The sequence below is a fragment of the Tribolium castaneum genome, chromosome 10 (assembly GCF_031307605.1).
Source record: "Tribolium castaneum strain GA2 chromosome 10, icTriCast1.1, whole genome shotgun sequence".
NCBI lineage: Eukaryota > Metazoa > Arthropoda > Insecta > Coleoptera > Tenebrionidae > Tribolium > Tribolium castaneum.
Window position 1 is genome coordinate 8,645,559 of NC_087403.1, and position 71,620 is coordinate 8,717,178.

The 71,620-nt window shown below is 31.5% G+C and overlaps 7 protein-coding genes across 14 annotated transcripts; 2 read left to right on the top strand and 5 right to left on the bottom strand.

Annotated features, from left to right (window-relative positions):
* Positions 1-9,544: 9,544 nt before the first annotated feature.
* On the bottom strand, positions 9,545-10,463 carry LOC103314516 (uncharacterized protein). Its single transcript, XM_008200805.3, has 2 exons — positions 9,914-10,463; positions 9,545-9,866 (listed from the first exon to the last, which is right to left on the bottom strand). Exons 1-2 carry the CDS (start codon positions 10,461-10,463, stop codon positions 9,613-9,615), a joined length of 804 nt encoding a protein of 267 aa, XP_008199027.1. The 3' UTR covers positions 9,545-9,612.
* Positions 10,403-13,633, bottom strand: LOC656791 (biogenesis of lysosome-related organelles complex 1 subunit 5-like). Its single transcript, XM_008200806.3, has 4 exons — positions 13,503-13,633; positions 13,365-13,447; positions 13,120-13,308; positions 10,403-10,629 (listed from the first exon to the last, which is right to left on the bottom strand). Exons 1-4 carry the CDS (start codon positions 13,534-13,536, stop codon positions 10,468-10,470), a joined length of 468 nt encoding a protein of 155 aa, XP_008199028.1. The 5' UTR covers positions 13,537-13,633; the 3' UTR covers positions 10,403-10,467.
* Positions 13,634-13,811: 178 nt separating this feature from the next.
* Asap (ArfGAP with SH3 domain, ankyrin repeat and PH domain) lies at positions 13,812-32,114 on the top strand. 6 transcript variants are annotated; one of them, XM_015977952.2, is made up of 15 exons: positions 13,813-14,164; positions 16,506-16,578; positions 17,753-18,144; positions 19,935-20,020; positions 20,069-20,228; positions 23,522-23,795; positions 23,846-24,073; positions 24,125-24,347; positions 24,395-24,875; positions 24,925-25,044; positions 25,091-25,271; positions 28,273-28,479; positions 28,532-28,725; positions 28,839-28,895; positions 30,905-32,114. In XM_015977952.2, the coding sequence occupies exons 1-15, from the start codon at positions 14,036-14,038 to the stop codon at positions 31,211-31,213; spliced, it is 3,114 nt and encodes a 1,037-aa protein (XP_015833438.2). In that variant the 5' UTR covers positions 13,813-14,035; the 3' UTR covers positions 31,214-32,114. The 6 variants fall into 6 exon arrangements, with proteins under 6 accessions (XP_015833458.2, XP_015833438.2, XP_015833444.2 ...); XM_015977958.2 differs by having other exon boundaries at positions 28,544-28,725; XM_015977959.2 differs by having other exon boundaries at positions 28,556-28,725.
* T3dh (Type III alcohol dehydrogenase) lies at positions 31,856-40,498 on the bottom strand. Of its 2 annotated transcripts, XM_963143.4 has the most exons (7): positions 40,372-40,498; positions 38,650-38,801; positions 38,509-38,596; positions 37,745-38,150; positions 35,288-35,783; positions 34,965-35,238; positions 31,856-31,970 (listed from the first exon to the last, which is right to left on the bottom strand). In XM_963143.4, the coding sequence occupies exons 2-7, from the start codon at positions 38,700-38,702 to the stop codon at positions 31,887-31,889; spliced, it is 1,401 nt and encodes a 466-aa protein (XP_968236.1). In that variant the 5' UTR covers positions 38,703-38,801; positions 40,372-40,498; the 3' UTR covers positions 31,856-31,886. The 2 variants fall into 2 exon arrangements, with proteins under 2 accessions (XP_968236.1, XP_064215547.1); XM_064359477.1 differs by lacking the exons at positions 38,509-38,596; positions 40,372-40,498 and having other exon boundaries at positions 38,650-38,833.
* Positions 40,499-42,843: 2,345 nt separating this feature from the next.
* Gp150 lies at positions 42,844-45,485 on the bottom strand. Its single transcript, XM_064359476.1, has 2 exons — positions 45,332-45,485; positions 42,844-45,051 (listed from the first exon to the last, which is right to left on the bottom strand). Exons 1-2 carry the CDS (start codon positions 45,332-45,334, stop codon positions 43,012-43,014), a joined length of 2,043 nt encoding a protein of 680 aa, XP_064215546.1. The 5' UTR covers positions 45,335-45,485; the 3' UTR covers positions 42,844-43,011.
* Positions 45,486-45,543: 58 nt separating this feature from the next.
* wdp (windpipe) lies at positions 45,544-50,162 on the top strand. Its single transcript, XM_962988.5, has 2 exons — positions 45,544-45,849; positions 48,189-50,162. The coding sequence occupies exon 2, from the start codon at positions 48,196-48,198 to the stop codon at positions 49,672-49,674; it is 1,479 nt and encodes a 492-aa protein (XP_968081.1). The 5' UTR covers positions 45,544-45,849; positions 48,189-48,195; the 3' UTR covers positions 49,675-50,162.
* A 16,293-nt stretch (positions 50,163-66,455) lies between these two features.
* On the bottom strand, positions 66,456-71,301 carry LOC656377 (uncharacterized protein). 2 transcript variants are annotated; one of them, XM_064359343.1, is made up of 3 exons: positions 71,220-71,301; positions 70,681-70,834; positions 66,456-68,504 (listed from the first exon to the last, which is right to left on the bottom strand). In XM_064359343.1, exons 2-3 carry the CDS (start codon positions 70,831-70,833, stop codon positions 66,648-66,650), a joined length of 2,010 nt encoding a protein of 669 aa, XP_064215413.1. In that variant the 5' UTR covers position 70,834; positions 71,220-71,301; the 3' UTR covers positions 66,456-66,647. The 2 variants fall into 2 exon arrangements, with proteins under 2 accessions (XP_064215413.1, XP_968007.3); XM_962914.4 differs by lacking the exon at positions 71,220-71,301 and adding an exon at positions 70,892-71,170.
* Positions 71,302-71,620: the final 319 nt, after the last annotated feature.

The following is a 71,620-nucleotide window of genomic DNA, read 5'->3' on the forward strand; positions in this document are numbered from 1 at the left end:
AATACAGGGTTTACAACTATAAGGTCCAGCGTTTTTGGCGTAAACATCCACTTGGTGTCAACTTTTTCCAGTGATAGTGTGGCCATGAAGCCTAGCAGTTTATTTTTAATGTTTAATCTATGGTTAAAATATGTGCACTACCTTGCGAGACAGCCTGTACATCTATGTACAGTCGAACAAAATGAAAATGACGCGACAATAAACCAGCCCCTGCGAGAAGGCCGACCAGGCAGGGTCGTAAATTATCGGATCGCACACTAAACGTAGTTTCAAGATAAATTTCTTTAGGAGCCAGTTTAAAGAAGCAAAATTAAAATTTAATTTAGAATTTAAGTAATTCGATTTAAGTTACCATTTATTTTGCATTAACAAACGTCAAGTTAAGTGAAAATATGTTTTTTTAAGGAAAAATTTAATCAACCATTTCTTAAAGAACATTTTGTATTAATGATGAAATTGACGAAAAAACACATCATTAATATTTTTTTAACTGTTTATTAAAACAAAATTAATTAACATAATTAATAAACATAAACTAAACTATTGTTTATTTGCGAGAATAAGGTTTAATTCCATGTGTGCCTTTACCGAGAGTGGTTTAATTCCTATTTTTGTAATTTGCAGCCATTTTGATGCTTTAATAGGCATCTTAAAGCACGCAACGTCATCAAGTGCTATGTCATAATCATAATAGTCATTATATGACGAAACATTTTACAAAATTTTTTAGATTGGCAAGAAGGAAATTCGGGACCGTATTTTTGCGAATTTCACAAATTTCAGGAGGCGTTCATGCAAGAAGAAATTTATGCTCTTGTTTCTTGACAAAATTTTGATAAAAGAAAAATTTTAAATTAATTTTTTACCTTAATCAACTGTCACAAAAATCCCTAAATCCACTAAAAGAACAATTTTTGTTTAAAAACGGTAAAAAGGGGGCAAATTACAAAAAATACATAGTATAAAATACTCGTTTTATAAGACCTCAAAGCTCTCATTCTTTCAAAAAGTCGTTTTTGAAGCTTTTTTGAATTCGTGTTTTAAGACTGGTCTTATGAAACTTGTTTTTTAATATACTTACTGTTCTGATGCATTGACAAACGTCAACTTAATCGCGAATTAATATTTAATTGCGATTAACACGTTCTGTAAATCGGCCCTAAGTTTAATACTTGTTTTGTACATGTCATTGAAAAATCAAAATTATCTATTTAATTTAACCAAAAAAATACCGCAAAATTATTTGAAATGTTTTAGTTCTGTTAAATTTTTTTTTGGTAAACACTTTTAAAATCAAATGAAAATGTTTAGTTTTTTATTGAGCAATTTAACAAAAACCGTTTCTTAAAGAAAATTATGTATTAATGAGACGAAATTGACAAAAAACAAATTATTATTAATGTAATGTAATTTTTTTGGATAAACTGTTTTGCAAAATTAAATTAAGTAAGATAATTTACCTATTTTTGTTTTTTAATTCCGTATAATTCAATGTATTTAATAATTAATTGCATTAGTAATAATTTGTTTTTTGACAATTTCGTCTCATAATGCATAATTTTCTTTCAAAAATGGTTTTGTTGAATTGCTCATTACAAAAATAAAATTTTCATATAATTTAAAAGTATTTCAATTATCAAAAAAAGTGTAACCGATCTATAAAAAATTTCAAATAATTTTGCGTTTTTTTCTGGTTAAATTAAATAAATAATTTTGAATCATTTTTAGCGACAATTACGAAAGTAATATTAAATGTAGAACTGGTTTACAGACTGTGTTAATTGCAATTAAGTTTTAATTCGCAATTAAGTTGACGTTTTGTCAATGCAGCATAAATGAGACTTAATTCGAATAAATTTCGTTTTCTGTTCAAAGAAATAAACCACTCGCGGTAAACGGACACGTGGAATTAAACCTTATTCTCGCAAATAAACACTAGATTAATTCAATTGTTGTTTTACATAAAATCAAGTTCAAAATAGGGAACACGTATTTTGTCAAAAATTATGTTAACTCATTTTATTGTAAAAAATAGTTAAAAAAAATACTAAATTAATAATTATTTGTTGTTTCGTAAATTTCATGTAATGATGAAATAAAAATGTTCTTCAAGAATTGGTTTATTAAATTTTTCATTAAAAAAATTCAACATTTTTATTTAACTTGATGTTTGTTAATGCAAAATAAATGGCAACTTAATTCGAATTACTTAAATTGTAAATTAAATTTTAATTTTGCTTTCTGTAAACCGGTTCCAAAAGAAAATCTTGAAACTATGTTTAGTATGCGATTCGATAATTTACGACCCTGCCTGGTTACGGTTAGAAGGGCTGGCCTCCTCAACAGGGGCTGCTTTTTGATTTTGTTTGACTGTACATAGATATACAGTGTGTCTCGTGAAGTAGTGCACATATTTTGACCATAGATTAACCACTAAAAATTAACTGATCCGTGTTTTCTATTTTTCTCTAAAAACTTTTTTTATGTAATTATTGGCCTCTAAAAGTTACCCCAAAAATAAAGATTATATGTTTTATGTTTAAAACTACTTACCCAATTTTTATAAAATTTGGTATAGGTACATTAGTTATAGATAATCATTTAAGGCTAAAGGACGACAGAGTTAAACCAAGTGTGCGACAAAGACAAGTATAATGAAAATTATTTTTCAATTTTGAGCGATATTTGCAATATAATTTTAAATCTAAAAATGAAATTGGGTCTTTTAAACAATTAGAATTTGCGCCAACGTAACACTTTTTTGAAAAAAAAATTATTTGACATATTTTTGTTAAAATTTTAAAGAAATATTTTTAATATTTAAAAAAAACGTGTAGGGGGAAGATGCACTGTGATGATACGAATAGAGTGCGACCAAAAAAATAAGAAAAAATATTTGTTTTTAACGAAACGCGAATATTCATTTTACTTTGACAATATTTGTCAATATTCGACAATATTATTTATTATATTAATTAATTATACTAATAATTAATTTGTGCTACAAAGTTATGAAACAATTTATGTCAAGAGAGCCCTCGTAGCCCCCTTTTACAATGTTCCCTAACCTTACAATTTGGAGGCTAATAATTCCATACTAAAAAGTTAAAAAAATGCTTTAGTTTATTTTAAGGTTAAAATATTACGTGCACTACCTCGCAAAACATCCTGTATCTAACTTTAAAGTAGATGACGGTAATAATTACCTGACCTGACCTGACCTGACCTGACTTAAAACCCATTAGCATATTACCTGTCCTTTCAAAAATTAAAAAAAAAGTAAGTGATAATCAAATGTGTAGCTATGTCATTTCTGAAAGTATAGTTACTAATAACCAATCAGGATATCGATTTGTTTTTCAATAAAATTATTTACTTTCGATTTATTAATTAATAATAATAATAATAATAATAATAATAATAATAATAATAATAATAATAATAATAATTTATTCGTGCATCTTATCTGAATACACAGAAATTATTAATTAATTAATTAATAATTAATAATAATAATTAATTATATTATGTTAAATTATTATGTATTTTTTTGGCAAAACTAGTTACATAGATGTGGCTAAATGTTATTACAATTGGAACTATTTTATTCTATAATTCACAAAAAATAAGCATTTAGGTACCTAGGTGAAATAATTTAGTACTACAATGTAAAATTTTATTATAACTCAAAGGTAGTTGATTAATATTTTAAAATGACAGATTTTTGTAACATAATATGATATAGCTTTCATTAAAAAAAGATTTTTGTAAAATGGGTCTCGTATCTTACCTGGTATATTAAGGGTTTTATAAATTATATTACTTTATTTTATTTGCTTTACTTATTATACATTTGAAGCTTTCTTAACTTTGTAAATAACTAATAGAGGAACATTGTTCTGTTCAACATGTTGCTTTTAGACAAAAACTTCCGGCCTCACAAAATATTAATCTTTGAATAAATACCCAGAAAACTGATGAGAATGCGCATGCATAATGCCTAATTTATCGTAATTTGAAATTCATATTTTGTTTCCAAAGTAATTTTCGAGCTTAAATGATTTCCAGTTGAAAAATTCAAGATGACAGTATAATTATTCAAACCTATGGGCGAAATCATGAGGAAATAGGTATGATAAAGTCAGGTTACAATATAGAACGCACTTATCTAAAATTAACGCAAGAGCAATGAACTTGGAAAAAATTCACCATGCAAAGTAAATGATATCATCGCACGATAACACTTCATTTTTTATCATTCTAGCTGGTCATAACTTATTTTCCACAATAGGTCGTTTGTGACAGGAAATCGACTAAAATTTAAATAGCACTCCGAAATTTAAAAAACCCCTAGAGACCTTGAACTGGACAGGTGTTGCTAGAATTTGTTTAAAACTAGGTTTACCGAGCGGAAAATGAACAATTTAACCGTCAACAAGTTTTCTTCCATATTTCTACTTTTATGGTAAAATACATGTTTTGACGAAAAACAAAAAATCTAGTTTCTAATCGGCTCATATCAATTATAACATTTATAACTTGACATACTTAAATCAGTTAATCAACTAATTAATGCTCGTAATATTTACTTAACTAGGTGTTGAGCTTTTTATACTACAATCGATGTTAACATAATAAATACAGGCTATCGATAAATTATTCAAGTCAGGATCTTCTTTTTAGAATACTGAATAATTAACGAAGTAATATAATTGAAGCTAAAGTTTGTTTTTAACTCTTTCTTTGACTCTTTGTATTTGAAAGCTGCGACGATAAATATTCTAATTAAATGTTTTAATTAAAAAGATGTGTAAATATTTTTCACGATTTTTGAAACACTTTTTAAACACAAATACTGGAATAAATACATTTTCCTATCCAAGTACTCTTTACGATATTCCACAGGCAGTGTATAAAAAGCTTCTTTGTAAAGGTTGCTTTTAGTAAGAACATATTCTACTCCATTAAATATTGCTTTCAAGAGAATTGTATATTTGTTGAAATTTCATTTCCCAATGCAATAGAAAATTTTAAATGAAAAATAAATAGTAAAAGTCTGCATAATAAAGTTCATTGAACACGAAAGCATAAAATCAATAGGTGGTACAGTAAGAAGATGAAACCAAGTACGGATTTAGTTCTTATTACAAATCCAATACAGTGTTACGTCTGAACTGTCAAATGTTTAGACAAAATTAATCAAAACCAAAAACTACCTGCTATTCAGCTTTTATAATCAAGCGGAACCTGATTGTCACTAAGTTTCCTTTAATAATCTCTGCAGCTTGTAAACACATGGACTCCCGCAACCCTTCTTCTGATCAACCCTTAATTAACCGTATCACACTGGGGTCGATATAGAAGCAAAATCAAACACTTCACATCCTGGCGCAATTTTGATCCTCTTTCCAATTTTGTTTAAAGGAAGGAGTTTTAAACATTGCTTCCAAAATGGAATTAAAATAAACTTATTAGCACGTCATTTAATTGCAACTTAATTTTTAACTCCTTACCTATTATTAAAATTAAAAATTAAAAACTACTGTTAAACTATTTCTTAATGAAATTTGTTTTGAATGACAATGCGATTTACGTGGCAACTTAAAAAATCCATTATCTTCAGAAATATTAAAGCGGAATCATAAATTTCAAAATTTCAATTATGTAAATTATGGGTGGTGGTGGACGAAACAAACGATACAAATTGCGTCACCTAACGATTAGTAGATTAGTTATTTCAATGTCATTGGTGTCAGTAACCTGTATGGAGGAAGTCCCAACATTCATACGTTTAAATTTTGCAACACTTCTTTCATTAAAATTTTTGACTGTTATTATTATACATACTATTGATCTGTCTATCTCTTTTCGTAACGAATAAGTATATAATATTAATAATGCGTTCAAAAGTCTTTTTGGCAAAACTTCAACATAAACGTAATTTTTTTGACGAAATTTCTAGACAAAAAACAATAAATAAGCAAGTTGTGGCAATTGAGATGAAAAGGCCTTTAAAAAGGAAGGTTTATATAATGAACCCAAAAATTTAAAGTGATTGGTTTCTCTTATTTAATTTAATGGCCGACCTTTAATGGACCAATCGTATCCAAAAATATAATTTCTCAATGAATCAAAAAATCTAAAGTGATTTAAAATACTTACAAATTTTACACAATCATTACGTGTCTTACATTAATTCATAAATGGATGAGTCTGTCTATGTTGCATCTCACAAGCGTTTGGATGAGAGGAAATAAATAAGGATTATTGAGATGAAACTCTTTTAAAATAGTCAAAAAGATACAAACTCAGCAATTTCAGTTGAAAATAAAAGCGCATACGCGCGCACTTTTCAATTTGACTATTAACATTCTTGAAGATGCAAAAAAAAGACATAAAGTCGTTGAAAACTGTCCCAAAATATTCAAAAATGTGAAAAGGGGTCATTGGGTAAGTAAATGTTGTAGTTTAAAAACAGGGCTGGTGTTTTTTGTGTGTTCACTTTGTGAGCAAAAAATACAAATTTTAAGAGAATGCCCTGACATCAACAAATCGTATCTAAAATAATAATTGTCAAATGTTTATTTAGTTTTGAGTGTTTTTTGAGCCGATCATCGACATTTATGAAGGTGTTTGTTGAAAAAAAATCAAAACTAGAGTGTACACAAACAAAAATTTAAAACAGCATAGAGTTTTGCAAATTCTAAACGTTATAAGTTATGAGCAAAAAAATAGTTATTTAATAAACTAGTTTGTCAATGAAGGCGAGTAATAAACGAAACTTTTTAAAGCACGGACGAGCGATAGCGAGTGTGTGCCTTTCTTTAATGGTATTGGACTCGCTATTCAACTTTAAAAGTTTCAAACTTTAAGAACATCTCTACTTCACCGTTAACTTCCTACATGTGTCAGTGTCTGTCTCACAATCCGAATGAGATAGTAACTATTCAGTCGAACAACGAAATTTTTGCCACATCTTCGTTCATCTGCGTTCACTAAACAGCTGACCGACATTTTAAATGGTATGTAGAAGGGGGGAAGAAATTACAGAACCGTACCTATTATATTATAATATGATACTATATATAAATTACTATAAAACAAATTTATTGTTTCATTTATAATTTCCCACTAACACATTTTACGAAACGATCTGATTGAGGCGGGAAAAGCACTTTACATCCCTGAGTACATCCCTGTATGAGATATTTCTAGGTAGTTAGCCAATTTATTTTTCACAATGACGCAATTGACGTCATTGGAACTATTCAGAGTGGCCCATTGTTTGGTGCAAATGTTTACAAAAGTGAAAGCACACTACAAAAATTAACGAGATAAAGAGAGACAGAAAACAGCACAACAGAAATGAAAACTGGGATTATAGAAAAACCTAAACAAATTATCGATTTTTTTTGGCTAGTTATGTCTGTAATTATTTGGGCAATGAAAGATGTTACAAAGTAACATCCCATTCCAATATATTCGCTTTTATCGAAGTTAACTTGGATTTTCTTCGATAAAAAATTAAATAATGCATAATTGTTTTTTTTATAATATTATACTTTCACTTTAAATGCATTTTATAAAATTTTATGTTGACCGGTTTTAGTAAAAATCGGAAATTACAAATCAACATTATTTCCCAAATTTTATCTCTTTCTCACTTACGCAAATGTATTGCAGCGACAGAATACACTGACTTCTGACGTTAAGAATTTTTGTGTAGTGGCTTAAATGTAGGATAAAGTCATGTTCAAAACCCTTAATAGTTAAGTTTATTAATGGCTCATTAACAAACGAGTTTACTACAATATTTTTTGTTGACCCTAAACTCTTTTTTTGTGACAAAATTATAAATTAATTACAAATCAAAACCATTTTCATCCTTTTCATAGCATCGATAAAGATGAGACCTTACGAAATACCTTCATCCTTTGTTTGTCCCCGAGGTAAACCATTTTTAAATTTTTCAAGACTTCCCATATCCACTTTTCCATAAAGACTATCAGAAGAGAATAACGTCCATACATTCTCAATTTCACGTAAAAATTACGTTTGCTACAAAAACATAGTGACCCTTGAAAAATATGACATACGAATTATAACCAAAAAGGACGCCATTGTGAAAAAGTAATTGTTATTAATTAATATCATCAAAATTCTAAAAACACAATCAGAAACTTTTTCAAGCCGACAAAACTCTTCTGTGAATCAACCATAACGCCTTCAATGGAAATTAACCTTTAAAAGCACTATTCTATTAAAAGAACCAATCTTTTCTTTCTTTTTTTCTGGATTGAATAGTTATTTACGCAAGCAGTTACGAAAAGATCGATTTTGTCCGTTGCGCTCACTCGTCTTGGCAAACATTATGCTCGTTCAACAATAATCAACAATCTGAAACTTTTTTCAAGTAGACAAAACTTTTCTAGTAAATCAACCAGTCTTTAATGGAAACAAAAACACTATTTCATTAAAAGAGCCATAGTCTTCAAGGGGTTTAAATTTCACAAATTGTACTACATCATATATGTATGCTACTAATAAATATATTCCCTCAAATTGTGATCTCTTCTTTAATTAAAAATTGCTGGACGTTTTTTGTCTGGATTTAAGCAATCAGTTATGAAAAGACCGATTTTCTACGCTGCGCTCACTCGTTTTGGCAAACATTATGCTCGTTTAACAATAATTAACAATATGAAACTTTTTTTCAAGCAGACAACTCTTCTAGTAAATCAACCAACGTCTTCAACGGAAATGGATCTTCAAAAACACTATTTCATTAAAAGAGCCATCGTCTTCAAACGGTTTAAATTTCATAACTTGTATTATATTATATATGTAAGCTACTAATTAATAATTCCCTTAAGTTGTGATTTTTTTAATTAGAAATTGATGATTATTTATTATTTATAAAAAGGCCAATTTTGTTCGCTGCGCTCACTCGATTTGGCAAACATTATGCTCGTTCAATAATCTACAGTCTCAAACTTTTTTACAAGCAGACAAACTCTTCTAGTCTTCAGTGGAAATGGACCTTCAGGATCACTATTTCATTGAAAGAGCCATCGTCTCCAAGCGGTTCAAATTTTACAAATTGTACTATATTATAGATGTTACTAATAAATACTCATATTCCCACAAATTGTGATCTTTTCTTTAATTAAAAATTGCTGGACGTCCTTTGTAATCTGGATTATAATAGTTATTTACGCAAACAGCTATGAAAAAACCAATTTTGTTCGTTGCGCTCACTTGTTTTGGCAAACATTATGCTCGTTGAACAATGACAGACTTTGACAACCGATTTATGTCATGCAAATATCAATCTTTTCATCAGATTTGAGAAACGCTGATTTTTTTTACATATTTTTTCAAACACTTAAGTTTCTTAGAACACTATAAACTATATTTTTATTTGTAAAAAAAAACATTTAACGTATTCAGCATTTAACGTTTTTGTCTAAAACTTAACTCACTCTATGGTCAAACAAAAAAATACATTACTTCAAAACAAATTGTCCTAAATTAGAAACGAAAATAGTTTAAATTGAAATTTATTGAACAAAAGAATAACTCAAACAGTAGGTACGTGTATCACAATATCCCTTAATCCAGTTTCGTCCCTTTTTTCTTAGCTTCAGCGACGGTTTCAAACTTCAAATCTTCGTTAAGTTTCTTAGCTAAGAAGTACAATTCGGCGAGTGCTATAGTTAACGCACAAATAATCCCTAAAAGCAGTCTAAATCCAAAATCCAGACTTCCTAGCAGCAATTCCAACCCAATGAATCCAAACGCAAATCCAGCAAGGACTGAGATAATGAACTGACCAATAGCAATCAAGTGGCGATTCATTTGTTTCACTAAAACGCACAAAATCAGTCAACAGTTATTAAAATTGGAAACTTACTTTGGTACGAAATTGTGTCTTCTGGATGCTTTCGCCTCACATTATCAACGTTTTTTGTCATGTTGTTGTAAGCTTTATTTTGCTGTGAGGCTCTCAATCGTTCACAACGTTTTTCTAGTTCTGCATTGCGTGGTATTTCACTGTTTTTGGGCAAAATAATCTCTGAACCTTCAAGAAGTATGTGAAGGTATTTCTTGTCTGCTTTACCCTCATTTTCTTTTTGGATGTAATCGTACAACCAATGCAGATCTTGCAAATTCAAGAGCTTATCATTCTTGTGAATTATTGCTTCTTCGGATAAAGGCAACTTTGTAATGTCAATTTTAGAATTGAGTTTTAGCGATTTTATAAACTGGCGATCTTCTCCAGTTAACAAATATTTAAAATCTGCTGGTTTACTATTCGAATCTTGCTTCACTTTGTTTTTGTAAAGAATGTTAGCTACACCTAATGGAATATCGGGAGACACTTTCAAAGTGCTTATGAAGTCACAGAGTGACTTTGATGGTTTTATATGAATAGAAGGGTTGGTTATTGGTCCAGTGTTCATCGTTTTAAAGACGTAATTTCTTTTCCAATTCCAAATAGATCTTCTGAAGGTTTTCCTCCTTACTTTCGGTCAGGGAATTGATTTCGGAGTATGTTGTGGTAATATAGTCCATAAAACTTTCCCAATCCTCTTTTCTCTGTTGCTTAGCTGCCTCCAAATGATCACACTGAAAAACAGTCAAATAAAAAAATATACAAGGTGGGTCAAAAGTATTTTTTACTTTCTAGTTTTTTTTTTCATTTTATTTTTAAATGACAGGAAATGTTTTCTTCAAATTTATATATACTGTTGCTAAGGCCCGATATTTTTTTCATGCGATTTGAACTTAAAATTTTATTTAAAGAAAAATAAATCAATTGAGTTTTTAACCCGTTTAAACTGTTACAAATATTTAATACAATATAAAAACTCGTCTTTGAGGTAGTGATTTATCTCAGGAATGACATCCAATTATAAACAATCGATTTTATTATTTTTTCTAAAAACTGAGTTTCAAATTTGTGTATTCGCACGGCGGCTTGCACAGTATGCTCAGTATCGTTCTACCCTAAATACTTGTTTTTGATAGCACACTTCTTATTTTGTTGGTAATAATAAAAAATAAGTTAAATATAAAAAAATATAATGTCACGCATCCTTTTGATAAAGGGCAACCGTTTTTTGATTTTATTTTTTCAGACAATTAGCATGAAAACGTTCCTATAAAATAAAGCTACAACAGGAAAATAAAGCACCTTTTGTAAAATTATCTACAACTTTGTTTTAAAATTTTTTCACTTTATTTTTTATACTTACCAGAATGGTAAAGGAGTGTACTAAAAACCGTAAACAAAAGTGTCGGTTACCCTTTAAAAAATTTAAACATTTCACCACAAATTTTGAAATAATGTCAAATAAAAATTATAAAAATACAATCGACCGATTCGAGGAATTTTTGGAGAATAAACCATAACACAAATATGAATTTTATGCGTTACTTTAAACTCACTTTGTATAGTCATTTTGATTATAAGACATTGTAGAAAAATTTTGAAAACATTCAGATGTATAGAAAAAAGTTTTTAAAGTATTTAATAGCAAACACTGATTTCTGTGTGATTACAAGTTTTTTTAGATGCAGAAAAATAGACTTCTTTGAACTTGCTTAAAAGACTATTTAATTTTACATACAGGCTGATTCTTTTAAGGCCTACATTACAAACTTTTTAACTTCTGGTGTAGCTTTGAAATTTTGGATACGATCCAAATCGACCATTATGAGTTCAACTAAATTATTTTCAAGATGGTTGAACTTCCGAAACTATTAACCACTTATTTTATTGCATTTTTGAATTCGCCTTTTGAAACTAAGTAAAATGTACCCTAATTGTTAGTACTTATTTGTCATAGTTTTTAAAGTATGTCATTTTTTTTTGTTAAAAAAGTATCACAGCCCTTGAACTCTTTACAATAGGTGAACAATTCTTTTTGAAACTTCGTTTATCGAATGCAAAAAAACTATTCACTTATAGCAAACGGTTCAAGGACTGTCATATTTTAAATAAACCCTTGCAAATGAAAATTTTAACAAAAAAATTAACATATGTCAACAACTATGACAGACAAGTACCAACAACTTAAGTAGATTTTACTCAGTTTGAGAAGGTGAATTCAATAAAGCAATAAAAACGTTTGGCTATTATTTAAAATTTCAAAGTTGGCACCAATTCTGAAAGTTCAACCATTTTGAAAATAATTTAGTTGAACTCGGAATGGTCAATTTGGATTGTATACAAAATTTTAAAACTCTAGTTTTATTAAAAATTAAAAAGTTTCTAATGTAGGCTCTAAAATAATCACCCTGTATATGTAAAAAGTACACATTTAATTTTAAATTTAATATTTAATTTATGTGTAAAATACAGAATAATAGAAGAAAAACATGACATAAATAATAAATTTATATCAAAAAGGGAAATTAAACAAAATATAATTAAAAAAATTCCTTATTTTATACTACATACCGGGTGATCGGTTTCAAATCAGAACACTCATAAAAAGATTATCTTTGACATTTAAAAGCGATCACCCCATATATTATTTAAATCGCAATAGATTTTGACATAAACTAAACAAATTATTAATCTAAATTCTATAACACATGTACTTGCCATAAAAGTCTATTAGTAACAGTCATAATAGTTTCAATATTCGGTCTCTTACTGGGTTTATAAGCTTCAATTTGAATAAAATTTCACGAAAACAGACACTAATTGTATGTTCTTTGAATGTATTTTTTGCATTAAGTCTCTGAGTGTTTTTTATTTAGTTTCTTTGTCGTTTTTGGCTACTTTTCCCAGTCCACTTTAAATTCAAACTCAAAAAAATCGAGACTTGCTGTCTTGTCAATGAAAATCAGAAAATTTTATTAAAGCTCTCAGCTTTGCTTCGAGCTTTAATATTAGAACACGCGTATAATGCAAGTAACTATTACTTCTAGTGTTGCGAATTTGAAATGTTTAAAATAGTTGGTAAAATCAATGTCAATTTTTTATCTTTAATTCTATTTCGTATGAACGCGAACGAAGGGCCCAGCTTTTCTAGGCAATGTAGCTTTAGCAAAGAAGCCTTATGAACGTAAAAATTTTAGTTTTTTTACGTTAAATTGTTAACTAACCTCTTTGAATTTGTTTTCCAACTCAGCAAAGCAGCTGCACACACTTAACGCTTGTTGCAATTCGTTGTTAGTTTGAGGTAGCACTTGATCAACAGTCTGCTTGAAGCGACCAATCTCGGTGTCTTTAATATCGGTGATGTTTTCTATAACTTTGAACAAATTATCCACTTCTGTTTCACCCCTTTTGAGCTGCGAAACAAATGACACAAAGTAGGGCACATAACCTCAAACTCCCAAATAATTACCTCGAATTCCTGTAACGTGAAATGAATTTCTCCGCATAGAAAGCTCTTGTGGTCAAACAGTCGATTCCAAATTGTTCCAATATCTGAAAGTTGTGGAAACATTTGATAATTTTGGTTTTTCTGATGTTTATACCGCACCCTTTGAAATGTCAGACATTTTCAGTTTGATCATATGATCGGGGTGTAGTTGACAAACTTACAGCTTGCGTTTTATTGGTTGCCGACCTAAATCCTCTGATATGACGTCAATTATAAAAAAATAGTGTTTCTGTATTAATTAGAGATAAAATGATTGAAAACAGGATGCTACTTTTCGATTTTTGATTTATTTTGTTTTGTTTTGAATGAGGATGAGTCAGAGTTGGTTGTGCGCCTGTAGCAAAAGTCCCCAGATTGGTAAAATGTAAATCCCCAGATGGTGGTGTTGTGATGTACAACAGTTGGCATAAGTGTGTAATAGAAGTGATCAACAATCTCTGAAATAGCAAAGCAATGAATGCAATATATCAATAAATAGTTTGTGATAATGGATGTGCGGGTGCGAAAAGTGCAGTGAAATATTGGAAGTGCGTCTGGTGGTGGTTTTTACGATGTGTTGGTTGCGTAAAGCTCTTACGAGCACGTAAAAAGTGATAAACTGATGCTATTTTGACTTATTTCTATTAGAATACATGATGCCTACGATAGTCGGAGTTGCCGAATTTGTAAAAGAAACTAAGGATGATTACCATTCCCCAATTACTTCAACATTTGTGTCTAGAATGCCACAATTTAAAAATACCATTTCTCAATTGGAAGAGGTTCGTAAAATGATTACATCAATCAATAGGCACTTTCCCTTTTACTTGGAATACTTTTCATTACTTTAATTGAATATTAGAAGCATAAAATTCGTGTGACATAGATTTCGGCATTTCGCTGATTTGTAATTACCACAAAACTCGTCTTGGCCAACACTCAAAATGCTGTTTACTTATTTGTAACTTATATTTTTAGACTCGTTTAGTTCTGATACCCACAAGTGTTGATTTTTCCAAACACAGGATATCCCTGATATCACACTTCCACCAGGAAATTGTAATAAAAGCTAGCCACACAGTTTTTGCATCTTAATGTCGATTTGACCCAATTTAATAAACACCCCTTTGCCCACACAATTTGTTCGCAATTTGTGCAAGCATTTAACAAAAGACTCACAATTATTTAAATCATTTTCCCAGTGTCATTGTTATATTCATTGTACAACATTCCTTTACCTAATTTGCATACATTGTTGTTTGTACCTCCTTAAAAAAGACTAATTGCGAAAATAATTTCACACAAATATTAAAACGTCATTGGCTAAACTGACTGTCAACAACTATGATTTTGCGAGCAAACCCCGAATATTAAAGTTGTTATTTCTCCGTTTGTTGATTTTGAATGTGTAATTGTTTAAATAAACTTATTTTTCAAGTAAACTCAAGCCGAAGATAAAATATAGTATTGAAACCTGTCCGTCAGACAGCTTATCATTCGGTTGGTAAACAGTTAAAACGTCCTAAATTTAGATCTGCGAATTACATTTTGTGCTACTTGGCCAGTTGGGAGAAACATCATTCATTAAACCATCTGTTTTAATCCAGTTACGAAATTATCACACCCAGATGAATTTATTTAATCGAATTAAATGTCACGAACACATTGTTCTTTGTTATGTTTGGCCACTTTGTTTTTCATAAGTTAACAGTTGTTTCGGACAAAACCACCTGAAAATGATCATCAGAGCGCGAGCGTTCAGTTCGAGTTCGGTGCGTTTTTAATTTAAATTTTGCAGATTGTGACTAGCCAACTCCTAATTGTAATAACATGCAAAGAATATTTAAAATTTTGCATGGTATTTGTTTAAAAATTCCGTTCGGTAAGTCACGAACACTAGAATTCGTTATCTAAAGGAAAAGATAAATTTTCCGCAATTTGGCAGAACTGGTATTCGCTGTCTTACCATTCTTGTAAAACCTGTAACGTTGAAGAGAGAAAGTAACATTTTGGATTATCTTTGGCTAATAAGTCGTCTGTTATTAAAAATCGATTTTTATAATTGGCAATTTTGTTGCAAGTTTTTTACGATATTAGCTTCGTGCTGAATGCTTTATAAGGTCGAAATTTACTAGCACCGTAAATTTAAACTTAGTTTATGGCTTGTTTAGAATATTTGAGTCTTGTAGCTTTCCTGGTAAAATTTGCCAATCTAATTAATTGTCCTGGGAGTTATTACGTCGTGTCACAATGGTGGGTGTTTTGCAACTTTCTTGAAATTCTGTTTTTTACGGATGTGCCACATTTGTGCGAAGAAATCATATAGAACCTGTTTCTTTTTTTTTGGAGATTGGGAGTAATCTGTGCTTGGGTGTTAATTGTTTGGGTGTGTAAATATAATCAAGATAACCGACTTAACGAGCATTTCACAAATAGCCTAATTATTTAGTCCTGGGATGAAATACAAAACTATGCAACTCATCCAAAACTTTTCAACGATTCCACCGTGACTTCCGCTCTTTTATAAGATTATCACTGAGCGTAGCAGCTTCCGGTTGTCAATGCATTGATTCATTATGATTTTGGAAGCTTTGAAAAATGTTTGCCACAACAAGACATCACAAAACGTGAATCACTTCGCAAATATTCGTCGAGAGTAGTATTAGGTAAATAGGCGACTCGACTAACCTTTCAGACTTCTTCCTATTATTAATGGCCAATTCAACACATTCGATCCGGGGGCTTTCAGATTTGTTCTATTGTGTTCTGTTGATTCGCCAGGCGCAATTTGTTATCAACCGGAACTCAAGGATAAACAGTTTTCCTGTTGGCAATTGAATAAAACCAAAATAATTAGAGGGATGTTTCGGTGGCAATACAGGATAATTGGGCTTTGATTAAATTGACATTTAGTAATCCGGATGTTTATAAATTGTACAAACTTTGGTGTATGCAAATGCCAAGTCATGAATTAAAAATTTTGTAATAAATACTTGGCGAATGCTGATGGTGGTAATTTTCCTGCATATTTGCTTACTGAATATTCAAGTAAATCCGAAAAGAAATCTTGCCCTGGCTAGTTGGAGGAATTTGGTAATTCCGTTCTAATTAATTACTTTCCAGACGCTGGATTGCGATCGAGATGGGCTGACTAAAATGAGGAAAGCAATTAAGGCAATCCACACATCTGGAAACGGTAAGCGGAATGTTTATTTTCTCTGTACCAATATACCCTGTTATTAACAACAATATATTTTATTATCGTTCATCAACACATTTCTAAGTCCTTGTGCTGTCCTACAAATCGGTAGGTGTATCACACTAATCAGCTGTTTAATCACTACACTCATTCAGAAGAAACAGGTTTGTTAGAAATGCATAAATAACGAGACGGATTTTTTGTCAAGTCAATATCAACGTTTGCTGGCTTATAGTAAACATGCAATAAATTCGGTTTAATCGACCGACTGAACCCCGTCTCATTCGAGGGGTGTGTACGTGATCAACGCGAAATGATTATGTAAAACATAGGGAGACTGGATTCATCCGATTGTTTTGCAATTTTACCCTTCGAAAATAGTTTTCACCAGAACTCTTACAACTCATTTCGAATCCCTACGCGTGTTTGGCAGATCAAATTGCAAAATGGTAATCGTGGGTTCGTTCTAAATACTCGGAAGAACATAAATATAAATGAGCATTATTCAAGGTAGCTTACGTGTCTTCTTGTTATTATTTACAATCAGTGCGCTCACATTTATGTAAGTTTCGGATTGGAGACGAATTTTGTTTGTCGAAAACGTTCCACAAGGTTGATTTTAAATGCTATGTTAATTCCCGTAAACAAACACACCTATATCTAATTATACTTCGCATTCATCGCTGTGTGCTGGTGAATACCCTAATTACAATAATATGTCATTGTATGATCCCTAAACCGCCAATAAATTATTTGGTGCGACTTTTTTATCGATTTACTCTTGATTATGTTTATGATGTCATTAACCCAGCTACAGATGTCAAATATAGACCGGAAATTGTTCGTTGAAATCGTCACCCTTTAACAGGGATGGATTTTACCTTTGCAATCACGTAAATTGGAAATTGCGAACAGGATATTTTATTTAAAGTCAGAAGGTTGACAGCATTTCCGGCGAATAAAAAACAGTTAAATTGACTTGACAAATAATTTAATTTTCTAAGCTACTTAACTGTTTAAAAATGTTTCGATTTGACGAAGCTGATTATAATTTTCTTTTGTTGTTGCACGTGATCTGACTGTGCGAAACTTGCTTCTTTTTGGAAGATGCTAATATCTTATCAATATTAAACGATCGTTTAGTTTATCACGTAGCGAATTTTTGTTGCAGCACATGTCGAAAATGAATTTTCATTGAGTAAAGCTTTGGAAAAACTGGGGAGTAAGGATCGGGAGGATGTGATAGGAGAAGCTTTCGATAAGTTTTCGGTGGTAACAAATCAGTTGTCGCTTTTGAAGAAAACGTTAATGCAAAATTTGAATAACATCGTTATGTTTCCTTTGGATAATTTATTGAAGGGTGATTTGAGGGGCATAAAGGGGGATTTGAAACGGCCGTTCGATAAAGCATCGAAGGATTATGACAGCAAATATGCCAAAATAGAAAAAGAAAAGAAGCAACAAGCCAAAGAAGCGGGTCTAATTAGATCAGAAATTACAGCAGCAGAAATAGCCGACGAAATGGAAAAAGAACGGAGATTATTTCAGCTGCAAATGTGTGAAGTATGTTGTATATACAGGCTGATCTTTTAGGGCCTACATTTTAAACTCTTTAATTCTAATGTAGTTAAAGCTGAAAAACTTAGTGTAGCCGTTTTTTTATCATTTTGAGAAAGTCATACTAGTTTGAAAATTTTTCTTGTCTTTGAATTTTTGGTTGTGGGATACAAAAAATATTCACTTTAAAAAAATTACATATGTCAAAACTGTGACAGATAATAAGTGGCAAAAACTTAAGTAAATTTTAGATTAAGAATTCAGTGAATAAAAATGTGTGGTTACTATTTATGTAAATAAGAAACTCGAAAATGTGTTGAATAGCTTGAAAAAAGTAAAATAACTTTTTTTAGACCAAATTTTTGACGAAATTTTGCTTAAAAACAAATGAAATAGAGTTAAACCTGCAAAGTAGTATCAGTTTTTCTATTTTTGTGATTTTGTGTCTTGTCACTTTCTTACAAACTAGTTTTAGGTTCAAAACTGTACGTCTGACGTATCATTCAATTAATATCAGTTTTGATGGAATTGCTGATTTTTTCGCCAGTTTAACGCAATTTTTCGAGAGAAATATTAGCGTTATTACTCATAAAAGCAAAATTTACAATTTATTTCCCTGTCATAAAAATTTTGTGGATTGTTCTTCCATTTGGTTTGAATAAAATTTTGCGAATATTTCAGTTTGTTGCTGAAAAACATGCTAAACACTCAAAAAGGTAAAACTTATAAAATTTTTTGTTTGTTTTAGCGACATTTCGAAACTCATAAACAGAACATTTTCCACCAATGTTGTGGTTTTTTGAGTTATTTTGGCAAAATTTCACTAAAAAATGAGCCTAATCGAGAGAAGCTAACATCGACTTCTATGTATTTTATGCTTTTATAACGATTTATAACGAATTGTTGTAAAATAAATCAGTCTTGACATTAAACATCAATTTCAATCTAATTCGATGATTTATCCATTTTATCATCCAATTGTAGGTAAAGTTTTGGAAAAAAATAACATAGTCTTTTTCGCAACAAAACTCGAAGAAGGCTAAAATTACACATACTTTAGCGTAATTGTGTGACTTTTTTGTTTTTAACAAAAGCGAATTAATTGAGTCTGAAACACGTGCTCAAAATTACATAATTTTGGATCTCAGGAAGAAAACAAGATTTTAGCTCTAAAACGTGTTTAAATGCATAAGAAAGGCAGAAGTAACATTATTTTTGAACAAAATCAGCTTTTTTAATAAACTTTGTTTTTATCTCAACAACGTGTTTAAAAATCGAATAACACACAATTCTTACAACTTAATGAAATTTCAGTCTGTTTTTTACAAAATCTTTAGAGATAATTCGTTTATTAGCTGTAAACCATATCAAATTATTCGGAAAAGAAAATAAGGTTTTAATTCACAAAATTTTGTGATTTTTCAACATAATTTTGTTCAAAAACGAGTTAAGTCGAGTGAAACTCGAAACTTAGGCATGATCTTAAAAAAAAAACTTTCAAGCACTTTAAAGTGTGCGAAATATGCTTAAATAACGTGAATTTGAATCAAATTTAATGTTTTTCAGTCAGTGTAAGCGACGTAAGTAATCGAAAAAGTTTTGTTTTGACTTAAAAATGTGTGTTAAACTCTTGAAGAAGACAAAAACGTTTTTGTGCTTTAACAGCTGAGCTTATTTTAACGAAATTTTGCGAAATAAGGGAAATGTGTGGTTGCGATGAAAAACTTGACAAAATATAGGCCCTAAAAGAATTACCCTGTAGAAGATTTAACAGTCCTCTGATTGAATTCTTCTAGTATCTAATCAAATATAATGAAATTAAAACCAAGAAGGGTATTGATTTGCTCCAAAACTTAGTAGAATATTACCACGCTCAAATCAAGTAAGTTGCAATTTTCCATTCGACGTTTTCCTAATCACTTGTTGGCAGTTATTTTCAAGACGGATTAAAAACAATCCAACACTTTGGATTCTACGTAGCCGACCTTAGCGTAAAACTACAGAAAATCAAGCAAGTGCAAGATGACGAGAAAAGAAAATTGACGGATTTACGCAACTTAATTAAATCAACGCCAAGTATCGAAAAGGAAGTAAGTATTTTGGAATTGTTGAAGCAAATTTTAATTGTGTAGTAATCAGTTTGATTTTAATCTGCGCAAAATGATAAATTATTAGTATTTAATTAGTTTTTGAACTAGAAGTGATCGGTATAGTATAAAATTTACAGAGTAAAGAATGATATATAAATGATAAGTAAGACACGAACAGTATTTTATTAAAATTTGTTCAGTATGAGGTATATGAAAATATCGTATATTTACAGTATCTAATTTTCATGTGCACAGTAAAAATAATAAACGTTCACTTGACATTACATTTTAAAGTAAGGGTAGCTAGTGATAAGAAAATGAAACCTAAAATGTATTAAATTTTCTTGCAACTCGAATCGACTTGTTTTTTTATTTAATTTGAAAATTACTGAGATTTTTAATTTCAAAAATTAATGCTCTTTAATTTAAAAATAAATACACATTTTTTTCCTTTTGTCGTTAGATATTAATTTTAAACATATTTTTTAACATTTTCATAAGTAGAAGGTGTAATTAAAAAAATTAAGTAAGGGTAACTAGCGGCAAAGGGATGACACCTAAAGTGTAACTAATGTTAGTTTGAACTTTTGCTCGGAATATCGCTATCGACCTGTTTTTACTTAAAAATATTAGGTACATTTACTTCAAACAAAATGGCAAAGAATTAAAACTAAGTTATTTTCATTAAACGCTAAGTACACTTCCTAAGTAAAAATCGTAAATGGTAGGTGAAAGCAATAAATGTTAGGTCAAAATAGTAAGTGCTATGAAAAAATAATAATCGCAAGGTAAAAATTATAACCGCCATGTGAAAACAGTAAGGAGTTCTAAAGGTTATTTATATTAAAGAAAAAAATACAATGCAAATCTCTTTGTTTAATAAGAGGGGCAACTACACTTTTTACTTTCTCTTACTAAATACGACACTAGGTTTGTATATTCTTTAATCTCTTTAAGAAAACCTTTAAGTTTTTTTAACATATAAATTTTAATCCAATCTTCACTGATCAGTGATCACTGACACTGATTTTTTTAAGAAAAATTATAAATAAAATCGTTTTTTTATAATTGGATGTTGTCCTTAGGTTAAATAATTTCCTCATAGACCAGTTCTTATCTCGCCTTAAATATTTGTAATCAAGTTTTAAAGTTTCTATGGAAAAACCTAAGACTTGAAAAAATACAGTATCATAAATGAGTCATATACAAGACCTTTAATAAAATTTATCAAAAAATTACGTACCATTTTTTAATAAAAAAATAAAATGACCAAAATTTAGTTTTTTTTATGTTATTTTTAAATGACGTGGAGATCTTTTTAAATTTATATACAGGGTGATCCAGCCTAGCTTCCGTCTTCTGTAGCTCAGTTACTATTAAAGTTGGAGTTTTGATATTTTGTAGATGTTATTTATGCTCTAGGACACATTTCAGCAAAATATTTTTGACTATACAGAGTGTCTTAAAAAAGTATGACGTCATAATAATATTTTTCTAATGGCATGCTATTATTTTTTTGTGCCCATTATGATACTTTTTTAGCTTCTTAGATGTCCCTAAAGACTTGTTTAAATCGGTTTAGGAATTACTGTTGAAAAAAAAAAATAAAAACCAAAAATTCATCTTTTGTTTTAAAATTTTCTAAAAGTTAGAAGCGGTGGTTTTTTGATGACATTATTACTAGGTACGTGTCTAACAGACTTATTAATTGAGTTTGATTGATTTGAATTACTACAAGGTGTTTACAAGTTATTTTAAAACTTCAGAGCTTTTTATTTTGCTTATTTTAAATGACAACCCCTACTTATTTTTATATCATCCGATGTAGAATTAAAAAACAAATAATTTCTTATATTACAACTCTAACGTAAATCCTAATACATTTGGAGTTATTTGATAAAAACTTGACAATTTTAATGAATAAAAGGTGAGGATGGTTTCAACACCGTTCATTTTTATGTCAATCGATGCTGAATTAAAAAACAATTTTTTGTTATCACATCTCTATTGCAAATGCTAACACATTCGGAGTTATTTGCTAAAAACTCATTCTGTCAATGACAAATGACTTTAATGATTAAAAGTCGAACATGGTAACGTTTTTGGGAAATAGCTCCGAAAATGTTATGATTTGCATTGTGGTTGTAATAACAAAAAATTGCGTTTTTAACTTTGCATGGAATAATATAAAAATAACAGGGTTGAAGCCATTTTCGACTTTTATTCATTAAATTTGTTAATAAAATAGTTAAAAACAAGTTTTTTGTAGATAACTCCGAATGTGTTAGAATTTATTTTAGAGTTGTAATAAGAAAAAATGTTGTTTTAATTCTGCATCGAACGATATAAAAATACATACTTGCCATTGAAATAAACAAAATCAAATGCTCTAAATTTTAAAAAGTTTAGAAATAAATTGTAAACATACTGTAGTAATTCAAATCAAACTCCCTGATAAGTCTATTAAACCTTGTTTAACACTTACGTAATCATAACGCCGTCAAACAAGCACTGTTCCTACTTTTAATAATTTTCAAAACTAAAAGTGTAAAATATTTTTTTTTGGTTTTTATTTTGTTTAACAGTAATCCCTGAACCGCTTTGAATAAATTTTTAGGGAGGTGTAAGAAGCTAAAAAGGTATTATAAAAAGCACAAAAAATAATAGCATGCCATTCAAAAAATTTATTATGACGTCATATCTTTTTTGAGACACTCTGTATAATCAAAAAATATTTTCCTTAAATGTGTCCTAGACATCTACAAAATATCAAAACTCTAACTTTAATAATAACTGAGCTACAGAAGACGGAAACTGGGCTGGACCACTCTGTATGTATATGGTTTCTAAGGCCCTCAGAAAGTTATTTTTTTTCTGGCGATTTGAAGTGATTTTTTTTATTGAAAAATAAATGAATCGAGTTTTTGACTCGTTTAAACTCGCTTACAAATATTTAAAATGAAGCACAAACTAACCTTTGAGGGAATTATTCAACTACGAAAAAAACCCGATTAAACCATTTTGTTTATACTTTTCATAAAAATTCAATTTCAAATTTTGCGTTCACGCGCTTGTTGGAACTAGCATTTATAATATTTTACTTAGAAAATTGACTATTATTTACCTAGCAGTTTATTTATTTTTATAAGCATCTTTTTTAAATGAAAATCTTACTGTGCATTTATTAGTTTTACTGTGCAGTTAATATCTTTACTGCGCATTTATTATTTTTACTGTACATTTATTATTTTTACTGTGCATTGAATTTATACCGATTTTAATTCTGCCTAAAGGTGAGTTTACCGGCTGATAAAGGCGCTGCCGGTTACTCGTTACACCAGCTCCAAGGAGACAAACACCACGGTGTGACAAGAAGCGGCCACCTACTTAAAAAATCCGAAGGAAAAATGAGGCGAGTCTGGCAAAAAAGAAAATGTAGAGTGCAAGCCGAAGGTTATTTAGAAATCTGTCACGCTGATGAAAGTAAACCACCCACTAAAGTAAATTTGCTCACCTGCCAAATAAAAGTTGTGCCTGACGATAAACGCGGCTTTGATTTAATTTCATGTAAGCACGTTTTGCTTTAGGTTTCGTTTTGTGACGTTTGGTGGTTTTAGACAACCGGACGTATCATTTCCAAGCGGAAGACGAAGCGGATCAACACGCTTGGATGTCGGTTTTAATCAATTGTAAAGAAATGGCCCTAATGAAGGCTTTCGATAATAGCGGAAAAACGGGGAGTGATAAAGTCAACCATAGTTTAATTGAGTTGCAACAGGCGATAATACGGTATATACAGAAAATTCCGGGGAATGATCGCTGTTGTGATTGCAATTCGCAAAATGGTAGGAACAGGAGGGGAGTTGTTTAAGTTTGAGTCCATTTTTGGGTTTTAGATGCCACTTGGTTGTCGACCAATTTCGGTATTATTGTCTGTATCGAGTGCTCAGGTATTCACAGGGATTTGGGTGTACATATTTCCAGGATTCAGTCTTTGACTCTTGATAACGTTGGAACTAGTCAATTGGTCCTCGCTAGGTTTATGACAAATCATAGTTTTAATGATGTGATGGAAGCTCAGTTGTCACCTAATGAAAAACTCGAACCGTCCAGTTCTATGTACGTGTATGTTATTCTAATTTTGTTTTCTATATTTTTGATTTTAGGGAAGAAAGACTTAATTTTATTAGGGCGAAATACGTAGACAAACAATTCGCTGACAAAACGTGTGACAATGAAATCAAAAAACTTTACTATTTAGAAGAAGCGGTTAATAACGGAGATTTAGGTTTACTTCTACAGATGTTTGCCGAAAATGTTGATTTTGGTGCTACTTTGCCCTCCTCAAAGAACGGCGAAACGGCGTTACATCGAGCGATTCTGAACGAGAATGGAAGAACGTTACATATAGTTGATTTTCTCATTCAAAACATGTCCAGTTCAGCGATTGACAAAGCAACGAGTCCTCCCTCCGATTTAGAAAATTGTGGATCCAACACTGCTCTGCATTTATGTGCCATTTACGATAAAGTAGAATGTATGAAGCTTCTATTACGAAGTGGTGCTAACGCTAATGTTAAGAATTCACAAAACAAAACCCCGATGGATATTGCTCAGGAGTTGGGCCATCACACGTGTGAAGATCTGGTAAGAAGTTACAAACACGATTTAATCAAATTTAATTGTTCTTTTCCAGCTCATGAACACTGCAAATAGGCAAAAGAACTTCTTCGATAATATTAATATCGACTGGAATTTATCGCACGACGATGGTTCGACCGATTTTTCGGACGATGAAACAATAATAGAGGATAGGGTAGGAAAAATGACGAAAAAATATTCTCGTAATTTGTTTATTTTAGAATGGTTCCTTAACACCAGAAAAGAAAAACCGTTCACGCCCACCTAGTTATACAGGGGGCGATTCGCCAGTAACTTTAAGGTCACGATCGTCCACTTGTGACAGTTTACAGTTAGGAAGTAGTCCTAATAGTAACAGTAGGCAAATGCCACCACCACCACCCCCACAGGCTCGGAAACCTGGTACGTAAAGCGGTTTTATCAACTTGTGATTACAACTTCTTGTTCCTAGTTTCTTTTCTTTTACTATCACGTCACATTTTTTGTTTATTTATTAAAAAAAAATTACAAGGCATATATATTCTTTTTTGAAATGGCAAAATTATCGGATCAAATTATCATTTTTGTCAAAACGGTGGCAACTTTTTTTGTGGTACTCTGCATAATTTTTTCCACCTTTTGATAGATAACTTTCTTTTATTTTTAAACATGTTTTCGATAAAAAAGCTAGATGACAACAACTTTACTAATTTAACATGTCCAGCTTTTGTCCATATTTTAATCAAATTTGAATTGAACAAGCCAGTTTACTAAATGTTAATTTTATTGATTAATTAAATATTTATTATGTTTAGTTAAAAAAGCTTGTCACAAACTTTACACCAACGTTTTTATTTAAACTTTTTAAGAAAACGTCTTGTCTTGTAGCTTGTTGCACAATATTGAACCCGCTTCAATTTTGTTTATACTTGGAAAATCAAAATGTACTGTTCATAGACGTTAATGGAAAAACGAGACCTTCAAAACTTGGAAGGTTTTAAAGTTTCCTTCTGCACGTAAATGTTTAAATAACTGTAATAATTCCAATTATAAATCTAAATTGTAGGTTTTTATTTGATAAAGCCCTTCGATTTTTATTTTTATAATAAATTAAAATACATACTGATTAAAGCATCAAATTCATTTGCGCAAGAATCAACAGTGTTTAAGACGTGAAGATTTAAATAACTTTTTTGAATATGCTATTCCTATTGCTATTTCTACACTTTTACTAAATGTGTATTGGATTAGCATATTTTCATTTCATTTTTTTATAATCAATTTATTCTATTTTTATTTTTTATTTTCATTTTCTTATCAGAAACAGTTTTATATTAGACCAACTGTATTTTTTATTTCCCAAAATAAAGTTTTTTTTCGTGAGTTGGTTTTAGTGACTTTTTATAATATGAGCACCTAACAATTTCAAACATTTAGGATTACTTCTTGATCCCTGATCACTTATCATCACTGATCAGATTATACCGCTTTTAAGCGGCTTTTAAGTTGTAGCCACAATTTAAAATATTTTTTATAATATTAGTGATAATAATAGAAATTCTGTGGAACGAATTCATCGACTACCCAACTTAAAAAGAACTTAAAGAAAATGTAAACAAAATGAAAATGAAAATGTAGCATGCAATGATGAAAATCATAATTAACGGTTAACCACGTGATACTAAGAAATCTTTCTAGAGTGTACGACATTTATTAATCGAAACATTTAACTGGAATTTCTGTATTTTGTTCGAAACACTGGTATTATTTTTTGATTCCTTTACATATCGCAAAATAAGCTATGGTGATTTTCAAATCCCTCAATAAGATCATTACTTTTATTGTATTCTTTGTGTTGGTTTAGTTAATCTAACATTCCGGTCATTTAACTTTTGCGTTAAATTTTTTATTCGTGTTTTGCTATTCAAACTTAACTCCTTTAACAAAAATAGCTAAATAAATAAACAGAAAAGTAAAAAGATGAATATATGAAAATTGCACTCTACTAAAACTAAAAATAAGAAAAACCGCTTAACAAAAAGAACAGAAAATTTTACAAAAAAATTACAAAAAACAAAATAAATAATTTAAAAATTAGAAAAAACTAATGATAGTTTATGCAATAAGTTTGTTTTTTAAATCATATTTTTCAAATTTTTGTGTAAAGAAAAAATTATTCGTCAGTTCATTTAAAAAATCTCTCAATTATTTTTAACTTTAACAATATATCGTAAAATGCCAGATAATTGTGAGCAACAATGGTGGTCTCATCAATGTGCCAAGAAAAAAATTTAATATCTATTTTATCTATTCATCTATCTTTATTCATTTCTATTTTTGAAATTTTTGAAGTGCCGGAAAACACTGATTTGTAAATTATGTAAATATTCATGCCTTCGCAGATGATACGCAGCTATATTATCATCGTGATCCCAATGATGAGAACGAGCTTACAATTTCATTACTTAAGATCTAAATGAAATGTTTGTCGATTTGTATTTCCACAAAAAACACAAATATAAACTCTAAAATTAACCTCAAAATTGGTAATACTATACAAATAGGTGTCCCCAATAACGTAAAAAATCTTGTATAATTATAACGGTCTTATATTGGCTTACAAATATTTTGAATTTTAATCTTCAAAAAAAAAATGCGAATCATTAGTGCTTTTCAAAACTATTGTTTTTTATTTATTATTCATGTTTAGATTATTAAATTATCAAATATCATTTACAAAAAATACAAAATTGCACAATTTTTAGTGAAAATAAATTATTTACATAAAAAAATAGTTTTGTTTTAGTTTGATTAATACTGTTGTTTGTCGCTCCGGAAGTGCAAAAAGCCGAGATTGAAGAAAAATTCCGGTCGTTGGTGACGTCACTTCAATGTTCATGACGCTGCCGGGATTGGTCCGGATATTGGTGCCGGGAATTTAGACACAGCCAATATACTATTACTTTTTGTCAGTGTTTATCTATAAAATGTTCGTTACTACTTGACTCCGTGAACTATTTTGTTCTGGGAAAAGTTGCCATCAAGTTTCTGTGCGTAATGTTATGATCTCTTGTTTCCCAAGTTTAACAGCAATGTTTGAAAGATCTCTCTTACATATAAAGTTATACAATAGCCGTCATTTGCTTAAGGAAAAACTTACGGTGAACAATTTTCGCAATAAAATAAAAGGATTTTTTTCTAATCTCTAGTTTTTGCTTTTTGTTATTTCCTTCTCGTTTTTTGTTATATGTTCATTTTTCTATTTATTTACTTGTTAGTTTGTTAAGGGGTTAAGATCGAATAGAAATTGCTAATTCGAATAAATTCTGTGCCGTCTGCCGGCGTTAAGCTTAATAATTACGAGTGTGCTAAAACAATGTACTAATGTGTCGGTTTCTGACGATGTATGCTAACCTCCTTGAAGAGTTTTTAGTCCATTCGAGTTTAAAGAAGAGAGTGGCGCCTCTTCCACCGCCCCCAAATTCAATGCAGTTACAATACGGAACATTACCTAGTAGCCATAGTCGAACACCATCCGATCCTATAGCAGCAGGCTACCATACCTTAAGTCATACCCATAAGCGTTCACCGAGCAGTGATTCAAGCTCAGGTAGATCTGTGATACCTATAGGTGAGTTATGGTGTTTCACTTGTCTTTTTTTCGTATTCGAAACCGCTTTTAGGAAATAAACTAGTCATATCTTCAGATTGTAAGAGCTCTGATAAATTGGGGATAGTTCGAAGGCCACAAAATCCTCCTCCACCAGCTCCAAACCCTTCGAATCGTCTTTCAAACGGTCGTTCAACGGAAAGCATTTCTTCGATGGCATCTGATGTTGATGTCCCAGGACATAATCCCGTACCACCACCAAGAAGGGTGAGTGAAAAATTTTCGAATAGTTTCGTAGTTGTACATGTGCATTGTCAGAATGAAGTATGAACTAACGTTGTGATTTGTGAGTAAATTTTTTGAGCCTGATCGGTTTACAGAGGAGGTACAAGTTACATTTGGAAAGTTGTGCTGAAGAGAATGATGTTTCTATCCCGGTAAACAGTGTGTTTGGTTTTGCTTGCGCATGCGCAAAGTAACATTTGCGCAGTGTGTTTTGTTTGTTCTAACGTTGTTTTATTTTGTCTTGTTCGTTTATTGTACAGGGTGGTGCATTTTCTATGTCTGAAACTAAACCACTGACACATTCTCGAGCTCGTTTTTTGACATTTTAGCGAAATCTTTTTGCACTTTACGACAAAACTGTTCAATAAAATCTTCGAATTGGGGTAAAAATGGCGTTATTTGTGCCTTTTTGGAGTACTGGAACACAGTAAAACACTGTTTTTTTTTTTGGCGAAATTTTGTCAGAACAAAATGAAAAATCGCTTTAGCGTTTTAGCATGTCCTAGCCAGAAATCAAATTTAATCGAAAATAATGTAAAAAATGGTGTTATTTTTGCTTTCTTTCTTTGCTCAAGCTTACTAACCTAAGTTGAAAATTTCAATATTTTTTTCCTTTTTCTTTTTCCTTGTTTAACCAGAAACGCGATTTTTTTGAGAAATAAATAGGAAAACTGATTTTTTTCTATGTTAGATGTGAATTTCTTTAAGGAGGCAAATCACACATACATACATATTTGAGTGGAAATATTGAATAATATTGAACATTTGCAATTGGAAAGTTGCATCTTTCCAGACTCAGAACACTTGCAAGGTGCGAATATTTCTCACCGATTTTTCGCAAAATTTTTCAAAAATCAGCCAAAGGATCATTGAAAAAATCACTAAATTGGATTTTGCTTTTTCGGATATTTTTGGCCCGTTTTCCGTCGAAAACGCATTTTAGTGACATGTTAAAAAATCAGTAAACGGAATCGAAAATGCACGTTTCAAAACGCATTTGTTTATTTAAAATTTCGCCAAAAATTACCCAAATCACCGAATTCAGTTGGCGTTGTATTTGAAAAGTTTTTCGTTTAAAAACACATGTATTTTGAAAAATTTCAGTAAAAATATAGGAAAAATTTCCGAAATAAAGTTACGTGATTTTTTTAATAGACATTTTCAAAAGGCTTATTTTTTTCTGATCTGAAAAACATACATTACAACTCCATTATATTATATACAGGTGATTTTTGAAAACGGCAGGTGTCGAATTTTTATTTACGGCTCGAAATTGATGCGTTTAAAATTTTTATAAATGTCATAGTACTATATATTTATCTTGGGCTATATTCAATTTTCATATTTTAAATTAAAACCTATATTTTTCTTTCCATATTATTCCATATTAAAATTAATAAAATGTAGTTGTACGGTATCACATAATAGAAAATATATTGCCAATTTTTTTTTTAAATATACTTTCAACATACCTGATATATGATTAAAATTATTCATTATAAAGAAATAATTTACTTGTAACAAGATTATTGTTTATTGACATTAGGCACCTAGGTTTTATTATATTTTTTTAAATTAAATATTTTTTTAATAAGAATTTTTTAAATTCGCCTGTACATAAAAATTCTAACAGCACCTGCCGTTTTTAAAAAATCACCTTTTTTACGCTTTTGAAAAAAATATATTTAATGTTTGAAAGTACATAATTGGCTATGGGAAAACTAAAAAACAAAACAAAAATTTTGTGAACGGTTATTAAAGTAAAAAATATGAAATTATAAAAATATGCTACTTATGTTAAAATTATTATTATTTTCGTTAGATCACAATTTTTTTATAATTTAGGATTTTTTTGTTGATAAAATTTTATTGCCAAGCAAGATTTTTCTTTTTCCGACATTTTATGTTGGAAAAGAATCTAACAATGCTTGGATCATTAAAGTATACAAATACTTGTTATTGTTTAAAAGTAGCGAATTACAAAATGAAAAATGAAGCTTTTCAAAAATGTTACAGCCGCCGATGATTTTCGTTTAAAAAAAATGTAACAAAATATAAAATACAATAAAAAATACAAAAAATAACTCAAGAATGTTTAAAGTTTTGGATATACACAATGCGCCACCTGTACAGACAGGTACTACTATTCGTATTATTGTAGGCATCAGACTCTCCTCCTCATAGAGTATCATCTAGTCCAATCTCTACAGGATCTCTTTGCTCTCCACGCTCAATAATCACTGGAAGATTACCTTACACACCAAACGGAAGCAATGGGTTGCGAAGGTGTAGAGCTTTATACAACTGCAGTGCAGATAACGATGACGAATTATCGTTTAGTGAAGGAGAAATTATAATTGTTATAAATGAACACACAGATGATGAGAATTGGATGGAAGGAATGGTCGAGAATGAACCTGAGAGAAAGGGAATGTTCCCTGTAAGTTTTGTTCATAGATTACCCGACTAGTAGTTTTTTTAACGTTGAAAAATCTGTTGAGTATTATTAAAATTTAAAGATTTTTATCTATCGGTTCAAAAACTATTTGAAGCCATATTCGTCACGTAGAAAATGACTATAAATTTTCTGCCATACTTTCTGTATTTATTTTTTTATCGTGAAATTCGTATTTATTTAGCGACATACATGGTTCAGTGTATATATAATTTATAATTGTTGTGAGCCTGGAGATGTTTTGTTCCTCAGATTATTAAATTTGACTGATGTACCTATTTGTCGCTTGTTTACATTACATAATATAAAAGCATGTTTGTGTATATAAAGTCATATTTTTCTAGAAAAATTAATTTATACAAGTGATCGCCTGTTAGATTCTCAAACCAAAGAAAAGTCTATCGTTCTTATGCAGATGTAGTATTTATAGCTATGATTATATAATTGCCAGTGTACATAATATAAGATAAGTGTATTTTAGGTAAATGAAATATTTATTTCGCACAATAATCTGGAATGATTTATTTGTATCACTTATTAGGAACATATCGAAATTTATTTACAGTATTGTTTGGGCACAAACATGCTATTAAACCGATTTAATGGCTTTTGATGTACGTAATATATTTCCTGTAACTAATATAATTAGCCAGAATGTATTGTAGATACGTCGAGTTTTATTAAATACTCAGTATACAGTCATTGATTGTTCAAACAAATGCGCCAAGTCTTCTTCTGATTGTTCCCGTGGTGCCATCTTGGTAATGCGATTCTGAAAAACGTAATAATTTATTCATAACAATGTCATTTTTGTTTGTAATAGTAACATGTAAACATAACCTAGGATAAGACTTCATAGGTTAAGCAACCAGTGTTCACCAGAAGACTACATGTCTCAATAAAACATTAGATTATTTGTGGTTTAATTAAACTCATTTTTCCGAAGCATCATCCACTGCCACAATACTTGTACATAAATTACATTTAATTTTGTTCGATTTTAAAGAAGAAATAATTTCTTTAGAGGAGACCGAAAAAGCATCAAGTTAATTAAGTCTACCACTAAGTAATTCTTTTTTTTTAATGTTTTAGCATATTTTCTAGCAGAAACCTAATACTTCGCAAAATTTTATTAAAAATAAGCCATAAAATCATTAAAATAGGCCGGAAATGGTATTATTTTTCTAGTGTTTAACACATTTTTTAGTAATTTTTTGACAGCTTTCGCCAATACTGCCTGATCCAAATTTAGTGAGTTTGAATGTAAATTTTGTATGCCATAGGTTTATTTGATTTGCTTCACTCGATTTAGCTAGTGTTTGAGCGAAATTTCTACAAAAATAAGCCGGAAAACTTAAAGTTGGTCGAAAACTGTGTTATCTTTATTATGTTCTTAGTTTCTTGTGAGAGACGGAGAAAAATCACTAACTGTAGTAAATTAAAAGATTGTTTTTCTTTTTCGAATGTTTTGATTTGGCTAGTAAAGCAATTATCTAAGTTGTAAGGATTCTGCGTTTTTTGAATTCTTAAACACGTTTTTGAGATAAAAACGAAACTTTTTTAATGTCACCAAAAGAAGATGAAAACTTCATTATTTCAACCAGTTTTTCACCCGAGGTTCATTTATTATACAAGATGAGTCTAGAAGAACACATTTTGTTCAAAAGTAATGTTATCATTTCTGCCTCTTTTGCATTTAGACACATTTTAGACCTAATTTCTTAGTTTTCTTCCCGAGATTTGGCTAGAAAAGGCCGAAATTTCACAAATTTAATTTCAAAATTATGAAAATTATGTTAAAAACATGTTATTTTAGCCTTATTCGATTCTTCTTGAGGTAAAGACTTTTTTTCGAAAATTTTACCTAAAATTGGATTTAAAAAATCACCAAATTTAGATCTAAATTGATGTTATCTTAACTTTTTTAGCCTTTTTGAACGCGAGAATGATTTATTGTAAAGAACTGGTTAGAAGACAGCTACAAAACACAAAATAAATGGAAATTTTGGCAAATAAGCTGAAAAAACATATTTGGTTGAAAATCATGTTCTGCTTTCGAACTAAAATTTCGAAATGTCGCTAAAACGAACCGAAAAATCAACAAACTAAGTCGAAAATTTCATAACTTTTGCCCTTTTTTAGTGTTTAGCATGTTTTTCAGCCAGAAATAAAGGAAATATTCGAAAAATTTTATCCAAATTAAACCGAAGAAGAATCAAAAAAATATTATTAGACCGAAATAAATTGTAATTTTTGCTTTTTTGACATATTAAGTTTTTCTCTCGGAAAATTTCCCTTAAACTGATAGAAAAATCACCAATTTAATCGAAGATATTTATTTAATGGTATTTCAGTAACTTTTGTAAGTTTTTCAAAATGAAACTTTTGAATTGTTGCCTTTTTGAATGTTTGCACGTGTTTTTTTTTGGTTTGAAACGGAACTAAAAACGCAAAATTTTATTCAAACTAAACCGAAAATTGGTTTCTCTCGATTTCGTTTGTTTTTGAGTCAAATTTTGGTCTAAAAAGCAATTATTTTCTATTTTTTTAAGTCTTGAAACACGCGTTTGGGTTTCTTACTTAAATAAACGGACCTGAAAATCACCTATTTCAATCAAAACTCAAAAATGTCATTTATTAACATAATTATTTCGCAAAAAGTGTGTCAAGGATAATTTAATTAATCTTCTTCATTAATTGAAATATTCTAAACATATTTTTAAAATATTGCGGTATGTATACAGGTGTCCCAATATAACAAAAACACCAAAGTTATGTTTTTTCAAATGGAATACCCTAAATTTTATTGCCTTTTGAACGCACCTTTTAATGCTAATGATTTTGATTTAAAGTTGTCTTGGTCGATTCTGCTTAGTTTTTGAAATAATTTGATTTTTCTTGCAAAAACACGTTTTATTTTAAAAAATATTAGAAAGTAAGACTTTTACCACTTTAAAGAAAAAAGTTCAAACTTAAATCTATTACAATTGTTTAGCAAATAGCAATTAGGAACGTAGAGAAATTAAGAATTATTAGTTGAAAATTTCACTTTTCGACTACTGAAATAATAGTTAATAATTTTTTTAATGTTTAATTAATGTTAAATATCTTTTGAGTAATTAGTAAAAGACACTTAACTGTTAATGTTTATAGGGAGACAATTTAAAGGTCTTTTAGATGCAAGAATAAAAAATTGGGTGTTCCATTTTAAATTTTTAAGTTACTCAACTTGCAACAAACCTCTTTATTTTTTTATCTTCTCGATTCCAGTAAGCTGAAAAAATATATCCTTTAAGTTTGAACTTTCTTCTTTAAAGTGGTGAAAGATTCCTAAGATTTTTGGTTTTTGTTTAATATATTTTTTTAAAAGAGTGCTTATCTTAAAAACATCAGTGTTAAAAGCTACATTCAAAAATGCAAAAAATATAGGTTGTTCCATTAAAAAACACTTATGTTTGTATTTTAGCTCATTTTTGAAATAGCCTGTATACTTAAAAATAATTTTAGGTGAGTCAGGCAGGGGGTTAGTATCTACGGCTTTCTTAAAATATAAGATTAATTTTCTAGCATTTAAAGGTCAATAATGGACTTTTTTACATCGCTGAGACACCCTGTATATAGAATAATCAATTAAGTTTGAATTTTGTTTTACCTCTCTTGAAAATTGTTTTATTTGTCATTTGAGAAAAAGTGTCGTTTTTTTTCATTTTGAGTGACTGTACACGCAATACCGATATTGTGGCAAGACTCCTCGGTTTTTTCCTACCTGTGGAAGAGTTCCTTTGACTAGTTGGGGGATATCATCTTTGACGAATCCTAGAGCCGACAAACCATTTTCAATCTTGATCACATTCATGTATTCTCTCATAGTTTCAGAAAGGATTTTCCCAGCATCGGCTTTTTTGGCATTGCGAACGTCGGTCCCAAGCACTTCAGCTGCCTCCAAATGTCTCTCTGGGCACGCAGGCGCGGTAAATTGGAACACAGCGGGTGCACTCATGACCACACTCAACCCATGAGGAATGATAGCATGGTCGTCACTGAAACACAAATCGGCATTTTTGCTTATTTGTCTCCAGAAAACCATACTCGTAATCCTTGGGTTTGAAAGTCCGGACGTTCCCAGATATGGGATACGACAACCCGTGACAAAGGTGCACCCCTGCGTTGCCAAACCCAACACCTGCCATAGTGGACGCTAAATGCATCGCAGACCTTGCCTCAAGATCGTCGGGTTGATACACAGCCCTTTTGAAATATTTCTTGATAATATTAAGGGCGTAGCGCGCCCATACATCTGATATGGGATTCTGGCCTTGATAAGTCGGCCTTAAGGCCGGGTTTGACGGACAAGGTTTCCTCTCATTGTAGGGAATAGCAGTGAAAGACTCCAAAGCATGACAGAACACGTCAAAGCCGCTGTATGCCGCCACTTTTTCCGGAAGCGATAACGTGTGAAGCGGATCAATTAGACCCAAAGTGGGCCTTAAAGCCTTGTGGGAAATTCCGGTTTTTGCGTGGAGCGGCTTGTAGTCGAAAATGCTAACCCCGGTGGTCTCGCTCCCGGTCCCTGAAGTGGTTGGAACTGTAAGAAATCAGGTCAGGTCAGATATATTTTGAAAATTTAAGGGACCCGGGGCACAAAACGGTTATCAAATTAGTGGTTTTAACTAAATTGTTGGGAAAGCACCTAATAGTGCCCTAGTAGCAGAATTTTACTGAGTTGTCTTTCGGTTATATAATCGCAATACACAAATTTAACCATTGGTTATGTTAGACCCAGCCTATATAACGGTTATCTAACCATGGTTATGTTTAGCGTATATAACCAGGGTTATATTACGGTTAGGTAACCGTTATGTTTCATAAGCAATATGGCCCATTTAATTTACACTTAATTGAAAAATGAAAAAGCTTGCCTAAATGTATTTTAATTTTGACCACTAGGAGAATGAATTTGTCAAAACCAAAAATTTTTTTTACAAGAATAAATGTTTTCTCACTTTCTACCTGCCGACTGCTGAGAAAACAATGAACAAAACAGTGAAAAAAAAATAATTCTTTAGTTCTTGATAACTGTAATTTGTTTACAGTGTGACAAACTCTTGTTCTGTGGAGGAAAAATTAACACAAAAACACTGGCGAAATATCCGACTATTTTTCTGCATGCCAACAAATCATGCAAAACCAGCTGGAAATCCTATTGGAAATCTTCAACAAGTAACCAACAAAAACACTGGACAATATTTATTGTGCACTTGTGATAAAAGCACCAATTTATTTAATTTGAGTTTTTTTTATTATATTATAGGCAAAAGTTATACAAGAAAAATAGTATAAGAATGTTTATATAAAGTTAGATCACGAAACATAACCGGAATATAAGCGAGATATAAGGGCTGTTATTTAACCACAATATAACCACGCGTATATAATGGTTAGCTAACGAAAAATAACCGCAGTATAAGCGAAATCTAAGGGAAAATATGTAACCGAAATATAACCACGCGTAGATAAAGGTTAGATAACGACGTATTTAGCTGTAAAAAGAAATTGTCAATTTTTGGCTCTTCGTTATTTAACGAAGTCGCAACAGATAAATGCGAGCGTATGACACATCGATTTGTTACATTAAATAATTCTCGAAAATGTGTAAAAATAATAATAGCGACTACAATATAAAAGACACCAGAAATCGTCAAAAACGAATCTTAAAATGACTGAGGTGAAAAATGAGTTTTGCTGGGTTTCTAGAGGGAGGTTACTAGACAAACGTCTATTAAAATACTGTTATTACGTTATTCAAGTCTAAAATATTAAAATTTAAAACACCGTTTAATTATTTTTTATATGTAATTCATAAAACATAAGCAACTTTTCTTTCTAGTTTTGTTTCTGCCGCTTTCCGCTTTTAAGTACAAGAAGGCACAAACTTCTTGATTGACATGTGTTTAACATGTTTGATTAACAAGTTTTGTAGTTCTTGTTCGTAGAACAATATTTCAAACATTGATTTGGATTTATTTGACAAACTAGCAATTGCCCGCGGCTGCGCACGCATGCACGCAACTATTTTGAAACGCAGAACAACAAAGCAAAACTTAGTAACAAAAAGTAAGTGCACATGAACTTTAAAACCGTAACCCTCGGCAACCAGAATTTTGCTTGTTTTTATAATTGCAAACAAACTCTCATTTCCTATTTAGTTTCTTTGTGGTTATAATTTCCAAAAATCCTTAAACACATGTTTCTTAATTTTTTACCGACAGCCCAAATTTCAATTTTCATGGATATAACTTTAAAAATGAAGGATTTTCATTCATTTGGTACCCAATTTAACTCCCTTAGGGGGTGGCTTCCTAAAACTCCTTTCTTAGTGGATGTCTACCTTATGAAAATTTCATATGTACTACGTATATGTAATACAAAGATTGATAACAATGATAACGCAATATTGTCAAATCGGGCATTTTCTGTTATTCTTTAAATTGCGAATTCGCTGTTATCACGAAGGATGGCAAGAATCGGCATTAATTAATAGCTTACTGGCAATTAGTGGTTTCAGCGGCTTTTCGATCGGTTTGGCTTTCCCAATGGGTGCGTTAACATAGTCCAAGAACTCGGCATCCGGGTTACACGCATATAAGTTGGCTGCTTTGGCTGTGTCGATGACTGAGCCCCCACCTACAGCAATAAACGCATCAAAATTGCTGCTTTTTGCAAAGTTAGCTGCATGGAGGAGGCTTTCTTCGGTTGGTTCGACTCTGACTTGGTCGTAGACTTGGAACTGGACGTTGTTTTTTGTTAGCGAGTCGAGAGTGGCTTGCACTGGAGGCAGTTTTGCGAGTTTGGGGTCGGTTACAACGCAGACGTTTTTGGCTCTCATGTTGACTATGTCCATGCCAACTTCTTGGGTCACACCTGGGCCGTAACGAACGGTGGAGGAACTCATCTTTTAAAGAGAAATGGGCAATAATCAGTGTTGTTAAAACTAATTTTTTGAAAATGTAACGATTTCAAAAATTTGTGAAAATAGTTACTGGAATATTTTGAAAAATTAAAAGGCCCGGGAAAGCGCTCACTCTGATGAATGATCAGTATTTAATTTTTGCGCAGTAAAAAATTTTAAAATACTTGACGTTTAAATAAAACATGCATTTAATTTGTACAGAGGAGAAATTGCAATGGGCGCTCAAATTTAGACAACACAACTTGCATCCGCTTATTAATTTGTAAATTGTGGTTAGAAGGTCGCTTTTAATTAAATAATTTCGATTCATGCTTTCTTAACAAGGATAAAGGATATTTACTTCGAAAGCGTATTCCTTGGAGGGTAGGGCATTAGGTACAGTGCTGGAATGCACTAATCCAACATTGGAATGGGCCGGACATTTACACCTAAAATGTTCCGTGTTTTATCTCATAGATAAATAAAGTTGGGTACTACTTACGAATTAGATGTTACGAGCTGGAGGAGGTTTAAGACGTTCTTACGGGATGCCATCTTTAACGATTCTGAACCTTTCGCGGATCAGACAACTATGAACAGGAATCGCTTTCGTTTGTGGTTGATAAACAAGTCCAAAGGTTTCTCCAATTCTTACTAAAACTCATATCATTGTCATCGTTCTGGTCGCGCTTTAATATGTGCATGAAACAGCTATTTTTATGTAAACAAAAACATTTAATTACATTAGAAGTAGGTGACTTCTAAAGATTTTAATTTTAAACACAACCTACTTAATGAAATTATTTTTGAAATGGCATCACTTGCCTTTACACCCGAAGTCGGTATCAAGTTTGTTGTTTTAAATAGAGAGCTATGTTTTTATAGGGTTTTTGGAGTTATTTCAAGAAGGGTTATCAATTTTTTCTATAAATCCAAATTTCCGAAATATTTTATTTGCACTCTTCTCTTGATAGGTTTACACTTTTTTGTAAAAAAAATCTTTTGGAAGTTAACTAACCCCAAATTGTTTGCAGAACATTACCCATGACTCAATTTTGAATTAGTAGTATTTTTTAGCTCAATTAAAATTTTGCATGATTAAACTGCCAATAAACAATTCGCTCCTAGTGCTATGAATAAACTCAATGACGTGACATTGCACATGCTGCTATTTCGAGTCACCAAAGGCATTATCATTATTGCCTTAAATTGTTTTGAGTGGAATTATCTAATTTATTTATAAGTTGCAAATTGTACCCGAGAAGATTTCTCCTTTATGAAATAAACATTTTTCTAATCATATCGCACCGGCAACAAAACTCTATTTACCAACAATTTGCTTATCTGTTTAACACTTTGCCATAAAATATAAATTTAATTGAAAAACGAAACCATGGCGCCGATTTTTTTTTCTATGCATGTAGGTGACAAATGAACGCATTAAAATTTAATTTAAGAAACATTACTCGCGTAATTTTAAATATTTGCATGAAAGGCCTTCGTTTTATCGATTTAATCGCTGCATTAAAAGGAAGCTATGAATACAATTTTTTTTCATCTACGTGATCTTCGAATCTACATGCGAATCACAAACTTGTGGTTTAGTGAAGAGGGTAACGTCACTGTATACTAATTAGCCAAAAATGTGACGGATGACGACAATTAGTGATAAGACTCAGGTATTTAATTGTTCTAAAGTCGCTAATATCATGTTATTGCTTGGTCACTATTCATTTTTCAACAGTTAAAAAACGCATAAAAATTAAATGGTGGTCATGAAACGTGTCCTTAAGCATTTTCCCAGTTTAGATAATTGTCAAAGAAAATTTTTAGTACTTAAAAATTTGTCAGGGCCCGAAAAATTGAAATATTTGTATGAATTTAATAATTTTTTAAACAATAATTCTTACTAAAAGTAAAACATATTGCACACGTCTGTACCAAAGAAACTAATATCGTAATATCTTCCAAAAAACAAAAAAAAGTTACAATTAAAATAACCCAAAATATACTAGGACATTAAATTTTTTTTAATTGTCAGTTTATAGTGCTATCAGATGTCTAGTTCCAACTTTTGATACTAACACCTAGAAAACTAAGTGCAAAGATGTCAAAGTTTGATGAATAGTATCGATCAAAACAAAGGCCAGATAATGTTTTCTCGGAGATATTTATTTAATATAAACTGAAGGTTCAATTACCTCTCAAATTTTTAAATACCTACCTTAAATCATTTCTGAACCCTCACTTTCAAAATATACGGATCTTTTTGTTTTAAAAAATATTCGACTAATTTGAAAATTGTTTTTAAATTGATGCTTCGATCGTGAAAAGTTACCTAAAGAGGCAACTACTCCAACAACAAAAGTAAATAAGATAATACCTGATTGTGAGTGATTAGTGATAAACTGATAAAACATTTCTAGTCGCGTAATGTTTTGATCAACTCTTGCTTTAATTACGGTTTTCATGAATGACAATGAGAACGGAGTCTGGAGATATTCCCTGACCCGTCCTTGACTTTTGCTATTAAATAGTTATTGTGATTACTGATTACATTAGAGCAAAATTTGTCGCTGAAACTTTTCTATCGACTAATAAAACCCTCAAGAATTATTATATTTGCCCCTGTGGGTAAAATAAAAAGAGATTAAGGTTGTCGTCTTCGTGACCCGCCTATGAATAGGCAAACTGTTAGACGTCATTAAAAGTTTATAAGGAATTTAAGGTCACTGTCTTCGGATAATTTCAATGAATATTAAGCAGTCATTTTTGCTATCAGTTGTTTTGTATCCCTGTCTTATCCTGTGACGTCCCGAACTTGTCACAATGATCTGATATCTGTTTGAATAGGTTCTAAAAGGAAACAGCCACATGCTAACTGATACACCCCCTAAATTCATAACTAGGCTGTCTTAAACTTTGAATGTGATTAAATTTGATTCAAAACATTGTCTCCATATCGGACAGCTTTGTTTAATCAACTGGAGAAAATATACTTTATCAATTATTATAAACCTGATAATAGAAAAATATTTGCGGTTACTGCGTCGCTTCCAGAACGAAATTTTCGACGAATTCGTGCAATTTAAACGAGATAACACTTCTGCCATTAATTTATATTTTGTTTACAATTTAAAAAACAAGTTTACACATTTATCAGTGTAAAGGGCAATGGCTAGCAAACGAGATAATTTTATCATCCTGCCCTAAACAGCCATAAAATTCAGGTTAAGGCCGAATTCGCAAAAAGTGTGAATTTTTCATTATTTCAAGGTGTTTTTGTCGTGGTCCACTTGGTGTGATTGACAAATTCAATGTTATCATTGCTATTGTTTTTTTAATGACCAAAGATCGTTTAACAAAGCATAATATGAACTTTATCCGAGTCACACTCAAGATTATTTCATAATAATCGCCAAGTCCATTTCTAGTTCCTTCTTCTTATTTTTGTTGCACTTTTGACTCCACGACGCGTTCAAATCTGACTATGGTTAAGTGATATTAACTTAATTTTCGTCACTGTTCATTTAACCGGGTTCAATAAACAGTAAACAAACAATTACGCAACGACTGTTCAGCTCAAATTGAAATTTTGCAATATTACATAAAAGAGCTGACTAGACTGTTATCTACAGGATAGTCTTTTGTAGCTTATTTATTAGTAAAGTCGGACTTTTGATAGTTTGTAAACGTTATTTATAAACTACGACGCATTCCAGGAAAATATTTTTGATTAAATAGAGTGTCCCAAAAACGCCTTAATAATATATTTTTAATGACATGCTCATTAGGAAACACTTCTACTTTCTTACATATTCCTAATTTTTTTTTTCAAATCGGATTACTGTTTAAAAATAAAACATCGGTTTTACAGCAAACTAGTGGACGTGCGCAAATCCTATCGAATTCTTCAGGGCTTTGATTTTTTTTAACAATATCTTTTGGGACTTGCCAAATTTTTAGGTACTTCAAATCATCAAATTGGTGGTTTTATCTAAATTGGAAAAGTGCCTAAGGGCTTGTGTAGCTGGGCGACACTCGCAACACCTAACACTTTCATAACACTCACTTCGTTCGTGTCATTTCGTGACCCCACTCTTTTTTTTTTTCAAACAGGCGGCTCACGTACTTAGCAATAATGTTATCAAGGAAGCATTGTTTCTATTTTTTATTAAATTTTAAAACTAAAGATGTAAAATCAATTTTTTGACAGTAATCCCTGAACCAACAAATGACGTCACATTTTCTGGGGCACTATATCAAAAATGTTTTCCTAAAAATATGCGTCCTAAAGTATAAATAAACCTACAAGATATCAAAAGTCCAACTTCAATAATACCGAGCTACAGAGACGGAAGCTGGGCTGGACCAACCTGTATAATTAAGCCAACATAACTTCCGAACGAGGAAATGTAATCATGAACATTATTGCAGTGATCATTGTTTAAAAGACCAGTAACATAATCGTACCAAATATTCTAATACGAATACATTACGGGGAAAATTACAACTGTTTTTTTGGGAAAGTCCGATTTGTTTTTTGACTGGCCTTTCCTAGAGTAAAAATTTCTCACTAAATGATAAGAAAAGTAAACTTACCTAGAAAGGTGAGTTTGTCCAATTTCGTAATTGTTAATTTCCTTATCGTCCTTAAAAACGGAAATACGTGATAGCGAGACACAAAAATACAGACCCAGTTAAATAATTTATTATCAAATGTTTTTTTTTACATGTGTCTCAGTATAATTAATATAGTGATGGCATAGATACGAACCTACGTATTATCACTTAAACAAAACATAAAACAAATTATAAACAATATCTAACGTTACTTATGGATAAAACACAGTTAAGTAAATAATTAAGGTAGGGAGTTATGAACTTGGGGCGTCTGTTTAAACTCGTATCGATTGATGATGGGAGTACGCGATCCGTAAAGGTCTTCCGACAGTGGCCTGTACACGGAACCACTGTGTTTCTTTTGCCCGGGGGTTGTATGCCACAAGGGTATCTTCAAACGTGGAAGATTGCCCGTGTGCATATTGAACGACTTATTCCTCTTCAAAATCAAAAGAGTGAGAACAATCGCGACCACGGATACTAACACAGCAGTCAGAATAAAGACCGAAGTGATGGAAAGGATGTAAGTGGCCCTTGCTAGGTTGAAGGGTGAAGGGTCTTCCATTGCCTTCTCGACCGGAATTTCCTCATCCTCATCATTTTCCTCATATTCGTCCTCATCGTAAAAATCATCGTCTTCGTCTTGCTCATTTTCTACGATATGTACCGAAGGTTCGGTACCTTCTTCCTCCCCGAAGTCAAAATCGCAATTCGGGAGGATTTTCGGCCAAACTGGTTGAAGAACGAGTTTCGTGTTTTCGGCAAACGTCAATTCTTCATGCGTCTTAAATTGGATAGTTCCGATATCCGCAGGATAAACGGACTCTTTCACAAAGTACTTAACAACTTCCTCAAGGTCGTCCGTACACTTCCATGGATTCTCCCGCAAATCAATCACTTTCAGTCTTGGCATGATCTTTACATCGTCAAGTGTGATCACAGACAATTGATTCTGGCCCAGGTAGAGTTGGGTCAGTTTCGGGAGTTCGGCGTTGTAATTGCTCCAAATTTTTTCAAGAGCGCAACTGCTAACATTCAAAATCTTCAACGAAGGAAGCGCTGTGAACGTAACGGGGTCCAGTGGCAAGAGCGGGTTATTGGACAAATCGAGTGTCTCCAACTCGGGTGATTTAAGCCCGATTGAGGCAATGTGGTTGTTGGACAAGAAGAGTTTTTTGAGAATGGGCATTTCACTGAACGCGCCTTCGATGTCTGTGATTTCGTTGTTGGACAGATCGATTTTAGTGAGTCTTGCCATGTTGGCGAGACCTGTGGCCGATTTCAAGCCGCAGTTTTTGCACGAGAAGGTTGAGGTTTGGAACAGTTTAGCCTTTGTCTGGAAATTGGGCAGTTTTTTAAGATTGTTGTTATTGAGGTTGATAGTGTCGAGTCGACTGTTTTCTGAAAAGATATTATCGTCCAGTTCGACCAAGTGGTTGTCTGATAGATCGATGGTCTCGAGCGATTTCATCGGATTGAACGTGTCAAGTGGCAAAACAACAATGTTGTTACCGCTCAAGTCGAGACTAGTCAGGAAGGTTAAATTTTTGGTGGAATTTTCATCAAAGACTGTTAGGTTGCAATGGGCAAGACTTAGACTTTCCAGGACGTTGTCGTCATGAAAAGTGAAGCTTTTCAAGGGGTTGTAGTCCAGTTTTAGTGTATCGATTTCGTTTTGAACGAACAGGTTCATAGGCAATTCGGAAATGCTGTTGTTCGACAGATTAACTTCTTCCAACTTTTTCAGTTTTGAAAGCGCCGATTCATGAATACTTGTGATACGATTGTTCGCGAAATTTATAAATGTGAGTGAGGGTAGATTATCTAAGTTGGGTACTTTGGACAAGTGACAATCCTCACAGATGAATTCTTCGAGAAAGTCAGCTTTCAAATTAGGTATTTCGGCAAAATGGACGTTTTTAAAACTGATAGCACCTAGAAATTTCCGATTGAATGCTTCACTATCGATCGTGCCAACGCGGGAGTTGTCGAAATCCACTTCCTCTAATTGTGTGAAGTCTTCGAAAGCATCACTAGTAATGTGTTGGACGTCGGTACTTTTAAATTTGATAAACGCGCGATCTTTGGGAACATTGCTAAGCGCGCTCTTGTTGAGCACAAAGGGGGTTTTGCAATTAAAAATTTCGAAGGTTGTTCGCAATATTGGTTTCTGCTCCCTGCATTCACAACCATCAATGCACTTGACGCTGCTTGCAGGAGTCGTAGGACTTGTGCTTACGGTCGTAACGACAAGAAGTAGACAAAATTGGTGCAATCGCATCTAAACCAAAGAAATTAGAGTTAGAGTTGGTTTTGTGTCGCAGTATGTGTTGCTAGTCAATTTTATCAACAAGATAACGACTTTATTTATACCGTGACACGTAGGTAGACTAAAGAATCGTTACGAAAAATGATAATTCCGTTTTAATGTCGCACCGTAGGACAATTGTCAACTGCAACTAACCTTGATGCGACTTCTTGTTGCGCATCTTTGCGTAACAAAGAAGATTCGATGTGGCTTAAGTCGGGTAAGTATCGAGGGACTAATTAGAGGTACTCACCATTGGTTTTTCACACTTATGGGATTGAATTAACGTAGAGGAGTCCGCGGAACAAACACTTTCCGCACTAGCAATGAATCACAATGTAATTTCCACCTTTCTGTAGGTACCTGCCTGCGAGTACTACAGGTAATACCCCCTCCACTAAGGACTGAGTTAGTTGGTTGTGTTCCGTGTAGATGGTGTGGAGTGGCTGTATTTTAGTGAAGAGACATTGCGTAACGCATTTTCACTCAGGTCTAAGCAGTACCCGGTTTTATCTTCACTCCGTATTCACGCGTTCGAAGGAAAGCGCGCGCTCTCTTCAAATCAGTACTATTTTTAATTCGACTCGGTCTTACTCTTGAGTTATTAGGAATTTGTTCAATTTATGACTGACTGTAATTCGATAGGAAGATAAGAGCATTCATGTTAAGTGCCAACATGTGAGTGCAGTGAGGTCTGGACAGTGCTTACATCCAGTTAGTGCAGCTTCCAAGTGCATCTCTGATTTTTTTGAACTTGACTTGCCAAAAACAGTAAGTGATTGAAAATGAAAAATTTCGAGTGGCATTACGCAAAATATTGTCTTGGTGCGTAATTGGCAAATGCGACTTCGACTTTCTCTTTCACGGCAATTCATTATTTCGGTGTTGAAAAGTGTATTTTAAATTCGTGTGGCAGTGGCCCAAATTTCAAAAATAATTGTTGCAATCGGTGAATTGTGCCGTTATACCTACCTACATATCGCCCGCTTTTTGAGAGTGAATCATACGACTTCGGACAACCAATCTTGGTTTAGAAAGTGGTCTCGTTGCATTTGTCCCTTTGCCGGTCCTAAATTACGTGTTGGCCTGTGGTTCGCATCCTTGTGCATTCATCAAGATCAGAGGCGGACTGGGGGCTCCTGGCGGTAAAAAAATTGGGGCTCTTGGCCATTACCTCTCTAAAAAAAGGGGAATATGTTTTTTATATTTTTTTAAACAATAAATTTTAGTAAAAGTAGAACATTGCACATGTGAGCTTATAGTATAAAAATATACAGTGCCTGACATTTTTTAAAAATCACCCTGTATCACACTGTTGATCTTCTTGTCCCATCGCATTTTCTTAATAATTTTTAAAGCATTTAAAGCATTTGAAGCACCTCGCGGCAAAAAATTATACATATATATGACATTTATTGATTAATTTGGAAAATAAGGAAAAATTTATAAACCTTAAATTAAAAAGGACAATCTCTATTGCTAGGGGGACTTTTTTTGTCATATTTTGGAAATTTATAGCAATTAACCACTTTGTTGGTTTTTTAGAAATCCAGTAAAAATTCTCTACGACTGCAAAGTAGTTCTCACAATTAAATTAAAATTGAAAAAATTCTTTGTAATGTAACAAAATATGCACAAGATATTTAAATGAAAAGATATTTATTAATACCACCTGTATTTATTTTAAGAAGTTTTCGATATTCAAAAAACTTAGACGACATTTTTCATTAAAATTTTTGTACGAGTAGCAAATTTTCCGGATAACTGTACTTACGTGCAGTCAGTCTGTATTAATAAGAAGTGAATTTTATCACTGCACACAAGGTATTCGATAACAACGCGTTCAAAGAACAAATTGCATTGAAAATCCATAGTTGTCTAAATTTTGACAAAATTTTAAAATTAAAGAAATGTTGTAGCCATGCATATGTGCTATTAATCTTTTCATTAAAATTTTGACTGGATAAGTAATAGTAATAATTTATTCGACGCCAAGGATCATTTTTACAACATAAAATAAATATAAAGAAATTTTTTTACACATGAGACACCAGTAAACACAAGTTTTTAACATAATTATTTTATTTCAAAAATAAATATCAGGCACTTTTATAGAAATCCATAAATTAACTTATATAAAATACAAAGTTCATGAAGAGTAATACGTTTGTGTAATTATTACCGATAAATAATCCGATACAATGTCTATACTGAGAATAATATTTAATAGAGTGCAGTTTAAATCTGATATGTATTTTTAGAAACTATTTTTTACTGTTTAGTAGTTATAGACTAACGACTGTTTCATTAATTGTAAAAAAATTCTGTTGTTCACAAACAATTATCGTGTGTTTATTTTAATCACTAATTATTAATTAACTAAAAACATTGTAATTTTTTGAAAGGGTGAACAAACAAGAGAAGACCATCCAATTTTTCAAAATTTGTAATCCAGTTCGTATCGAAATATGTATTTTACAGACGCAGGCCTCGTAAAATTATGTGAAACATCCTGTATATGGTCATATAAGAAAGTAGCTTAATGTCTAAAAATACAACTAGATCTTTAATAAAATCGATTGTCTCTAATGTCTCTATAAGACAGTTAGTTCATTCTGTTTGCACCGACTTACCAAAACATTTAAATAATTTTGTAATATACTGGATTTTATAAGAGTAAATTTTCAAATCGTTCTACGTCACACTAAAGAGTAAATACAATAAATGATTGCTTAGTAACAGTTTTTTGAAAAAAAATTGGAGGTCTAAACAAAAGACTAATAATGGGTGTGCACTTCACAATGTTGTGCTTGTAACCTGATTTATATGTCGGTATAATGTTTTCTCAGATGCATCTATTTATTTGATATTCCATAATTCGTTCGTACGAAATTGAAGTTTCAATTACTCAAAATATCTCATAAAAATAAACGGATGTTTTTTTGGCCGTAGTTCGCCAGGCACTTGATCCGCCCCTGACCAACATGCGTGGACAAGTAGGAAGCACAGCATTATTCCGTGGTCAATTGTCATTTAAAACACCCGCGCGTGCTAAATTAGCGCTTCAAACTAATTATTTTGTTCCACACTAATTTATTTCCTCTTTTCAGGAGCATCATGAAATTGCTATTGACCTTCGCCACGTTGCACCTAGCTCTTGGAGCATCAATCGTTGATGTGACGTGTCCCGAATCCTGCACTTGCCGAGTTCAGGACGAACTTTCCTGTAGCTCGTACGAGTTCATCAAAAAACTCGTCCCGAAACAAGTATCAACAATAGTGCATTTGAACATAAACAACGCTTCAGTGATCACCGTCGACTCCAAGCTGAAGTATTTAAAAAATTTGCGCTCCCTGGATTTGTCAGGCAACACAATCACCGTGTTGCCATCACAGTTTCCGTATTTGCCAAAGCTGAAGAGTCTTAACTTGAGCGCGAATTACTTGAGCAGTGTCGAGTTTGCGCAACTTCCGAAAAATTTAGAAGTGATTGATTTGAGGCATAATGTGATTGAGAATTTCCCGAAGGACTGGGGCGTTTTGAAAGAACTGAAAAGTGTTTATTTTGGCGACAATTCCATCAATTGTGATTGTGACAATTTGGCGGTTTTTGAACAATTGCGAAACGCTGGGATTGTTTCGGAAAACCTGACGTGTCACTACCCTAAAGAGTTTCACGGCCGGTCTTTGGACTCAGTTAATTGTTTCTTGATCAAGGAAAATTTGTTGAATTCGATGTTGGGTGATGAGGCTGGGTCAGGTCAAGACGAGTTTGAAGCCAAAGAACTGGACGAACAAGAAGAATTTTTCAAGGCGGAAGACATAGCTCACACGAGCGAAGACCTTACTGAAGGTAGTGGTGATGAGGGAAGTGGTGACACTCCAATTCCAATTGAGCCAAAAGCTTGCCACTTCAACTGTTCTACTGCCAATCCGATCGGAATCCACGACGAAGTCAATGCTTCGCCTGCTCCCGACCTGAAGGAAGGAGTTGTGATGCTCTTTGAAGACGTTCTCCAACCGGAACCAGAAACCACCACCACCACCACCACGGAAAGCCCAGTCACAAATTTAGTACACACGGGAAAAGAAGAACCAACTTTCGTCAAAGAGTCCGACAAAGGTGAAGTCGAAACGTTCCCAACTAACGATACCGTTTTGGGCGAAATGGAACGAGCGAGTTTCGAAAATTCGAACACCCAGTCTGTGTACATAGTAGTAGGGCTTGTAATAGCCCTGATTGCCTTCCTGATCGTTTACTACGTGAATCGGAAGAACCAGAAGCGGAGGAATCAGCGGAAACGCAACAAATCGAACGAAAACGGCTGTGGGGAAGAAATGAAACCGCTAGGTGTGAAAGTTCCGATTGAGCAAATCAACACCAAGACCAACTTTGAATCTGCGCCTTTGTTGAACGGCAACGGCAAAATTAGCGATGATGTTGAGTTGCGTAAAACTGAATTATCGCCCCAGCCGGAACGAGTGACGATCAAAGCGTCAGAACTACCCGATTCGATTCCGAAAACGCCGCTTCTTGTCCATCGCCAAGTGGACAGTGACGGGAAAATTGTCACAACGGCAGTGAATTCCAACTAGTGATGTGAATACCTCAGTATTTAATAAAAGATACGTATGTGATAATAATCTTATGCGGTCGTTCCTATACTTTAGTCGATACTTATTACGTAAGTTCGCATTTTGACTGTTCGACTGTTATTGTATATTTACTTATTTTTATGTTTATATATTTATATATCGTTACCAAAGTGAATTTTACGTGGAGAGAGATTACTAGCAGGTGGTGCTTTGTGGTAATGACTCGGTCCTTTGCTTGGAGAAGTGATTCGCCAGTGCCATTAGTTTCGATGAGTCACGAAAATGTTTAGTAACTTAATTTAATATAGTTTGCGAATTGTGATTTTATTTAATTTGTTTTCTACTTATTTATTTCGAAATGCAAAAAATCGAAACTAAGATGGATCGGGCCCAGGGTAGGTTTTAGTGTGAGTCATTGGTTATGTTGGTTATGAACATACTCATCGTTTTTGTATCAATTTCGCAACTTAATAAATCGTTTAAATTTGTACCATGTTTGCATTACTCCCGTAAAACACTGTTTACGCAATTACTTCGTTCCGAAAATCAGTGCCTATTAAAGCAATCGAAAGGAGCCATATAAAACCAATTACTCCATCCTCAAAATTACTAACAAACCTGTGATTCAACGGTAAGTAATGAAACGTCTTAAAATAACTCCTGATAAGATTAGACAATAACTCTTCGTGTGAGTCCCACTGCAATAAAATATTGTTTACAAGGAGTTAACAAATTAAAATTCATGACAGATGAGTTTCTCAAAATCGGGAAATTGTTCTCGGAACCGGAAGCAGGCCTACGTGCTTCGATTCACAAAATATGCATCCGTCTGAGTGACTGACGCCAGTCTGGTCCTATCTCTGACTTAATTGCATATCAGTTTGAAGGACACGATTAGGTAAAGATACATTATCAAGGATTATGTAAGGCGTGTGTTAAACTTTTTACTATTTGCATTGACGCACGTTTCGTTTCTAATACACGGATCTTTATAGTGTAACAAATACACTCCAATCTGATGCCTATTCAAAGTAAAACAAAAAATTTGTTTATTTTGAAAGTGAGAATACGGAAATAATTTTATGTAATTGAATCTTTAGTAGATTCCCAAGGCAAAATTTTGGTAAAAAACTGGTAGCAGCACGTATACATGGCTGCAGTGTTTTTTGTCACTGCCCCTAGAAATTTCGTTAAAAATTTACGGTTACGTTTTAATTTTGAGTATTGTCAAAATTTAGACTTTTGCTTGTTAATGAAAAAAATACCTTATACCGAAAAAAGTCATTCGCCTGAGGATACAAAGAGGTAATAGCAAGCTTGGGTTTAAATGTTCTGCAACTTTCGTCACTTTTTTGCTAAAAGTTGGAGATTTTTAAAGAAACCTGTACGTATTACATCTTACGTCTAAATTTTAAGGGTGGTTTTTTTATGACTCAACACACAATTTTCAAAGACGATTTTCTACTATCGTTTAATGAATTTTTTTTTAATGTCAACTTCTTTTATTCAAATGACTAAAACTGTCTGAGATGTCCCTCTATAAAAAATCAAACTTTAAGTCATTTCTCTCCACATTTCAGGAATCATGCAACCTGACACTGATATTTTGTAAAATATGTAAAATGTCTTTTAAAATACACGATTTTATACATATTTAATGTATTTTGGGACAAAAGATTTTTGTTGTGGATTTAAAATGAAATAGGAGAGGATAAAAATTAGTAAGAAGTAATTCATTGGGCTTTTTAAAATTTACATACAGGTGCTCAAAAACTGGCGCACCATCTCAGTGATACGTTGTTGAGAAGCATGTGTAGATTACTGGAAAAATCTTGAAAAAATTCCTAAAGAAGTATTTAAAAAAATTTGGAGCTGCAAACTCCTTCAGTTCTCATTATTTTTTATTGTTTTTGTGTTTCACACTAAATAATCATTCCCTAACAAAACGATGAATCATTATTTTTAAATAGCCGACTTTAGCGGTTTTCTGAATTAAAAAAAATAAAATTTATTAAAAAAATCACAAATTGTAGATGTCACACACTGAGAATTATTTTCCAGGAAACCGTTTCAAAAATAATTTATTTTTATTGTTGATCAAATTCTACTGCGACTGTTATACATTGTTACCACATATCATTTATTTAAAATTTGTTATTTATCAATAACTTTAATAAAAAGAATTTTTTTACTATCTTTACCTTTACATGTAAGCAATTCTCTACTACAAACCATTGAGTTGGTGCGCCGATTTTTGAGCACCCGGTATACTTCTTGTAAGCGATAACAAAAAAGATACTGTTGACAGCTGACGTACTACAAATGTTGAATAATTTTTGAAGAGTGGTTTTGTAGTTTCTGGTAGAAAATGGAAATCGGTAAGTAAATTGATTAGTGATATCTTTTTCATCCTTGTATATTTTGCTGTTCCGTCCGTTACTGAAAACATATAATTGCTGCTCTTATTTCTTACGTGGTGAAACAAGACCAAGAATTCTTAATTTGATACTGGTAAAGTCTTTATTAATTAAAACCTGTCTGAATAAATTTTGTAGAGTTATTTTCATACACAAGATTTTTTTGTCCCGTCCGACATGTGTAAACACAAAACAAATTAATCAGAAGTCGTTACACATTGCTTCGTTCTTGGGTTTCGTGCTTTCAAAAGTTTCAGCAAGTTCCACCTTTTACTTAAAAAATAACTGTTGCTTTTTAAAATTAACCGAATTTTATAACGATTGTTCAACGATAAAAATGTGAGGTCTCTTTTGTGTCTCTGTCCGTCATCAATTTGTGTTTTTTTCTGTGCGTATTCCAAATTTTACAAATGTGGCCCCAGTTACTTAGATATAAAGGTCCCCTAAAGAAAAAATCACTTTTATTGATACTGTTCGTAAAAATTGAAAATAAAATCTAAAAAGTGTCCCGTCAACTTAATGAATCAGTTATCATTGTTGTTCATTTAGCAAATTTTATTTTGTAGCTTTGACAACGGTTAATTTTATGTAGTAACATCAGACGTTAGTCGTTTAGCCACTTGAAAAATTTAAATAAAAAATTCGTTGAAAAGTTTTTGCACTTCTTAAATATGATTATCTAGTGTGCTGCACTACAGTTTACAGTCTAAAATTTGTCATCTAATAAAACACAACAAAATATGTCAATAAAAAATTACTCGAAAAATTTGAAATACTTAGTACTAGTAGGAAATGAAAGTTTAATTTTCTTAACACCATAAGTTTTTTATTATTACAGTGGAAACTCTGTAAGTCGCACCTCTGTGTCTTGAAAATTCCATAATTCGAACGGTTTAACTGATTTCCGGTTCCCTCCACTGAAAACCTCGTCTATTTTTTTGCATTACACATGCGGATTGGATTAATTTCTTCAGTCTGTGCCAACAATTTTAAATTTTCATACTATTGTATTGTTTAAAAAGACTGAACCAAGTGTAACACAAAATTCATATATTTGTTATTAATCATTTATCAAAAAAAATCTTCGAATAGGTCGATTTTATTTTTTTGATCACTACATTTTGGCATCAGAGTGAAATTGATGTCATTCCTATTTAATAAATTTAATAAATTACAAAAAAATATTAAGAATGAAACATAATGAGCTTTATCTATTTGTTCTTGACTTATTTTAGAAACGACAATTGTTTTTATAAATGTTTTTGTATAAGTAGCTTGAAAATACTTAATATGACACCTAAAGAAAATAAACAAAAAACAATCACTTTTTATAAGATAATAAAGCATGAATCAAAAAGTAGAATCAATAACTTTTAGAACTTTTTTCGATTTTTTTTGTTTTTTATACTTACCAGAAAGATAAAATTTTATTCTATTTAAAACACAAAATGTCAATTATATTATTTACAAAAATTAAAAATGATGTAATTACTCAAAAAATGACGTCAGAAATGTCATTATAGTGTCAAAATACTCAAAATGTAGCATTTAAAAAAAACAAGATCGACCTGTTTAAAGATTTTATTGAAAAATGACTCATGAGCAACAATATATGAAAAGCAACTTTTGTGTTTCAGGTTGAAAAAGTGCTTTGAAAAGAATACAGTTTGGCATTATTTGATTTCGAATTTTGCGAAATGAGTGAGTTTATGATTGAAGAATGAAATAACACATTAAGAAATTAAAAAAATAATGCAATGGTGAACTTAATTTACTAGTTTTTGTGCAAATATGCAACTTTGACGTTATGTAATGTGTATATTTTTTTAATTATTTTTGACTAGAAATTATAAAATACAAAAATTTTTGTGGGAATTGGGAATTGGGTAACAATTTCCATTTTCAAAGTCATAAAAATAAAAATGGAGAAAGTCATAAAAAAGGTAAAAATAACGTCATTTGAAAATTGGATTTTTTTTCAGATTCAGAATTTCTGGAAGTATGATATTGGAAAATTTAAAAATATTGTCTGCTTTACCTTAATTTGATGTTTTTTATGAAATTTAGCGAAAAATGTATCATGTATCAAATTTTAAAAACTGTAAGAAAATGTTTTTTCGACCTATTGTGGCGCCATTTGAACTGATTTGTGCAAAATATTTGCGTTTTAGGCGAATTAAAGCAATTTTAGTTTGTAATGTTGATTTAAATTAAAAAAAAATGTTTTACGTAAAAATAAGTATGTAGATATTATTTATTTCTGTGTTAAAATACTTTAAACATTATTTAAAAAGATGCAGTGTGGTGTGTGAGATACTCCAATTTTTTTTTCCTTGGAACGTTCAGTTTTGCTATCGTTTGTAACTTCTTTTTTAGAGGGACCCAAAATTTTAACCCCCATTCAATTTAATCCGTCTCTGAATGCTCCAGGAAACAGGGGATGCACAATCTCTTTTTGCACGTTCTTTTCGGAGGGTTGATGTTGATATTCCAGCTAATGCTCTCAAGGGATGCCAAAGAATTAATAATTGGCTGATATAAAAAGAATCGGCACAACCACTAATCAAATACTCGCCCGAGATGCAAAAAGAGAGAATTGCTTCCTCACTAATTACTGTGGTAAGTGAGACTCATGCAAAGAACAAGTTATGGCAAACTAGAAATTTGTGTAATTCCAATTACACAAGTGACGTACAAGAAGTTGCTAGGCATGTCAATGATATATCGCAGTGAAAAACAGGACTTAAACATGAAGGAGTGTCAAATTTTATGAATTTTTTACATTTTATCTCCTTATTTAGCCTTCGATGTGATTGATGATTTTTACGGCAACGTCTGATACAGTTTATTACCATTTTATAGCCATTTGAAACAATGTAAACTTTAGAGAAATAAAACTACGTTTCCAGATGTGTTAAAAAATCTCAATTTAACTTTTATTGGTGAACTTAATTACGGTGAAAAAATTTTCTGCAAAACGAAAACCGTTAATCATTACAGTTGACATTGTGGGTACCTGTCGTTCAGGTAGAAAATGTTTCGTTAAGTGCTAGAAAGTAGATTTAGTCGAGATAATGCGTATTTGGCCTATTAACTTAGGTAGAAAAATTTGCCGGAAATGACATTAGTCAAAGTCGCAAAGTCGGTGAATGCGAAATAATGTTATATGGTTTTCAGGGCATACCACTTTTAGTATTAATAAATATTGCTAAATTGCCCATTTACGGATTTATGTACGTAGGTAAATAATTCAATATGCCAGAGATTAAAATACTATTTAATTCGTACCTACGGTATTTGGGATCAATAAATTATTATTATAATAATGCTTCAGTGTTGGTTGGTATTTGAAATGTGAACGAGTTTTTTCCGGTGAAAAAACGCGAAACTGATCTTTGGATTTTAGGGTCCACAATGACGCATCCAGGATTAATAATAAAACGTTAAATTATTGTAATCAAAGTGCGACCTTTAAAACACTGAACTTTGTTTCGGAAAACTTTCAACAAAATAAATATTTTGGGACTGACTGATGCAAATGCAAAGGTAACGTGTGGAAAAAGTTCCATTTATTGTTTGACGATTCTGACGTAATATTTATCATGGATGTTAGCAAGTCATTTTGTGTTTGAGATATTGAATGAGACGATTCATGAGCGAAAACGTGTGAACACTCAAATTTCATTACAAATCTGCTGATTTCATCCAAAATTGCATTTTATTTGCCTTGAAAGTGTAAAAATCCAACTAATGTTAGGATTAAGTTACACTGACTCGGTTGGGGTCATCACTTCATCAGCAACATGATACACATTAGACATTACGTATTCTTTCCATAAAATTTTAAGGAATCGATATCACTCAGCGATAAGATTATAGGTCAGGTTCATCACGTTCAGGTGACTAATGTTTGATCTCTAAAATTTCGGACTTTGTCGCATTATTTCTCGTTTTTTTAACGTATCTCTGCTGCAATTTTGGAACTTTCGTTTCGTAATTAGGGATATCATTAAACTTCATTTAGGTTGCTGCTAATTTGAGCCTAATTTGTGCTTGTGGTTGATTGTCAACGAAGAATTTTATCTCTGAGCCGTAACGGCACGCAATTATTACGTTACGTATCGAGTTACTAATTCGTTTCAACCACTAGCTTTGTTGGCCGATTCAAATTACCTGAAATAATTCGGTGGAAAACTGTCGGATTATTAACTTTCATAATTGGTTCAAAATTGAACTTAACACTTAACAACAAATAATTCAAGTAAATTGAAGATAAGACGAGATAAGTTTGAACTTTTATCACAAGTGTAATGAAAGAGTGTTAAGTAATAAAAATACTATGATTTTCGTTCTAAATCCGGGGTGCAAGCAAAGATCTTTCAGGCAACGTTTCAATTTTATATTGTTATGGTTTCAAAGACTTGTAAGTATTTACGATAACAATCCGTGTTGCGTTTACAACCGGCCGACCAGAAACTACATAACTTTTTCATTTTTCTTCACTCATTTACATATTTAATGATAGTGTTTAATTACAAAACGTGTGTAATTAATTTCTTGATTTACTTATTTCCAAAGAACGGCATCTAATAACTTGCTTTTTACTGCTGATTACTTATGAGAATTGACAATGACAAAAGTAACGTGGCTGTTTACGTATTTTTACACATTCAGGTGCCCTGGCGAGTTAAAAAAGTCTGTAATAATTGAAAAATAAATATTTTTTACGAAAGCTTCTGCATTACCTAAAAGTTTTTCCAAATATACAGAGTGTGTCAGAAATGAGCTAGAATACAAACTTATGTTTTTTTAATAACTGCCTGAATTTTATTGCATTTTTGGACATAGCTTTTAATACTGATGATTTTGATTTACACTTGTAATGGTTGATTTTGTTTAGTTTTTGAAATAATTTAATTTCTTTGATGAAAACAGTCTTTATTAAAAAAATATTACACAAAAACTAAGAATTCTAGAAAAGGACTTTCACCGTAAATAAAATTTAAACTTAAATCTGTACCAACTGTTTAACAGGAACGTAAAAAATAAGAACTTTGTTAAATGTCTCTCTAAGATTATTAAATCGTCTATCTCAAAACACTGATATGTTATTAACTTATTATATTACTTTTCGACTACTGAAACAATAGTTAATAATTTTTTTAATGTTTAAAGTTTAATTTGTTTTGAGTAGGATCAGAAGAAATCCTTAACTGTTAGTGTTTTTGGTTAGATAAATTAAATGTTTTTTAGATGCAAAAAATAGGGTGTTCTTTGTAAGTTTTTTTAAGATAACCAACATGCAACAAACTAGTAAAACGAGTAAAATGTAGTACAATGGTTGAAAATAAAAAAAATTTAATATAAAAAAATTATTTTGTATCAATATGACCATCATTCTGTGTACAAAAGGATGGGTGTAAAAGGTCGAGGTAGAATTATCGAAAAAAAAACTTGATAAAATTATGCAAAGACTTTGCATCCTTGGTACCATAGTGTTCCTACCAACGCAAAGAAAATACCACATGAAATTTGTTCCGAACCTAACACAAATGAAAGCAACTATGAAAATATAAAATAGATATCAAAAGAATACTTCTAAAATATTGTAAAATTAAAATTATTTTTATTAATTAATAAAGTAAAAAAATATTTAATTGGTAAAATTCATTAAGTGCACACGAGCGTTTTTCTTGATTTTATACTGCGATTTTTTAGCATTACATTCACTTATTAGTAAGTAGCAGTTATTTTTTTAATATATATGTCGAAATAAGTCTTAAATTGTTGTTTGTTATACTTAATAATAATTAATATTATTTCGTACATATCTCAAAAACATGAAAATGTTAGTTAATGATTTTCACCTCTAAATCCACGATATATTCTATTTATTTACTTATTTTTGTTTGTATTTAACATTTTAACTATTTTCTAGATGTGTACTATTTTTGGAAGTTTTCTGCGATATCGGAAATATTTATTGTTTCTTAAAACGTAAAAAATTTGCAGAAAGCTTCTTTGTTTAAAAATTGGACGTTGAAGCGAGTGTTCGTTGTAAGCTAGGTTTGTTTGTTTTTTAAAACCGAACCAATTTATTACTATAGTATATTACTTTAAAACGGGACTTTTGTTCGTTTTATCCGAGGGTTTGTTAAAAGCCGGGTTTGTTATAACCGAATTCCATATAGGTATATTCTGAAAGTCTGAGCTTTCTTCTTTAAAGTCGTGATTCTAGGATTCTTAGTTTTTGTTTGTAGTAATATTTTTTAAAGTGTGTCTTTGTCAAAAAAGTCAAATTACTATTACAAAAACTAAGCATAATCGACCAATAACAATTGAGGTTAAAAATATCAGTATTGAAATCTACATCAATTTTTTTTTCATTTTAGTGTTGAAATTTTTAAATTCTAATATCTAAATTGGCGCCAACTTTGAAATTTTAATTAATTTAATTGATTTAATTAATTAATTTAAGTATTTAAATAATTTAATTTATTTAATTATAAATAATTATTAATTTAATTAATATTTTTTTGCATTTTTAATTTTGCCTACTCAAATTGTGAAGAAAATTACCTAAGTTGTTCGTACTTGTCTGTCATAGTCTTTGACATATGTAAATTTTTTTGTTAAAATTTACAGAGGTTTTATTAAAATATTACAGACCTTGAACCCTTTCCAATAAGTCATTAATTTTTTTTACTGGATGACCGAAGGTTCTCAAATGGTTTAATGGTTATCAAAGAACAGTTAAAATTAATTTTTTTTTAAATTAAACGACTAATCGACATTTACGTGAACTTTTACAACACGTCCTACAGTTTTTGAAAACGGATTTATTGTAAAATTTTCACCATTAATCAAATGGGCCTTGCAAAATGGTCAACAATTGTCAAACTTTAAAATTGTATTTAGTTTTTAGCTAATTTATTGTCGAATAAGAAGCTGAAATTGTCGAATAAGCTAAAATTCCGTTTTTGCGAATATTGCAAAAACTTGCCATTGAAAAAGCTGGGTCATTCCATCTGAAATACCTGTGTTATAATCATTTTTTATCATCATTAAAAAAAAATCATAGTAGCCTTGTTATTTGACAGTTGACAATCCCGAAAATTTCAGAAGACTTTTCGACCGTTGGTTATCAAATGCAAAAAGAATTATTTACTTATTTTAAAGGGTTTAAGAGCTGTGGTATTTTAAATGAACCCCTGCAAATAAAAAAATTGGATAAAAAATGTGATAAAGTGGGCGCCAATTTCTCATCATTCCGGAAGTTCAGCCATTTTAAAAATAACTTAGTTGAACTTAGAATGGTCGATTTGGATCGTTTGCAAAATTTTAAATTTCTAGTTATAATAGGAGTTAAAATATTTCTAATGTAATAATAATATCTAATCTAATATAAAAACATAAGTTTATATTGTAGCTAATTTCGGAAACAGCCTGTATACTTGAAAAATTTTAGGTAAGTCATTTTTAAGTAATTTTCTAATATTTAAAGGTCTATAACGCAAATTCAAATCGTTGGGACAACCTGTATTTCTTGATTTGAACGGAAAATCCAAAGAATTTGTTGTTTCCTGAAATGTGTACAGTGTATTTGCAACAAGGTAACGTTGTGTTTTGTATACGCGGTGCCAAATATAGATAAAGTGGGTAATAAAATACCTGAAAGGAAAACTAATAAAGCAAGAGAAACTAGGACTTTTAAATTGTGAAGACTAACATAAATAAGTCTTAAAATAATCGAAGATTAATATGTGTATTTTGCTTTTTTATCCAATTTGGTTTTAATTATGCTCTACATACGCTTCATTTAATCAGTGTCGAGTTTCCAATTCCAAACCATTAAACAGTCAATTAATTATTATTAAATATTTCCATTCACTTGTGGATAGGACACAAAATTATTTCTCAAAAACCATTCTTTCACTGGACTTGCATTATTCGTCATTATTTTCGTTTTCATTGTTATTACTTTTCTGCGTTAGAAATGAATTTTATAAAAATGCATGGAGGGTCAATGTCTATGTAAATCTTTTGTCAGGCGGCACATTAAAAGCTCACATTGATATTCCAAGATGACCAAAAGGTGTCTGGAATAAATAAATAATCAATGAACAGACGGTTGTCATTGTAAAAAATGAGCAGTTTTAATTTAAAAAATGGACATGTGTTACGATCTATGACAAGTTGTCACTGTCAAAAACCAACAATAAATTAAAAGAAAAATTGTGGTAGATTTTTCATAAAATTACCAATTAGTTGACTTGAGTGTTGAGATAGGATATGAAAAATGTTAATGCAATATCCGATTGGAACTGGAGAACACACAAACGGGGCGAAGTGTGTACCTTACACCGAAAATAATTCTTCTTTCAAGGTGGAATGGTAGAAAATAAAAATAAAGCCAGTCTCCCAACAGTGTAAAAATAACTGACGACTGCTTCCAGTCTTCAATGTCTTAATTTATGGAAAATTATTACATAAGTTAAATGTAGACCACGAAACTTGTTTTGAGAAAAGCATTGTTCGCTGATAAAGGTGTGCTAAATGCCATAAACCGGCCAATGCACTTGCCATTTATTTAAAATTATCTTTTACTCTATTTGCGACAAAAGCAATGGTTTTATTATATTTTATAGGAGATATTATTTTATGTACTTCGCATTGATTAATTACCACACAATTAAAATTGATTAACTTAGACAGACGACTAATCAATGTTCATCAACAGATTTTAAAATAAGAAAGCTTCTTAAACAGCCATCAAAACAGTGTTTTGCATGTTTGTTTAACGGAACTATACATCAGATAGTTTATTTTTAATATAAACAAGTTGAGGAGGCAAATACATGGTTTTTAGTTTGTTTTTAAACACGAAACAACCTGAACCCTTTCTCTTCTCAGCTTATAAGCAAGTAATGTATTGCATAAAATGGAAATTTTTGTATGATTGTCGTCATACTGGCTACAAGGATGATAATCAACTTGGTAATTAACATTATTTAATCGTTTAATTCGGTCAAACCCTACTTTGCTCTATTTATTAACGAAATGTACTTATTAAGTTGTTAAATCTGGCGCAGTGAGTAATATTTCAGTAAACTTTATTCTGTGACAAATGTCATCAAGTCATCACCAAAGTACAAGGATTATTTTTAATTGTCTCGAAAGCCTTGGTCATGAGATTATCTAATATATCATTTTTATCCTTCAGATTTCAGAAGGTCTTACCATCACGAGATTAATTTATTATCAATTTTTAGTTTAGTCTTAATTTTATAGTTTAGCAATTTCAGGCGAAAATAGAACAATGATAACAGGAAAAAATCTGCGGAATGTAACACTGAATATGACTTACGGCATCATAAAGGATGCGATAAGATAATCAAGAAACATTGTTGCACAATTTAATCAATTATTGAATTGATAGTCGAATACTAGTTTAGTCATAGTAGAGAAATGTGGTATAGTATTTGTTCTAATGTATCTTTTTTTAATTTTAAATTAAACCAGTTCCTAATTCCGAAACGGTACTGCCAAAGGTCAAAAGTGATTAAAGATTAAAAATAAAATTGATTATCATAAAATAATTTATCTGTGTCAAATGCGTCTAAAATTAGGTTGAGAACTTAAAGGCGAATTTTTGTTTATCTGTGAAATTAATATGCAAGTCTGATGACGTTTGATACATGAGTTACATGACTCACTTGGTATATCCAAAACCGCTCTGTCGGCAAAATTTTATTCCTTTCCAATTTTTATACTGTTCTGATATAAATGCGTTTATTAATCTTTGACATTTCCAGGTTTATTATTTCCCAAAATAAAAATGTGGACCTTGAATATATAATTACCGAAATTTTCTGTTTTCCCCGGAATTACCCAGTGACTGTAGATATTTTATAAAAAATGTTTTTTGAGCGTAGTAATATTTCTTGATACGATATGAAATCACCTGACAAGTCTGCATAGTTTCAGCAGACATAACAATTCAATGATATCGCATTGCTAGAATTTTTCTAGCATTAACTATGGGGCGTGTTAAGAATTATCTAATATGATTATGATTAGTATAATAAATAAATGATAAGGGTCTACTAATTAGCCACTTAACACCACTTTGTTATTGTCGAGATATATTAGTTCCTGTCATGTTCTTACTTCCTCTGTCTTAAAAAATGAATGTTTACACACGAAGTAATTCAACTGCTATCACTGAAATACTTGACAAATAATTTTAAAATGGGCACAAACAACTTTCGCTTCTTTGGATAACAATTTATAGAGTCAGTCTTCAAAGGAAACGCACAAGAAATTTAAAACGTGAATTTTTCTGTTGTCATGTAGTTTCGCTATCTTTTTTAAATTATTCAACGTGTCAAGGTTAATGTCTTATTATCACACCACCCGGACCTTGCGAAAATCAATTACAATTACATTAGGAAATAGAACTTTATGTTAATCTGAGTGGAAATCGTAGGAGGATGCGATAAGAGCGTCTGGTAGTCAAAATTATTCTCGTTTTTTTCATCGTGAATCATCTGATCTGTACATCCGAATAATGAGTCGGCAAATTTTTAAAATCTCGCGTCTGAGGTAAAAGGTTGCCAGTGACCTACTTTTAATTTGACAAGAGACGAGAATATTCTAGAAATTGTTTAATTAAATAATTACACTCGTGCAAACTTAAAACACAATTTAATTGAATTAGCGATACCTTATTAACATAATTGTATGTTATTTGGGGCATTAGCAATGTAAAAAACTAAGAAATGAGAAAATTTTTTGTTATGTCCAAACGTAAATAAGTATTAAATGAGCTCGTTGGAGTTTTTTATTTTCGTTTTTGATAAATTCTAATAACTTTGAGTTTAGCTATCAACTGGAAGAAGTCACATTGAATAATTTATCGCGATTTGTTCGTGGAAGTAAAATAATTATAAACAAGGCAGTCATTGCAGCCAAATTACACGGAATTTAGATTAAACTAACTTTGATTATAAAATCGTAAGATGAACAAAATTGAAGCCGCCAATAGTTTGCATTTTTTGTTTTGAAACAGATTATGCATTATTTTGCTTTATGAAGGTTGTAATTTATTGTTTTAAATCTGCATTATAAATAAACATTACGGACTTTTACAATGTTAAAACATGTAAACAGTTTTAGACACTTATTTATGCCCGTATTTAAGTATACATTTGTCTGGCTAGGAATGTAGTAGCTAGCTACACTAGCAATTTTACGGTTGATCAGTCCTCGATAATTCCAAAATTGTTTTTACCATTTGTTACAAAGAAAAACCTTGATACAAATTCCCTTTTTTGCAAAACAAGAAATCACGTGGTTAATAAGCTGATTTGTGGCTAAATAGATGTTAGATTTCCGGAATTATCGTAAAAATAATTCAAATTGTCATGTTTAACGCTTCATTACTTCATTTTCTGTTAATTAACATTTTATTAGTTCTTTATGGTTCTATTTGCGTTGATCAAGTTATGTGTAAATTGATTCGTACCTGTAGTAATTGTTCTGACGTCAAAACAACCGTCACAAGTTTTAGTTTGGAATTTTGGACAACCTATTTACATATCATTCGGCTTCTGAGAATCTCCTTGAATTGTAGTTTCACTTTTATTAAATTATGTTACAAAATTATTACAAAAAGCACTGCAATAGGTGGATATTTGAAATGAGAATTGACGAGTCATGATTTTTATATTAAATCAGGACGTAATACATTTCAAAAACTTATTTTTTATTCTAAATGTTTACTTGCTTTCCTCCTTTTTATTATTACGTGTGATTATTATAAATGCTTCTGAATGAGAATATAATAGCGAAAATTATGTATCACATATATAGGGTGTATCAGATATACGTGTGGTAATTTTAACAGGTAACAGAAATCAACAAATAAACGGACAAAGGGGGAAAACAGGGAAAATAATAAATGATTTGGGTTTTTTTTGCTTTAAACAGTTTTTTTAATACTTTTTGGTAGTTTTAGGTAATGGCATGTAATAGTCTTAATTGTTAGTATTAGATAGTGTTTTTAATAACGTGTATTTTAACAATGGTGAGCTGTAAAATTAAAATATGTTGACCACACCACTGGGTTGAAATTTTTAGTGGGGAAGAAATTAGCGCGCGGACTTCGAAAAGGGTCATAAAAGGTGTTTGTGCAAGGACCACGGTTTCTGGCTTATGCACCCTTCATAAGTTTTTCCCTTCACAGCGTATCCTACAAATTTTCTCTTTCAAAAGCAATAATTTTAGTATGTAGACTGGTTTATTTTAATGTTATTAAGCAATTTTGTTATAACACCGAAAATTTATGAACACTTGGTACATTAATGAGATAATGGGTTTTTTCTACAAGTATAGAAATTAATATTAAACACAAAATAATATATCGAAACTAATACTCACGAATGAGCATTTGCTGTTAAATACTTTACATATTTGTTTGTTCATTTGAATTTTTTTCAGAATTTTTGTACAATTCCTTAATTGTAATAATTGTAATTGTAATTCCTAATTCTTAATTTTTTAAAAAAATCTTCGAACGGATCTATTTTATTTTTAAATTTATTGGTTTTTCAGTAATGGCGTCTTTTTTAAATGGCAACTGATATTTTTGTTTTTGGTAGTATAATAGTACACCTATTTAAAAAAATATTAATTTACAATACATAAAAGATTTATAATATAAGAAATATCATTACAAGAAGGTGTATTAATATATTTTTCTAATCAGAAAAAACAATAGTGCGAAAGATAATTTAATTAATAAGTTAATAAACGACTTAAATTTAATCGCAGTCAATTTTTTTACGCCGGCAGTGAGCATTATCTTTGTCTTTTCGTTTTATTGCCTTATTTTTTAAAGAACAACCGAGGGGACAACCTTTTTTAATTTTTTTTTAGATGATTAGCATTACGTATGACAAAACCTAGATACAAAAAATATTTAAAAATACAATCATTTCTTATAAAATTAAGTCTGCGCAAAATAATAGTACACCTTTTGTAAAATTATCCATTAATTAATTTAACTTAAAAAAATCAATTAAAAATTAAATTAAATATTTTTTTTCTGTACTTACCAGAAACCGTAAACAAAATTGTCGGTTGCCCCTTAAAAAAATAAAAAATGACGTCATTTGTCAAAAACTAGTACCGTTATAAATAATGTCAAAGTGTAGCATTCACAATAACAAAATCGACCTGTTCAGTGATTTTTTTTAAATAAGCCATGACGAAGATATGACCTGACCTGACCTGACCTGACCTGACCTGTTCAGTGATTTTTTTTTAAATAAGCCCTGACAAAGATATGAACTTTTTTTTTTTGTTTAAATAATTTAATATTAATTTTTAATAAGGAATTGCAGGAGAATTTTTAAAAAATTCACATTCATAGAGAACAATATGAAGTATGTAACAGCAAACATTGTTTTCTGTGTGACCAAGTTTTTTGAAGTGCGGGAAAAATATACTTGTCGTAAGTATAGTTAATTTTGCATAATTAAAACATACACATTTAATTTATGTGTATAATGTTTCCTCTAGTTAGTTAGTTTTTCATTTGATTAAAATTTCACAAAAAAACTGTCACTGCTAGCTTGCACTTATTATAGGGTGACCATATTCGAAAATAACAAAAAGAGGACACAGAAAATGCAAGGAAAACAAGAAAGTGGGAAAGTCACATTTTTCTGAGTAGCAAATGTAACGTATTTATTTCAAAGTAACAAATCGTAAAATGTAAAACAAAAACATTTGTTGATAAAAATAAAAATCTCATACAAATGCTTGTCCAAATAGAGCTATATTATCTAATCCACTAATCGACACAAAAAATCTAATTTCTTTTAGATGTCAATAAGTATTAAGTCAAGGACTGATTTATTTATTAAAATTGGGGCAATGAAATTGTAAAATTTGGGAAAAAGAGGACATTTTATTATTTTAAAAAAAAGATAGCGGACATGAACAAAAAAGTCTTCTTCAAAAAGAGGACATGTCCAGAAAAAATGGGACGTTTGGTCATCCTAACTAATTGTATGTATGTATTTTTTGCATTAAGCCATTGAGTGTTTTTATTGGGTTTCTCGTTTATAAGGAAAAGTGACGAACACATAGTTGCAAAAGGAACTAGAATAACATTTAGTTATTTTAATATTTTTATAGTTCTTCTTCGCCTATACCTAGTTTTGGTCCGACGTGGCGGCAAAAATTAAGTCCTTCATTATTCCTACTGTTTTAAAGTATTTAGTGAGCTGTCATTAGCAAATTGGCCAAATATTTTTTTCAATTCGCTTGAGCTGGGGTGGAGAATAAATAAAACTGTTAACCTAGTTATATTTATTACAACTTGAGTCACACCACAACATTATCAAAATCCTGCTTAGTGTTACTACAGTTTGCATCTCTTTTGGGAATATCACTGGACTAAAAATCGCCACAATCGTCTCCTATGCAGTTCCGACTAGTCCGGGCCTGTCAGCAAAAAAATCACCAAATCGATTCCATAATCGGTGTTTAAAAATCACTTTCTAACGTTGTGCGAGGTTCAGGTTCGTGTTCTGAGGTGTCCGAGTCAACGACGACGACCCGAGACGCACGTTGACCTTCGGAAGAATCCGATTTCCTTCTTCTCCGCTTTCGCCTTCTTTTCGCCACGTCCGTTAGACTGCCGTTAATGCTATGTTTGGAGGCAATGCTGTGCAAGCTGGCCGATAAACTCGGATGCGAGGAGTCTAGTCTTGGTAAGAGCAAGGCTTCGTTGTAGGACGGAGGTGTTTGCAACTCTCGAGGATCTGGTGCGTTTCTGCTTGCTTCTTCACGAGCTTCCGCCTGCATGCGATGCATTCGGCGAAGAGCTTCGCGTTCTTCGTTTCTCCTTGCTTCGTTCGCCTCGCGAAGGCGTTTCTCTTTTAATAAGTACATTCTCCTCATGGCGAGAATGACGAATAAAATCACGAAGACGGTTATTATCAACCCGGTTGTGTACCACCAAACGGAATCGCTTCGGGTTATGTCAGGCTGCCAGTCTTTCTGACATGCGGACAACCACGAACGACCTTCGAAAGCTTCAGGCGATTCACAGTACAAGTTGTCCAGCTTCTTGCCCGTTTTTGACAACCAGTCGTACAAATCTTTGAGTTTTGAGCAATCGCAACGCCAGGGATTGTCCGAAATGTTCAACGAAACCACTTGGGCGAAACTCGAAGGGCTGGCATAAGTCAAACGATTTCCAGCCAAATTCACAGAACGGAGCGATGACATCAATGCAAAGGTTTTATTATTGACGGTTTTAATCCTACAAAGACTAACGTCCAGAACCCGTAAGGCATCACCTCGGAAATTGTCCGGAAGGACCGAAATGATATTTTTGGATAAATTCAAAATTTTCAATCGTGGCATATTAACCAAACAGTCCTGATCAACCGAAGCTATCTCACAGAAACTTAGATCTAAAATCTCCAAAAAGTCACTGTTCAGATTTGGTACCGTATTCAAGTAATTCCTTGACAAATTCAAGAACTGTAAGTTAGTATTACTGAAGAATACGTTGGGGCTTAGGTCCGATAAGGTGTTTTGGGACAAGTCTAACCGTTCGATTTTGTCAAGTCCAACGAAGGCGTTTTCGTCAATAACATGGAGAGCATTATACGACAAGTCCAACATCACAAGATTAGTATAATTGGCAAAGCTTTTGTTTGGAATGATTCTAAAGTGGTTACCGTGCAAATTGGCCGCGTTTATATTGGGGAGGTAACCACGCGGAACCGACTCCAGATTACAGTTCGAAATGTCCAAATAGCGCAAACTGGGCGAGTTGCAGTAAAAACTCTTCAAATTAATATTTTGCTGCATGTAGAGAGTTTGCAACGAAGTTAGGTTTACGAAAACTCTCGGACTCACATGTTTCAAGTTACATCGGCTCAAATCCAAGAATTTTAAACTAGTTGATGCCAAACTCCAAAATAACGACGTGATCGGGTTTTCGGAAAGGTGTAGTTCCTTGAGTTTTGGTAATTTATCGAGGAGCTTATTATCGAGGTGATCTATTGAGCAGTTGTTTAAGCGTAGGATTTCCAACGACTGGATTTGTAGTGGGTTTTCGCCCACATGTTGACTTCCAAGCGGGTTGTATGACAAATCCAGGAACAGTAAGTTGAGAGTCGACGAAAATGTGTATGGTCCGATGTTTGCCCAGTTGATCGAATTGTGGCTCAAGTCCAATCGTTCTAGTTTCGTTAATCTTCGAAAATTGTCATTCTGGAGTCGGTGGATTTTGTTATACGAAAGGTTTAAGTACTCCAGAGATGGATAATTGTTTAAATCGTCGGGAAATACTTGAAACGCGTTGTAGGACAGGTCCAGAATGGTCACCTGCAAAAACAGCGCGTTGTTAACTACATTTTTTCTCGAAAATTGGTCATGGCATACTTAGTTGCAAAAATGGAAAGCCGTAATAGTAAGAGTCGAAGAGAGTCTCTGACCTGACCTAACTGAGGAGTAGAGACAGTAGTATAAAGTGAATATTTGTGAAAACGAGAAAATTGTTCATAGCATAATTGCTAAAATCTGGTTTAATATACAAAAAGGAAAATCCGTAATAGTCGTTTAAGAAAGTCTCCGACTTGACCTGTCTTAACCTGACTGAGGAGTTGGGACAGTAGGGTGAAGTGAATATGAAAACTCGAAAATTGGTCATGACATAGTAGCTATAAGCTGTCTTAATATACAAAAATAAAAAATATTGCAGTTGAGCTTAACTATAGGGTGTAACGAAAAAATTGGGACAATAGTGAACCATAGAATTCCCTAGCTTAAGATAGAGCAATTTAGGACAACTTACTTCTATACCAAGTTGCACCGTTTAAAAGTTAGAGGGCGGCAAAGTTAAAAAATATTTTCGTTTTTTATTAGTAACTTCCAAATGGAATAATTGATTTTGATGAAATTTGGTACAAATAATTTGTCATCGCAATCACATGTTTTGGTGCGATTTATTTTGTCTTTTTATTACTGTATGGTACTTATCTATCGACAATTGAACATATTTTGGGACATATTTTTGTTATTCGTTATCTGAGTGGTGCAGTTCTTTTTTTATAACATTTCAAATCGGCCTTTGCTTTGAAATAAAAAAGTAATTTATGTAGAAGTGTGAACACTTCGGACGTTCGTCAATTATTATTTTTGGTTTTATAAATTTAATTATTTAATTATTACTTCACTTATTATAATTGTAAATATTAATTTTTTCATAATGACAGTGTAGAGTTTAATTAGTTGTGTTGGGTAGAAATGCTACGATTTTTATAAATTTATGTTTTGTGAAAAAATCCCTATTTTGGTTAAAATTAATAACCAATTACATTATTGTTGTCTAACATACACGTACAAAACGGAACTAAAGTCAAAATAAAAAAATATAATAATAGTAATGATAATAATAAATGGGCGAACGTCTGAATTTTGACATGTCGAAAACTATTTTTTTACTCCAAACCGAGGACGATACAAATATTTTATAAATTACAAAAATTTTTCAAAAAGAAATGTGTTAAAATGTTGATTGACGAATACTTTACACACAAGAAAAATCAAGAGCAACAGCATCAGAACATGTGGTTTTGACGTCAAATTGCGTGTACTAAATTTCATTAAAATCGGTTACTCAATTAAAAAGTTATTAAAGAAAAACAAAAATAATTTCTAAACTTTTAAACGGTGCAACTTCGTATAGAAGTAAGTTGGGCTTAATCGCTCTATTTTAAGCTGGAGAATCTAATAAAGTTCACTTTTGTTTTCATCTTCTTGTTACACCCTGTATATTTTAAAAAGTAGTTGTAAGGTTAAAGTTGCTACATATCATAAATTAATAATTACGACACTAATTGAAATTTTTGATATGGTGCACTCAAGCGATTAGAGTGAATAACGAAAATTAAATAGACAAAACCTATTGAGTTACCTATTTTCTTGGTAATGAATCATGTTAATTGCTAAGTGAAGTTATGCATCCTTGGTCTCAATTGTGCGAAAAATAAAATATTATGTTTTCAAGATCTTCAAGTTTGCATCAGAAATGGTAATAAACAAAATTTGCGTCATTTATTAAGTCTTTAACTTTATAAAAGGTCGATTAGTGTCGGCTAATGTGTTTCTCTTAGTAGTAGATAGCAAAACGTAAAAATTTGTACCTAATTATGTCATGACGTCTTAATTTAGTTAATTGTGTTATTATTGCCATTGAAAATTTGTTTGAGCAAAACAAATTGATTGTTTATCTGAACTTATGTTCTAAAAATAGTTTCATGAATAAAAAATAGTACTTCGAAGACCTACATGTCCAAATTGAATAGATTTTTTTGGAAGATTTATTTTATTTTAATTACTTTAAAGCATCAATCATTATTTATTCCGCTTTAGATTCGTTTGATTTATTTTTATGTGGCGAACGTGTCGGATCAGCCATCTAGTGGTAAGTTGTCTTACTTGCCATGATTGTAAACATGGTGAGACGATTGTAATTTTCTTTATTTAAAATCATACTTACATTTTTGTCAAGTCCGAGGGGTAAATTCGAAAAATTGTTATATTTGCAGTCCGTGAAACCAGGTGGGCATATACATAATTTTGGACATGACAAAAAATTGCCGGTTACTGATGTGAAAAATATGACACAGAACACTGCACCCTTCAGCGTCATTCTAGATAAAAGAAAAATTGGATTAAAGCATATTTACACTAGACAATCCTTTACATACACTGAGCTTTGGTATTAATCATTTATATACATTATTTTTATTATAACGTGAAACAATTTAACACTACACCATTTTGGTACGGTTACTGGCTAGGTTTTTAGTATGGAGGAAGGTTGTATCGTCATATCTAAACTGAGTCAACAGCAATTACATTGATAACGAATTGTTTTCCAGATAAGAGAAAAGATACTTTTCAAAACCCACTTTGCTCAAAATATTGTAACAGCCAGATTCAATAACTTGTAATTTTTTTCTTTTAACAATTTCGCAACCTTCTAGTAATAATATTTGCAATATTAAACAGTGCACAAACGCGGTTATTACTTACTTAACGAACGTTTATCAACTCATGATTTATATCAGTTTATCAAAATTATGATTGCTCAACATGTACTCGATTTGTTCACCTGTAGCTACAAAGTATAAATAATAAATTACAAGCGTTCGGCAAGCGCCATCTATTGTTCATTATTAGTAACGATATTTTTGTATAATCGTGAATAATTTTTTAAGATTCTTGTATTAAATATAAAATCAGAACATATTATGCATTGTAAAATGTATTTTGTGTGGTATTTTTACCTGGTCGTATCGGTCAGGTCAGTAGTAAGTAAGAGTTTTAAAAAAGGGACAATACATGAATGTAGAGACAAATGTATTTCTTTTTCTCAAACAGCTTCAATAAACATGAATTATAAAAAAATGTGCTATTATTGATTAACATATTTG

Coding starts and splice junctions, on each gene's coding strand:
- LOC103314516 (XM_008200805.3), bottom strand. CDS start 10,463: ATGAACACTGGACCAATAACCAACCCTTCTATTCATATAAAACCATCA. Junction 9,867..9,913: donor AGACACAATTTCGTACCAAA/GTAAGTTTCCAA, acceptor TGTGCGTTTTAG/TGAAACAAATGAATCGCCAC.
- LOC656377 (XM_064359343.1), bottom strand. CDS start 70,833: ATGACGCTGAAGGGTGCAGTGTTCTGTGTCATATTTTTCACATCAGTA. Junction 68,505..70,680: donor CCCTCGGACTTGACAAAAAT/GTAAGTATGATT, acceptor CTGTTTTTGCAG/GTGACCATTCTGGACCTGTC.
- T3dh (XM_963143.4), bottom strand. CDS start 38,702: ATGGCATCCCGTAAGAACGTCTTAAACCTCCTCCAGCTCGTAACATCT. Junction 35,784..37,744: donor GCTGAAACCACTAATTGCCA/GTAAGCTATTAA, acceptor GATTTCTTACAG/TTCCAACCACTTCAGGGACC. Junction 31,971..34,964: donor TCAAAGGAACTCTTCCACAG/GTAGGAAAAAAC, acceptor TACGTTTTTCAG/AATCGCATTACCAAGATGGC.
- Asap (XM_015977952.2), top strand. CDS start 14,036: ATGATGCCTACGATAGTCGGAGTTGCCGAATTTGTAAAAGAAACTAAG. Junction 14,165..16,505: donor CCATTTCTCAATTGGAAGAG/GTTCGTAAAATG, acceptor ATTACTTTCCAG/ACGCTGGATTGCGATCGAGA. Junction 28,726..28,838: donor CCGTACCACCACCAAGAAGG/GTGAGTGAAAAA, acceptor ATCGGTTTACAG/AGGAGGTACAAGTTACATTT.
- LOC656791 (XM_008200806.3), bottom strand. CDS start 13,536: ATGATCAAACTGAAAATGTCTGACATTTCAAAGG. Junction 13,309..13,364: donor TCACGTTACAGGAATTCGAG/GTAATTATTTGG, acceptor TTTGTTTCGCAG/CTCAAAAGGGGTGAAACAGA. Junction 10,630..13,119: donor TGGAAAACAAATTCAAAGAG/GTTAGTTAACAA, acceptor ACTGTTTTTCAG/TGTGATCATTTGGAGGCAGC.
- wdp (XM_962988.5), top strand. CDS start 48,196: ATGAAATTGCTATTGACCTTCGCCACGTTGCACCTAGCTCTTGGAGCA.